General features: G+C 42.7%; 3 protein-coding genes across 3 annotated transcripts in view; all 3 read left to right on the top strand.

Moving 5' to 3' along the window:
• Nucleotides 1–2,122, top strand: part of LOC148593379 (uncharacterized) — a 10,986-nt gene extending 8,864 nt beyond the window's left edge. Inside the window, exons 2-3 of the mRNA XM_088531236.1 lie at nt 958–1,077; nt 2,019–2,122. Of these exons, the coding sequence (XP_088387362.1) occupies nt 958–1,077; nt 2,019–2,122 (224 nt within the window). The remainder of the gene's footprint in view (nt 1–957; nt 1,078–2,018) is intronic.
• A 17,488-nt stretch (nt 2,123–19,610) lies between these two features.
• On the top strand, nt 19,611–30,316 carry LOC104576904 (D-beta-hydroxybutyrate dehydrogenase, mitochondrial). Its single transcript, XM_088531298.1, has 4 exons — nt 19,611–19,950; nt 24,203–24,355; nt 26,728–26,858; nt 29,951–30,316. The coding sequence occupies exons 1-4, from the start codon at nt 19,611–19,613 to the stop codon at nt 30,296–30,298; spliced, it is 972 nt and encodes a 323-aa protein (XP_088387424.1). The 3' UTR covers nt 30,299–30,316.
• A 7,580-nt stretch (nt 30,317–37,896) lies between these two features.
• On the top strand, nt 37,897–50,240 carry ANKEF1 (ankyrin repeat and EF-hand domain containing 1). Its single transcript, XM_088531248.1, has 10 exons — nt 37,897–38,043; nt 38,456–38,841; nt 39,349–39,548; nt 40,810–40,959; nt 41,566–41,689; nt 42,522–43,335; nt 45,970–46,196; nt 48,047–48,231; nt 48,632–48,766; nt 50,046–50,240. Exons 2-10 carry the CDS (start codon nt 38,496–38,498, stop codon nt 50,238–50,240), a joined length of 2,376 nt encoding a protein of 791 aa, XP_088387374.1. The 5' UTR covers nt 37,897–38,043; nt 38,456–38,495.
• The last annotated feature ends 10,708 nt before the right edge of the window (nt 50,241–60,948 follow it).

Genomic DNA, 60,948 nt, shown 5'->3' on the forward strand with positions numbered 1-60,948 from the left:
ACTAGGACAATAAGGAAATACTTTCCTCAAGAAGCTTCTTCCAACTGTCTGTCCCTTCTTTCTCAAGTCTCTAGGCAGCAGTCACCCCTTTCCCCTTCCCCATCATGCACTGTCTGGAGATAACCGAGCAGCCACCAGCTTCAAACAAAATATGATCCCTTGAGCTGACACTGTCTTTTTGTGGGCCTGAGCCCTTTGATGCCCCTAGTTTAAAAGCAGTCAAGTAAGCAGGCAAAACCACCAACATTATATATTATTTCACAAACAGGAACCAGTTATGATTCATTTGCCCTACAGAGCAGAAGACTTAAGCCATAGCTGAATTTGTCCCTGTGTGATGTTCAGAGGCAACAGCTTACCATTATGAAGGCAGTAAGTGCCTTAAAGAGAACCAGTCCTACAGAGCGATGGATTTCTAGAAACCGCCATTTGATTTTTCTTAAGAAGTGTTTTGTTTGCTTTGATCCTGATAAATGTAATTTGCTAATTTGGCCTTCTACAAGTAATCTGACATCTCTGTGTGTTGCTGAGCCTTTCCAAGTATACTAGATGGTTCATACCAGTAGACTTTTCTCTTAGTGTGGCCTCTTTGTATAACTGAAAGAAACATTTCCAAAGCTTTTGTGAAAATAACTTCAAACAACCAGTAAAAAAGTAAAGACTCCAAATGCCAGTGGAACTTTGTAATAAAAAATTTCAAAGGGTGGAGGAAGGAATAACTGTCTTTCAGTCAGCTCTATTTATAATGCTGCAAATCTTGCAAAATACAGCCTCCCCTTTTAATTCTTTGCCAGATTATGTGGCTTCTATATAGCACAGTGTGTTCAGGTTTTGATTAAAAAGTAGTTGCAAGTGGCAATATTTCGTATGCATCCATTATGTCATCCAAAAATATAATTCAAAAATGAACTGTTGGAAGTTAACATAGCTCATACTCACATCCTGTTAATTTGGCAGGCACGTATGGGATGATGAAGAAGCCATCGATCCTGATATGGGAAGAACAGGAATCACACACAAACAGGTTATCCAAGAGAAAGGCCTCTTGCAAATGGAAGAAAGTTTTCAAGGCTCCAGGTAGGAAGCAACCTGTAGCAGTCAAGTGCAATTGAATATGTTGCATTTCTGAGACACTGTCTAGATGGGGGGATGCCTCAGCCAATAAGCCTTTTCATTAACATGAAACTCCCAGCTAGTTCTCACACCCACAACAGATTAAGCAAATGCTATACAGTAGAGCAAGAGGTTTGTTGTCAGTGCTAACTGCTTGTAGAGAGAAAGATGTCCTGAATATAAATTACCTGCTACTTCAAGCTATCTATTTACTTGTCCCATTCACATATAGTTATTTACATTATCAATTATACTTATTTGCATGATAAGTCTCTTATATAAGAAGATCTGCCACCATCTGAGGTTGTTCTTAGGGCCTATAAGACCTTGATACTAAAGGTGGACTTTGCCCTCAGAAAGGATCCCACACACTTTTTTTTTCTGAGTGAAGAGTGCCAGACAAATCTTTAAAAGCAGCAGCTAAGCTCTCCTTCATGAAATAGGGAAAAAGTGAGCCTTTCTCCACCTTCCCTAGGGGAACTGCATTTGGTACAGCACACATCACAAAAGTGGATTAAGTAAGCAAGAAACCTGCCTCCCAGCTCCCTGAATCACCACCCCCTTTGCCATGACCCTTCAGCCCCCACTGCTCCATATTGCTTGAGGTCCTCAGACAATCAGTGTGGGGGGCTTTTGTAGCCACCCTGCTGCCTGGCCACTGCTGGTCCTCATTACTCATGTCCCACCTCAAACCATCTGGAGGAAGCTGGGTCTCTGGGTGCTGAGCTCCCTCCTCTCGGTCCCAGCACTGGAGTGAGAGAGGGAGCAGCACCTCTGTCCTGTCTTTGCTCTGGGAATCCCAAATCCATAAAGGTAGCACTGGAAACACTTGCTCTCCTGCTCAGGTTAAAGTTTTCTTGTATTATGGGGCCAGCAGTTAAACAGCAGCACTTTTCTGTTTGCAGCCTTCTGTGTCACAGTCTTCTTTTGCCCACTGAACTGGGCACTGGCTTTTCTGAAGATGACGGGTCTGCAGTTACTAGCACGCCTGGTGAAGCCCCAAAACTGAGAGGTGAGGCAGCATGCTTGCAGCTTAGCTACAGGCCTGGAACAGCTCCCCAGCATCACCTACAACACCAGCTCTCCCGTTCGGATTCGAAATGGTGCCTCAGCCAGAGGAACGGGCCTGGGATCGGCCTCTTGCCTGCTACCGCAAGCAGATGCCTGATGGCTGCCTCCTTTCTGCACTGACCTGGCCCTTCAGAGCCAGTCCTGAAGCACAGCCACCTGCAGCAGGCCACCAATTTGGGCTTGTCGTCCTTCACGTGGTAAACAGAGCCCTAAACAGTTGTAAAGCCGCAGATATCAATAGGGAAAGGGTAGATAAAAAAAAAAAAAAGAATTCCTACGTGTCCCCACTCCCTGATCTGATCTTTTCTTGCTTATGCAGAGGGATTCCATCCCAAAAGTCAACCTTAACTTGCGTAGATCTCAGTAGCATCTTTAGGCTGAGGTTCATGAGTTTTGGACTGGACCATAAAACTTGCTGTAGATGCTACACTGAAGGTGTGGGTGACAATGAAAATCACATAAGTTTATTCTACCCCAGCCCAGCAGCCTAGCCTTGTATTAGCAGCAAAGTACTGCAGATCTGATAAGGGAGGTAATGCAATAAAATCATAACCTGAATGAAGTTGGATGAAATGATTCAACAGTACTGAAAAGCTAAAGCTGTCCAAATGTGTTTCAACAGGAAAGGAAACCTATGGAGCGATACTTGTTAATACTGTAATGCCACAATCAAAAGAAGCTACAGGAAGGAAAATAGCTGGGATCAACAGTGACGAGTTCTTGGCAGGGGACAATTCTGAATGGTGGCTTCAATTGCAGGACAATATAAAATGTGGCTGAAGGAAGAAGGTGTCCCCTGAACTGCAAGATAAGCCTTCAACTTGCAGACCTAATCTGTAAGGAAGAAGCCAGTGAATTTCTGGGTTGTACAGTATAAGGCTGTACTGTACACTCTGAGATACCAATATACAGAGGAAAAAGGGCATCTGAGATGAAATGAAGAACTCCGCTGAGAAGAAAAATGCTACAACTTGCTTTTCATTATCAAAAGCCACAGCTCAGAATCGTCCAAGTAATATGAAATGTCACCCACCCAGGGAGCTGGGTCCAGGGAGGAAAAAAAATGGAAGCTTTCAAAACAGTTTCAGTAGGACATTAAATCAGCTTAGTATCAAGTGAGACTGAAAGCAAACATTTTAATTACAGAATGCAAAAGCAGTGAGAGAAAACATGCTAGAGCCATTCATTCAATCCTGAAAAGGCTGAGGTTTCAGCCTTTACATATTTGGCAAGTAATCCATTTTATTAATCATGACACTACTGCATATTCTGCAGAATTTTCCAGGAAAGTCAGAACTCAATTTTGACCTTACAATCTGCTTTGACAGAAAGTTCTCAACTCTCTGGGTGAGTAATAACATTCTGCCACACAACCTCTGCATGCAATTTCAGTTGCTAACCTTCATCATTTTCTCCTCCAAACTACTGTGTGGGAGTTGTGTGGGCTGGTAAGTGGCTATTGCTTTGCCCCCAGAGTGAGCTCCACTCAAAGGACACCACCACAAGCTTGTACACGAAACAGTATTCATGGTTTGATTCTACAGGCTTTGTGTGAACAAAGCTCCCAAAGACTCCAAGGGAAGTTTTGCTTGCCTGAAGACTTTAAGATAGCCTACATTTGTTTGTAAAGCTTTCGGCTCCTCAGCTACATATGAGCATGAGGTTATGACTGTAAGGCAATACTACCATGAGACAAATTATACTATAACTGCTCTTAGAAATTTGCTTAACCCAAACTACATCACACTAACACTGAAGTTGCAGACTGAGATTCCTAAAGCTGACTGGAGGATCTCAATGCCTGGTTGCTTTTAATTTTAGTAGGAACCTGGACTTGATTCCTTTAAACAATCTTGAAAATTTCATCAATAATGTAAAACAACACCAAAGTAACTTGACCCTATAGCCTACTCCAAAGGATTTTGTATTTATGTTTTTGGAAGTCCTCATGTGCCATTATGCCATTAAAATCCGAGTTTTTCAAAAATCCATGAAACTTTTACAAATTGGCATGAAACTTTTCAAAGAAAATATCCAAAACAATATTCTTCAAATTAGATCACTTTCTGAACCATTTGAAAATTCTAATTAGGCTATAAATCTATAGCAACCAAACCCTCTGTTATACACCTTAGAACTGTAGCAACTGCCCATCCAAGACCTGCATGCTCTCACATGACCCCACCAGAAAGTTGCTTCTTTCTTGCCTTGTTAGAGGGGGCACAGATCCGGCCTTTAGATGGCATAATTTCTTGTGGCCAATATACTATTTCCAAACAGAATCAAAATGCCAGTGATGGTGGAAAAACAGAGGGGTCTAGGTCACATGAACAAAACACAAATTCCAAACAAACAATGTTCCCCCAACATTCTTTCACTACTCCAGGATACTGCAATAATGAAGCTAAAAGCTAATTATATTCCTTCCTAAATGTGTAAGGTGTCTGTATGACTGTTAAAAAATAAGGTGTAAAACAGCATCCCACTAGGCTAAACACTCCCCACGCAAAGACAGCCACCTCAGCACCCTCAGTGGCCCCGGCTCATCCGATGTGAGCACAGTTATCTGATCACCGTGTATCTTTTCTGGACCTCCCCAGGTGCAGCATGGCTATCTGGGCGCTCAGCCGCTGCCCTGGGTGTGGGAGGCATTTCACTGGGTGGTGCTTTCCTGCCTGCCCTGCTGCTTGGCCTGACGTACAGCCATTCATGTTAAAGGCCTCTGCATTTAGGCTACTCCACAGAATTTGCCTGCAGTTTAGAACAGGAAGAGGCATTTACTCCTCATGTCCTGTTTCAGATACCTAGTTATTACATATAAAGATTCCAATGCCATTTTAGAGCTGCACTCTTTTAAAATCTATATATAGGCAAGAATGAATCTTTAGGTGTAACCAAGCAAGCCAGTTCCTCCACAAGCATAAAACAGCTTAGTTTCCCTAGCTGCCGTCAGGCTACCAGCTCTACAGCGTTATAGTCCTCTTCTTAGCAGTGGGTGGCCATGCCAATGCTTGGGGCAGCTATTTACTGGATATCCCAATGCCTAGAAACCCAGCAAATTCCACAAGCAACTCCCTTGGCCACATGCAATAGTATGTCCCGATTGTGCTGGATTCAAATTTACAATACTGAGAGGTCAGGGCTCAGGACACGTGCAAACTAACTGGACAGGCACCACGCTCAAAAGCACTACTTGCACCAGGCTGACAAACGGAGCCACACATGTTCTCACCCGCACTGGAAACAGCCCTTCATAAAGATGCGTAGACAAAACGCAGTTGGATCTTGGGCTTCTCCCATAGCATTTCCTTTAACAGATGATTTACTAGCAGCCCCTGCTTTGAGGATTCATTCACTAGACGCTGAAAAAAACATGAAAATATAAAAGCAGCCAGATAAGGAGGAAAAGGCACAACCAGCAACAGCGTGGAATAGCACCAGCTCCGCAGAGTTCAAAGCAGTAAGGTTGGTGTTGCCACAGTAGTTTTCCTGGTGTTTGCCATGGAGTAGTTCCATACACCATTTCATACCACGTCATTTATATTGTTAGCATCACATTACAGGACATAACATACACTCCAGGGAGGCAGAGACCTTTCTTACAATATATTAGTCATCATGAGTAATTCAGCGTGGTTTTAAGTAGAAGGAGTGTCTGCCTTAAGTTTTGCTTTCATCTCTTTAAATATAGAGCGCTAAAAGCAATTAAAACAAAAAGTCTCTTGGTGTATCAGTATAAAATATTTTAAAAGGCTTAATGTTGACTTTGAAAGAAGCTGAGGGAATCCCTGAATTGATGGTGGCGCTACTAAGGACAGAGCTCCTCGCAGCATGACCCTCTCCGGGGCAGAGCTCAAGGAGGAGGCCCCTTCCCCGCTCTGAAGGGCTCTCCCCAGGCCCTCGGCATCAAGGCAGGTTGTGTCATTTACAGACACCCATCTCTGAGCAGACACACATCGCTGTAACAGTGAGTGCCACAGGCAGCATCTGTCCGAGGAACGCAGATACCATGTTCCAGAACACAGGAACTCTGAACTCTGAAACATGCAGTCACAAGATGGGCTTGCTATAACATGTCTAATTTATTTTGGATTTCCTAGGGAAGCAATAAAACAACTACAGGCAATGCTGTTGCACAAGCTGTGAGTAACATGTAAAAATACAACTGCAAGAAATGCATTGTTCCTGCTCTTTGGTTTTGGTTGGTTGATTTGTTTTTAAATAAGAAAAAATAAATCTTTCCACTGCACAACTTAGATGCATGTTGCACTTCGCAGTATCACAGGTCAACTTATACCTAGGGTAGAGCCCAATATACTGCTTCTTATTGGAATTTCTCACCACAGAAGTATCAGTGTTTGCTTCTAATATAATTCAGCAATATTAGAAAAAGAAGTTATATGCTTCTACACATCCTAGGATTTGCATGACAATGACACTATCCTGGATCACCCTGGAGTAGAAGACATCAAAAAAGAATCAAAACTTTAAGTGTCCACTGCTATGGTTGAATCATTGTGTCTAGTCTAGAGGTCTCACAGGAAGTTCCTCATCTTCTAACTAGGGTGTAGGCTGGGGGGTAATAATAACAACAGTAAAGACATTAAGGCTCTGATCCTGTATGGACTGTGCTATTCATCTCAGCAGGCTCCTTGCAATGGTAAAAGAAGCAACTGATGTGAAAATGTCATTCTTTGTACAGACAATGAAGTTAAACTGGTAGGATCTTAATGGAGTTTGACACAGGCACAAAGAGAAAGCTGAGGGGTTTGGAATTGTAACCTGGTGTCCTATGAGATATTTATGTTCCAGAAAGACCTTGGGTAATTGCTAAACCATCACTTTCCACTGTCTGAAATCAAATATCTTGCTCAAGGTTTACATACAGACCTGAACCTTGTGAAAAGTCTGGCTGCGTTTGGATTTCAGAAAACTGAGAACAAGCTCATCAGATGTTGGTTATTCTGTCTCTTAATCAAATCTCTTTGTGAGGAGACTTTGAGCAAATGGGAATTTGTACTTGAAGTGAGTGCAGAAGCTGAGCAAGAATTCTCTCTTATTATTTTGGTTCTTCTGCATTTGTGATGCTGCTTTAATGCAAGAATACATTTTTCGTAGCTGGAAGAGCAGGAAGTGCTCTATGATAATTAAGTGAAGCAAGAAGCAGCTGACTTAAAATGTCCTTGTACATATAAATATCTCTTCTGTTAAAAACAAGTGACTAGATGAAGAGAATTCTTCCAGGTAACAGAGCTTTCAAAGAGAATTGTAATCAATCTAAATGATTACAATATCACATGTGAAGTGAAACGAAACATCACATACTCAGCTTCCCACTTCCACATGTAATGGATCTGTTATGTGCAGACAGCTGTGAGCCAGAAATTACCTTCTAGGAAGCTTGAGAATCCAGAAGTTAACCGGGGGGTGGGGGGCGGGCGGAGAAGCAGACTCTAGGAATGAAGCATAGATGAAAGGGGAGCCAAAAAGCTAGCAACACAATTTATAAGGGGAAAACAAACAAACAAACAAAAACAAGTATTAGCATTCAGTGAACCATTAGATGATGAAAATACCTATCTAGTCATCAACTTCTCTGCATTATACAGGCCTATCACCTCCTCCTGTTTAGGAGAGTTACAAAAACCTCACTCCGAAGGATTACGTCCCATTATCAGCCCGTGAAACCAACAGATACGCACACAGGTAAAGCACAACTTTAAGAAACAAAAACACCCCACATACCTAGCTTGTTAAGGTTATATTGAATTCCGAAGTATTCACAGCCTCTTCCAACAGGGCATCGGCTACAAATATAAGTTGCATATCCTCTCTTCGTGATCCTCACCGCACACAATAAATTGGTCAAGATATCCCTCAAATACATCCTTTTAACTTGAAAGCAAATTGCTGTAGTTTTCTTGAAAGCAAATGGCTGACTAGCTTTGGACCCAAGAGGGAGCATTTTCACCTATACAGTGCTTGTAGGAATGCAAGTGAAACCACTTCAAAAATCAATCAACATCAAGGCCTGTTACCTTATGGTAGAAGGAAAACAGATTGCTTGAAAATCTCAGATCTCAACAAAACCATGCTCCCTGTTACTCAATCCATTTATTTATTTATTTTTAGGTGCTCATGCATAATTTGTTTGATTATTTGTTCCAGTGTTTTTCCAGGAATGAAGCTAAGCTCACTGGTCTATAATTCTAGACTTGCTTGTTAGCACTACTTTTATACTGATGAGCTCAAAGCTGCACATCATACTCCTGGGCTCTGCTCTAACAGATCACTTTAGCACATATTTAGTTGCAAGAGTGAGGGACATCTGTGGATATAGAGCGGATGAGTCACATGTCTAATGCTATGCATATGCTTAAATACTTGGCTAGTTCCTGAGTACAGAGAGCAGGGCTTGCTTTCACTATGTTTTAAGCAGGAAAATGCCAAGAAGCACTAAATGCTGATTCTCACATATAAGCGAAAAGTTTTTACTTGCTTTTGTTACCCCTGTACCTCTCCTGTACAAGTAATGTAATGTCTCCAGCAAGATTTCAACCTTGCTACTCCTTTCTTTCAGAGATGATGCTGATGAACTGGTGAGTAGCCCTACTCACCTAGCCTACTATGGAGCGTCATTGGTATCTTTCTCTTTTAGTCCCTTTCTTTGCATTTCATTTTCATACTTTTGAAAGTCAGAGTACTGACATATCTGGAAACCCGGACTAAACCAATTCCTCAGCCAACTCTATTCAGATCAGTTCAAGCCTGTATCTCATTGCTCAGCTTTAAGATTACCTGTAGCAATAGCCTGAGAAGCAGGAAGGATATTGATAAACTGAGCAGCTATGATGGGGTCTGAGGCACAGAGGAAATAACCCCATAGAGGTAAGGCTCAAGGGGAGCCATCCTCTCCGAAGTGCTGGAGCAGATTGTCTTTCCCACTGATGGGAGATCCTCTGCTGATATTTTGTCCAACCTCTCCTCCAATACCAGGAAGCCCTTAGCAAGTTCCAACTCAGGCATTTAACCTAAACCCAGCCCTCTAATTGATGTTGCTTGATGCTGCTTTATTACCTGGACTCTTTAGACCTGTTGGGCTGCAGCAGCACATGGGGCCCATCCCTCAGTCAGTGCTTGCTTGCTGATCACAGCTGGCCAAGACGGGCCCTTTGGGGTTTCATTCTCCACACTGACAGTCACTCACCTCTGTTCTACTTGGTTGCTAGTCAAATTACTGATCTGTCATTTGAATAAAGTCATCTGAATGACCAGCTGCCTACCCCAGTGCTTAGCTCCCCTTTATGCTTCACTGTGCTCAGAGGGGATTTCCCCATTTCTGCCACTGCTTGTTGTTTTGAAGCCTGGCATGGACCTCACCAGCTGGGCTTGCTTTCTATATGCCTCTAGCTAATTCCCCATTCTCTCACCACAAACCACTTCTCCAGACCAGCAAAAACACCTCACAGCACACCATTTCTCCAGGCTACATTTATCTTATGGATAAATGGGTAGCTGGGTAGAAAATGCAGCTACCACAGGTCCCCTGCAAGGTAATGATTCTTCAAAGAAGTTTCAAACAGTCTGAGGGAGCATTTGCCTATTGTTTTTCTACTCTGTACAAATTCCTTGCAGAATATAATAATTCTGCTCCTGTCTCATACTGTCACTTGTCCCTCAGAACAACCTGAGAATAAGAGAATGGAACTGAAGGCTCAGAGAAGGGCACTGTAAAAAAAGACTCTCCCTACAGAGTCTGTAGGGAAAAGCCAAAAATGTGTGTAGACTTCGTTTAATATTCATCAGCCACTGTATTACTGAAAACTTCAGGCTAGAATGTTTTCTCCACTTGACTTCCTTCTAAGAGTTCTGCCACTATAGAGTTTCTAATTTCTGGATTTCTTCACAATTGTACCAGAGAAAGAAATGTCACTGTATATCTTTGTTTGCTTATAAATGATTCCATGCTACATTTTGTGTATTAATTATCTGTTAAAAGAAGAAAAGGAGTTAGCAAAAAGAAATTCCAAGGAACAGGCATACTAATTAACAAATCCTATTGCTAATGCATGATTTTATAGAACGCGATGGGAGACCAGCAAAGTATCTAGCAACACTGCTATGCAATATAAAGGCATTTCTTTTTCTTAGCTTCCAGTCCAACAAAGCACGTAGGTACAGGATTAACTTCATGAGCCTTAGGAAAGGATTTGACTTCAAAAAGTTAGCATCCTTAAACCTTTATTATGGCTATTACTTATGCAGATGCTGGCTTTTATGTTTGTGCTTAATTCTTCTGTGTTTGCTATAAGATCCAGCCCACTGAGGTACACCTTTGTTTTATCCATTGATTCTGTCTAGTGAATCCCTAGTGAGAAATGGACAGTGTCCAAAGGGGTCAGATCCATATTTGTTACAAGGAATAAAAAGGTTTGTTAGGAGAGAACAAAGAGAGCAGGTTGGGCACACAGTGACACCTCTTTGCTAGCGTCTATGCTAATAAAACTCAGAGATATAATTTAAAACCACTCCCTGAGTGTTTTAAATTCCTGAGAAACTAAGCGGTACAAAGGCAGTTCAAGAAGCCATATATATGAGTTTCTGTTGGTCTATACCAACTTTTTGCTGTTCCCAAACTCTGCAGGTACTAGGATTAAATCTCTCCAGGATTAGGGACTAATGTTGGTTCTGAGGCAGTTCTCCCTAAACTTGGTTTGATCAGGTTTTGCCAGCCTCTTTTTAATGTTAAATGTCAGTGCAAGAGAGGAATTGAAATGCTTTGGAAAGTCGATAGAATGTACAGATATAATTCATGGCATTTTTTTAAAAACATTTCCCAGAGATTTCAAATACGATCCTTCCAATATCTCTTAGGAAAATATATTCCATGCTGCTTCCTGTAAGAAGAGAAAAGCTCCGTTATTGACTAAAAAGCAGCAGCTGAACAAATTCAGGTAAACTCCAGCTGGTGCTTGCAAGAGAGCTTCTCTGGTATGTTGGCACTTAGTTATGCATCCTGGCATTTTACAAAACAGCCTCCATGTGACACAAAGCTTTTAGAAACAAGATATTCTTTAGAAAGCAAAATAAGGACTCAGCTTCGAAACGTTTTCACTGCTAACTGAGCACGTTGCAACACTTTGATTTGCGCTGACCTTAAAGCATGAAACTATGCGGACAACTACTTGTACTGTCAGAGCAATGTGATGGGCTCTAGTATAAAGGAAACTGGGTTCACAGATAGAAACATCATGACAGAGCTGAGAGGCTCTGTAGCACTTTGTTTGAATTTGAGTCAAATTGCTATTCCCTCTTCTTCTGGTACCCTTGGAAATGTGCCAGAAACAAAACAAAATGCCAGAGGAAGGGAACAATCAAAATACAAAGATTGTCATTAAGACATTAAATCAAAACTTCCACATCTAAGTGCTTATAGATAGGCTCTTAGCTCTGTATGAAGTGTTACATTAAAACTGCCCTGGTTTAGTGCAGCTCTGAGGAGAAAATGAAAACTGAATTGCTGTTGGTAGGTCTTCAACATTCAACCCTAAGCAAAAGCGGCCATTTACATTTTTAAATACATGGTTAATAATAGTTTTACAGCATTCACAAAAGTCCTTCCCTCTACAGCTTCATGCACCTGCATGCCAGGAGGTGAGGGCAAGATATGCAGATACTGTAGGGCAGAAGAGAAGGCAGCCCGGGAAGGATCTAAGCCTCAAGCAGGAGCAGACTGACATTTCAGTATATTTTGCTTGGGAGGATGCCAGTCACAGTGATCTCCACATTACGTAGGCTGGAAATAAATGAACCCCCATATTTTGATAGCAGTGTAGCTACAATTTCTTACCAGGGATGCAGCAGTTACGAAAGGCAAAGATCACTGAGTGAGGACTGCTCAGCTGAGGGTTACGAGAAAACAGTCTTCTGAAAAATGGGTCCTGCATTTTCTCATAAAAGTAGGACTACGAGGGGAGAAGGAGAGAGGATTAGAAACTACCCTGAAGCCTAGCATTTAAGATCTTATTTTATATTAAGACCTGATCCTGCCAACTATGCCCCCGGTTGTGAGTCCAGAAATTGGCTTGGCAGGCTGCTTCACTTACTGAAGGGCCAGGAGGAAACCCCAAGCAGGTGCTTAGAGATCCATGAACTGCATGTCTGATAGTGCCCTTCGCAGCTGGATACTGAACTGTAGCAGAAAAAAACAGGCCTTATTTTCAAGGACTTTTAATCTCTTAAGAGAAGCAGGGCATCAGTAAGGTGCAGTTGGACGAGGGGCAGCTAGTAACTCCTGGGACACTCTGTGCAAATACTAGTATCTCTGTTCTGTCTGTTATAAGCCCCCTCCAATATCTATACTTCTCCTTAAATTGAACATCTCCAACTCTACATGGATTGACATTAAAAAAAAAATGCTAACCTTTCTCTAATTCCATCTTTTTTCTTTTTTTTTTTGGGAAAGGTAGTGAGCTTGTCCTGCACTTGGGGCAACCTGGACTTGTGAGCAAGTAGGGACTTTCTGGGCTTTCTTGTCAGACTGCCGCCAATTTGCTGTGTGGCCATTTCCTTACCCAAGGATTATCCATCTTGCCGCACGGGCTTTTCAGAATAAAGACCATCTCCTGCTCTGTGCCACACATGCCCATAACAACCACCTCACCTCAATCCTGGCCATGGTAACAAACACTATTCTAATACCAACAACTAGATTTCCAGCCTTGTAGCACGCTGAATTCAATTAGTTCTCTGACTCCAACTTTTTTACCTTGCATTCATATGCACTTCAGGGGTTTTCCCATCCTTTGTGCAGGAAGCACAAGGATTGATTTCTGCATGTTTCTGAGAAAAAAAAAATGAGGACAAATTATGGGTAGCTATATTCTGCTGTCCTGCAAATAAAGGTGTTGCATAGCCCTGTAGAAACTGCTCTGAGAGGGATCTGCATGCCCTCACTACTAGGTGGCACTAAGAGAAACAAATGATACTCAATTCGGGGTTGTGGAGCAATGCCTACAGGTGAAAGTAAAATTACTGACAACCTCACTTGTCCCACAGTTAAATCCTTAGGACACCATTTTGCAGGATGACAGAGTTGCTTGATGAGTGCTTAGCCAGACGACTGGTGGTTGTGGCTGGTCACCATCTAACGGCACGATCTGCACTGCAAATGAGGGTTTGTTTTTTTTTTTTTTTTTTTTTTTTTTTTTGTAAAAAAACCCTGCCACCTAGAAAGATGTAGCCATCTCTGGCTATGCCCTTGGTAGCTTCCCCTAGACCTTTGCTCCAGGATGAACAAGCTCCTGAAGCTTGCGAGTCAGTGACACCAAGGTGCAGAGGACAAATACATTTTATGCAAAGTTAGAGAAAGAGCAGCACCCCCCTGTGCTCGTATATATTTACTGCACTGCAAGCTCAGAGCTTTTCCGTCACCACCAGCACAGAGTAATTTTCTTGCTGTCTGCCTCTCAGGTGCCTGTCATTGCACTCCACCTCCAGATTCTGTATTTCCAGGAACATTACTTCCTTGCCATACCTCTAAAATATCACAGCTTCTCTGATTTCTCCATGGCATTTCCATGCTCCTCGGCTTGTCTTCCCTCCCTCCCACCTGGTCTGATCCTGTGGTGTATGTGAGGACTGGCACCTCAACATTTGGCACTATTTGAATGCTAGACTATGTGCAGAGTGAGCCCTCGCTGCCCCTCGGTAGCCCTTATCTACAGGGCAACTCTCATTTCCTGCAGTCACAAACAGGCCTTATTTTTGTACTGCACAGGCTGCCATCTCGTGGGCAACGTCTGGCAAAGGCACCTTCCTAAAAATTACTCCCAAATGCAAATAATGTAGTACTGTCAATATGCTGCTCTGCTGGTCCTAAGCAGCTGCAAAGCTTCAGATCCCTGTCTTTGGAAGTTTCTAAGGGACCAGAGAAGATGAAATTATTCACCTTGCAATAAGGCTAGAGGGACAGATTTTCCTCAAAAATAACAGTTTTACAGGGAAATCTATAGGTGCTCTTTTAGGCAAAGGAATCAGAAGGTACAACTTCAGAAAGGTTAGAAAGTACAACTCCAACACACAGAAAAGGTAAAAACTTGCTGCTTTTGTTATTGTATGACCTATTGGCTATTCCTACTCTTTCATTGCATTGATAGTGTGCAGTCAGGTGTGCAAAGGTAATGGAAATCTTTGCATTCGATTCCGAAAGTTTTGGCTCCACTTTACATGAGGTAAAATTAGAGCTAACATAAAAATCGCTAATGGGCCACTGGGCCCCGAAACCTTCATGAAAGCTTTGTCCTTTCTGATGCCCTTGGAAAGAAAGGAAGGCCTCTGGCATTTCTTAGCTCTCTTCTTGTAGGAAACAGAAGCTTGAGTGAGACTTCACTGTCCCGCCTCTTGCTGTGAGGCTTAGCATATGTCAAATCAATGTAAATATGCCCTCTGCTTTTTAAGATCCTCACTATGTAATATTAACCAAAATTATGAAGTTTATTCTAGGTAAATTTGGAGTGGGATATTTGGGGTATGGTTAAAATTATTTTAAAATCTACTTACACTTATGCTGAATCTATTTATCAACATTGAAATGATTTTGTGCCTGCTCTTACACCACTAGAATTTCCTAACAGTGCAACAGTGTAAAGAATATCTCATATGGAGATATTCTGGAAGAGCTACTGTGTTCAAATGCACACACTATCTTCAACTGAATTAACTTTCACCCATAAGCTGCAAGCTCATAATGTTGTTCCTCCTTTTCAGTAGTCCTCAAGTTTGAAACTGTTCAATGAATCTAACCTTGTGCACTTCATACAGTTAAGGTGAAAAGATGTGCTGGATTTCAGTCCCTTTCTGACTCTGGTCACCAGCAACAGAAGGAAACTTATCTCCCCTCATCCTCATCCTCTACCTCCACTTGTAGCTCTCAGTTTGCTCCACTACTGTAATCCTTCCATAACGGAAATGAGTATTATCCCATTTGGAGAAGAACTCTAACCATGTTTACTGCCTTCACGTCATTTTGAGGTATTTCAAGTCAGGATCATCCAACATTTGTTTTGCAGACTAGAAATGAGACAAAATCGTATCTAAAAAATACTTGTTTCTGGAACACACCAGGAATGGTGTAGGTGGTCTGTTCACTTTGCACCATATCCAGATGCAACTGAACAGAAACTGCATCATGACACATCCACCCTTGAGCCAGGGAGGTTTTGGTATAAAAAGGATCAGTCACTTCAGGTTAGAGAAGAAGGCAGATTTCCCTGCCTAAAACAGAATTTTTCTCCTGTCTCCCTTTCTTTGTTTATGACTATTCCAATCCTTTCAGAAAGGAATTAATCCTAGGGACTTAATAAAATAACTTCTGACAAATTAAAGACTTCATCTCTAGAATAGAATGAACATTGTATCCAGCGACAGCAATTTGATAATTTTTTTCACACAGAGATATTCCTGCCTTGCACTTTCAAAGGGAAGCCATTTCCCTTTTATGTCAAGCTGAGCAATACATGTGACATCCCAAATCTATTTTGTCAACCGATTCCAGGATTTTTTTAAATGCACACTGAGATTTTAATACAGCTCATCACATTATACCGAACCAGACATCCTGCTCCATCTTCAAAGACTCGATATTCCCCATGCACAGCCCACATGCAACTGCTCCTATCTAATTATGTGCAATGAGAGCCTTCAGTTGGCTCTCCTCCTTTCACACCACAGCAGAGCATTCGCTGGCTGAGTCTTGAACTAGGACGCACAGCTTGCCAGCTCTAAAATCTGCAAGCATTTCTGTTTGGAATGTCTTTGGCTGTCTAACTGCACCCAAAATACATTATTTTAATTTTCTTCCTGAAATGCTAGTTTTCCCAATCTTGAAATGCTTGCCTATACAGGCAGGCTCAAATTCAGCTTTTTGGATAGTAATAGCAAGCAGTGTCATTTATGTTTTAGCACTAGAAGGCAGGAATGCGTTTTGCTAAACTTATGCCTTCATGGGCTGGTTTCTTTCTGTTAGATAAGCATTATTTTTACTGTAACAGTATAAGAAGGTTACTGTTAAGGTCAGCAGCATGCTATGATATTCACTGTACAACAGCAAAGAGACAGGCTGAAAGGTCTGAAGTCTGAGCAAGTAAGACACCAAGCAGAACAAAAAGAAGACCCACATTCATGGTGAAGGGAGTTTAACCCAGCCAGATCCTCCTGTTCAGAAATCAGGACTCCCAAAATCATGAATGGGCTTCAAAAGCATAAGAATGCTAGACCAAAGAGCACTACAGGGATCTCCATTTTTTTGTTTTCTAAATCTGCTTGCTTATCTGGAGCTTTTAAGAAGTATTCAGTCACATTCTGAGCATTTTCTGAAACTGTGAAAAATAGACACTTTTCATCAAATGTGATTCCCAAGAAACCAAGACTGGCTTTTCAATCACCTAAAGAGGATGAAAGTTTCACCTCTGCTTTAGAAAGTAAAATTAATAATGACTTACACATAACGTTGGAGAGTTGAGGCTGTAAGAAAGATATCAAATACAGTTCATTATTCCTCCTACTACCTCTGAAAGTGGGTACTGCTGAGTATGACAGATGGCAAAACTTGAGAAGGCTCCAATTTGCAGTGAGACTGAGAAGATGTGCAGAGAGACGAAGGTCTGAGGGAACGGGCACAAGAGAATGGGTTAAACAAACACAGATGAATTGACTTAAGAGAAAAAGAACTAAGAGTACTAAGATCGGGGAAAGCTACAATCCTCCTTCATCCCTCTTGCACCTTGATTTCTACCAGAGCTATGTTGGACAGAGCTTTGTGCATGTTATTAACATTCCTTGTAGCAATCTCATCTTAATCCACAGATTGGCACTTGTGAAGTGGTCTTATTTTTCAAGGTGGAGAAGAACTGCAGCCAAGGTGATCATCAGCAATGCAGCACTTCCAAAAATCTAACCATTTATCTAGATGCACCTAAAAACAGATTTTGACTCCCTTGGAAATCTTGTCTTCAGTTTTTTAACTGTAGCAACTCGTTATTTCACAAGAAAACACACTGTGTGGAAAGTCTTCAGCATAAGCTTCCCAGGTTCCACTTCCCAGAAAAGCTCTTTCAGCAAGAGTGGAAGATACCTGGGCATGTCCTAGATGCAGACTGTTCTGATGCTCATCAGTACCAGCCTCCAAGCATCTGCCATTTCTTCTTGTTCCTCTTTGAAATCCAGATCTTTGCTCAAACTTGCTACAAGAAAATCACAACTTACTTGAATTACATATGAGGTAGAGATAAATTGGAGATAAAAACATGAAGTTTTTCTGTAAAATTAGCTCTGAAGCAAATCTAATTTCAGATACATAGAGCAAAACTCCAAAACACAGAGCTATAATTCAATCTGAAAACACATACACATATATATCTGTGTTATACTTGTGTATATATAAACATGTGTGCACATCTGTTTATGTATACATATGAGTATATGCTGACTTAGGAGTAACACAAACACAGAAGAAAAATGTTCCAACAAATACAGAATTCTACTGCAAATAACCTTCACTGCAGACCTAAGTAGCCTAATATACTGGACATGGACAACATGAAGTTGTTTCTAACTATGCAGGATACATTTTTACAGTTCCAATCCATAACTTCCAGGCTAAATTATTCTGTTGCTCTGATAACATGCTGCTTCTGTTCTCAGACGGGAGTGTGCCACATTTGTGTGCAGCATTTTTAATATCTTCTGAAGTTTGTTTGGACCAGAGAGAGCATAAGCTTCACAGGTTAGCTGGGTCACCTTCCGATCTTGGGGAGGATGGTTTTGGCACTGCCTGGGATCTTTGTGCTATTAACGAGACAGGAAAGCTGAGAGAAAAGAGACTTCGGCAGATGCAAGAGAGCGCTGGGTAGGAGGCACGGGGGAGGCGAATCTGGAAGATCTCCCCATCTTTTTATGCTGCAGGAAACAAGACAGGGAAGCTGGCAGGAGGACAGACTGTTATCAGCTCTCTCGGTTTTGAGGGTTGCATAATATTTTTGAAAGATAAAGACAAAGCTGTGTGAACAATGTGGGCGCAGAAGATTCTCAGTGATCTTTCCAAGGCCAATCAGGGCTGCACTTCCCAGTATGATGGAGACTGATGAAATAAATACCACCAAGGACAGGTATCTGGACAGCTTCTTTGGATTTAACTGTTCTACTTCCTACTTTGTCTCCTACCAGCAAAGTACAACCTCCTTTTCTAGCCACTTGAGACTTCAGGTCCTATTACACAGTGCCTACAAGCGCATAGAAGAGAATATCGAACAACTTAAAGCCAAAGTAGATCTAGGTGGATGGATGGCTGACAAAAGAAAAGGCATATGAATGCCTGGGCCCTTGGAAAAGATATTTAAACAAGATTTATTCCCTTCCTCGTTCAAACTTCAACACTCTTACATTGTTGCAAAGGGACGCTGAGACAAATGTGCAGCACAGCTCAGCCCTCAGATGCCATTCCCAGAAACTTAATCCCACCAATTCCAAGACACCTTTGTCACAAATGGATACAGGGGTTAAGACAAGTTATTAAATGTGAAAAGGACAGACTGTGGAGATAGTGATACAAATTAGGCAAACACTAGAGCACAACCCTGTACTCATAAGCGCTGTAGCCTCCCCTGTTGCTGTGTATGTTCATGAACGACTCTGTCCCCTTTGTATTTTTCTCACGCCATTTTTAAAACACAATTAATAAAGGCATATGGGTCACTCAAACATTTCAGATCGCTCAGAGGATGCAGATACGGCTTTTTTTCTCCCAATAGCTACTTGAGAGCTTCTCGGATGAAAGACACGCCAGTGGAAACACTGCCTAATCGAGTTCCTTCTGTAGCCCGACTGCTCAGGGATCACTGATCAGGGATGGACAGCTGGCATTTCACCCTACAAGGGGAAATTTTCCTCCACCGAGGAGCACCTGTCAGCACCCTGGTTATAACATCCTCGACCCAGAACTTGCTCCGGCCACAGCAAACCACACCAATGCAACAGCCCAGCTATAGCACGGTCCCGAAGATGCGTCAGAAGCTGCTCTTTCGTGGATGTAGAACTAGTTACGATGCTTCCCTATAAGCAAAGCCTTTTGCACTGAGGGGGCTGCAACGCACACAGCCTGAGGAAAGGCGGGAGCGCCCGAGGCACCGTAAGCGCTCACTGAAGCTTGGCCCAAATCGGCTCGCTCCGGCCCAGCACCACTTGGGCCAGCAGGGCGCTGCTGCGCCGCACACGGGCGCCGCTCGGGTTCCCGGGGCAGGCAGCGGAGAGCCGCGGGAAGGCGGGTCCCCCGCCCGGGGGCTGGGGCGGCGCCTGCCGCCCGCCCGGGCCCGGTGAGGAGGCTCCGCCGCGCGCCCGCCACCACACGGCGCGGCGGCGGCGCGGGCAGCATGTGCCCGGTGGCCCCTCTCCTGCTCCTGCTCCTCGGGCTGCTGCTGCTGCTGCCGCTGTGGCGGCGCGGGGCAGCGGCGCTGGAGCCGGCCGGCCGCGCCGTGCTCATCACGGGCTGCGACAGCGGCTTCGGGCACCTCCTGGCGCTCCGCCTCCACCGCCTCGGCTTCACCGTCTTCGCCGGCTGCCTCTGCCCCGACGGGGAGGGCGCGCGGCGGCTGCAGCGGGAGGCGGCCGCCGGCAGCGCCGGCCGCCTGCGGGTCCTGCGCCTCGATGTCACCCGCTCCCGCGACGTGCTGGCCGCCAAGGAGCTGGTGCTGCGCGAGCTGCCCGAGCGCGGTGAGCGCGCGGCCCTGGGGGGGTCCTGGGGGGCCGTTGGGGCGGGGCGCGCGGCCGTTGGGGGGCCGTTGGGGCGGGGCGGGACGCGGCGCGCGCGGCCGTTGGGGCGGCGGGGCAGCGCGCTCTTGCTCGTGCTGCTGATTACTACTGTCAGTAACAACAGCAACACTTTATATTAGAATAAAGGCGATGCGCTGGTGCCCGGCTAAGCGGTGTGCTGCGGCGGGGGTAACCAAAACGCTGCCAGGGCAAAGCGCGTTTGCACCCCCGTGAGTCGCGGGGCAGTGACACATTTCTGTCAGAAAGGGCAATCCGTGGCCGCGAGGATGCCCGTGGGAGCCGCCTGCGGGTGTCTGGCGGGAAAAACACGCAGAGGGAGGAGAGCGTGGGCACGCGCAGGGGCAGCAAGGAGCAGGGTGGCTTGTGGAGCTGCGCGCAGGCAGCTCCGGTGCCACAGCTGAGCTCCGGGGGCCGCGCAGCACCGCTTCTCGGCGCTGCCTCTGAGTGTTCAGGTCCTTTTAGGCTGGTCGGGTAAATAGTGCCCAATAGCCGCGGGTATTCCTTCTTTGGCTCAGCACATTGCTCTCTATCGGTAATCAGACCCCTCCGGGGTTAGGGACTGGCGGTTCCTGGTCGCTCCGGGTGTAATCGGGGGGGGAAAAAAAAATGCGGGAGCACGAAACACAGGACAGGGAGCCTCTGCCTGCCGGGTTCACTACCACACAGGGAGGGGGATGAGGCTAGAAGTGAAGTAAGCAAAAGCCCACATGCAGCTCCTTAAGAGCATGTATTTATGGTTGATCCTGACCTCAGCTGATTAAGAGGCAGTGCCTTCCTCTCTTCAGTTCTTTCCCAGGCTGCAGAGGTAGGTGACTCGCAAGACCCCTTACAGGCCAGGCAAGGCACAGGGCCTGGTTTACAGATAAAATACTTTATCCCAAGAGTGCTGGCAGGTCATGCAGCAGTCGTGTTCATGCTATCATCTAGACCGCGAATCCACTGTTGAGCACAAGCTTGTCTACAGCTGTGTGAACATGGCTTCAAACTGAGGCACACCAAGTGAAAAACACGAGGGTTCACAGGCAGGGGGCCAGGGAACACACTGGAGCCAAGCTGGTGTTGAATGCCGACCCGTACCTGCTATGTGCACGGCCAGGTATGTGCTGCTTTCCCAGGCTATAGGTCAGGCCTGTAACACAGCATTGGACATGTGCTGAGCACATAGTTCATGGGACCTTCTCATATTGCTGCAGCACTTTGGAAGGAAGGCTGCAAAGACAGGAAAGAAAAAGTTGTTATTTTACTTCAAAAAGTTACTGGGAAAAAGATCCATTTATCAAGTAATCTACCTCCTAAGTTTATTAAACAAAAAAGGAGTAAATAAGTTATTCTAATATCCAATTTTAATGGAGCGAGTATCACACCATTTTTCATAATTTACAAAATACAGAAGCATAAATAATTTTATTGCAAATGTAAAAAAACTCAGAGTATACTCTACTTATGTAGCATCCTTAAGCAAAAGTCTTCTGTAGGAGGTGCAGGCTCTTAGTATCTCTGAAAATAGATCTGTTATTTTCTTTGGTATTTTAACTTATAGTTAATGAATAGTTTCAATTTAAAAATTCAGCTTAAGTTAAACTGTGAAATTAACCATTTTATTCATTAAAGACAGTAATTGTAATTATTTTAATACTGCTTTAATAAAACTTGTTTTTATGAGAAAAGAAAAATCTGAACATCTGTAACTGCATTTCTATTTTGCTAGCACCTAGAAAATCAGAAAGGTATCTGACTGTAAGAAAACATCTGCTGCCTAAAGGTTCCCAATGTGTGGGCAGTGGAGGACATGCCATGATACCCCCCTCCCAGTAGGAAACTCAACATAGCGAAACTTCAGTACATTTGTGCTCATCCAGTGCCTGCAACGTGAGACTAACCAAACCGAAAATCAAGTAGATGTTGGGCATTTGTAATAGGGAGAGCGAGGAGCAGCTGATAAGTTTTGTAGATCGTCCTTTTTTTTCTTGTGTTTTAAATAGAATTTAGCTATCTAGAAATTTTACTTTTGTTTGTGCATGAACAGTTCAAATTGATGTAGGAATTCAATGGGTCAACTTAAAAGATCGTAGTAGTTTTTAGATCATCTTAAACTCCAAAAAAATCCATGTTTAAAATACGTATTAGACGTATCCTGTATTTCCCTTTTAATTTGTAAGCACTGTTGAACAGCTCTGTCTGTCCCTTTCCACTGCCCTTGCTCTCTATAAGGTAGATCTATTCAGTGAGTTCCTATAGAAATGGAGAAGGAGGCATCATATCATTTGGAGTCAGTAGGAAATGGCTTTAGGGATTGTTCCCTCTCTCCTCTTTGTCCCGTTTTTAGTATTTTCAGTTTTACTCAGATACCAAAGATTTAAAATATGTCGCATCAGCATGCTGGACCTCTAAGTTCAGATAGCTAAAACACTCTCTTAACTTCCCCAAAATGGTAAAAATACAGAAAAGAAACACCTTGGACAATCTCAAGGTTTAATGGTAAGTGTGCTAAAGCAGTATGTTCTCAACTAAAACCTTGGAAGATGTACTTTAATGATGAGAAAGCAGTTAAACAACACTCGCTATTTGCACTCCATGTTTAAATAGCTCAGAGTAAATCCTTGTAAAGATTAAGTATTTGTGCTTTATAATTACAGTATCATCTTCCCCATGGACTGTGCATCTAACATAACATCTAACATAAGTTACTTTTGAATGTCAAACATGGGCAGAATTTCTTTCTTTGAAGTTGTGTTATCTGAGCAGCCAATATTTGGTCATTTTTCTTTGGCTTAACTCTTTTTTATAGTTGATGAAAATACATATTTTCTCACAGGAGTTTACTGTCTCTGTACAGGTTTCTTTCTCTCAGGCATTCTGTGGAATGCTCTTCTTTCTACTTTTATTTCCATATGGCCTGTTGATCTCACTCATCATCACTTACTCTCTTGTTCTGGACATGATAAACAAAGTAAGAGAGTCTTTGTCCAGAAAAGCCTAATCACCAGCTTGTAGACTCAGCTGGATGTGAGAGCCAGACTCTCCTTCTCTCACCATCTTAACTCAATGCAGAGAGAGACATGAGAAGTCCTGGTGTGTAAACTGCACAAAAAACCCTCACGGATAAAAAGCACTCCATGTGCCTTCCCACTATTCTATAGATATTAGATAACTAAGCCATGCTCCACCTTGTCCTGGCATCTTTAGAACCTAAATAGGAATTTTGAAACCTGATTTTTTTCTTTGTATGTGTGTCTTTTGGGCAACAGGTCCTAGAGTACATAGACCTCTTGCTTTAAGCAGAAGCAGATGGGATATGCAGCTACTCAGTCCTTCTGAAGATCAGGCCATGTATTAAGCAAAAAAAAAAAAAAAAAAAAAAAAGCTAATTAGCTATATAGCTATTAACAGACTTTATTTTTTTATCCATTGATCTTGAAACATTCTACAAGAGTCTTAACAGTGTTAGCACTTTCATTACACAGTACAAGTGACGTATATATCTGTGACTTTGGGCTAAAGGGCTTGTGCTTGCTGGCTTAGAGTTGTGCAAGACTTAAGTTTTCCTGTCCTTAAAAATCCACTTGCAAACACTGAAATCCTACTGAATTTTAGGCACCTGGGCTCCACAGTGCCAGGTCACTGTTGTAGGAGTAGACCTGGCTACGTGTACAAAACCCAGAGAATACTGTAACCACGGACCTTACTTGTTCAGTCATAACTTTTGCTTGGGACCTGGATCCAGTGTTGTGCCCAGATACCCGATTCTGGCAGATTTCAAGAGGAATTGAAGCTCTAATCCTGGAAAAGGAGCCAAGATTTAGGATCCTAAATTGGTCAGTCACTTTGAAAATACTACCCTTAGCCTGCTTAATATAATTTTCACAAAGCTGCTCATAGCACACAGTGGGATTAATGCAATTAAAATATCATGGTATACCACATTGGCATCAAGAAGTAGTCTCCCAGATCATCATGTGATTCATAAATAACTCGATATGACTATAAAGTGAGTGATTTAGCAATGAGATTTATAGGGTCTAGTTAAAGGCTAAAATTACATTTCTTCATTAAGCAAAGCGTAAGCCTGTGCTTACAAGTAGAAAAAAAAACAAAAAGATACCGCAAGGATCCAATCACTAGTGCTGTTTGGTCGCTTGATGGTGGTCATTTTTTCAGTGAAAGATGCCTGTTAAATTATGTTCTCCTTTAGGTTTTTGGGGGCTTGTGAACAACGCAGGAATATCAACATTTGGCGAGACAGGATGGCTGTCTATGGAGAAATATGAAAAGTTCGCAGATGTGAATCTCCTTGGGAGCATCAGAACCACCCTGGCCTTTCTTCCTCTTCTAAGGAAATACAAGGGTAATGCTAATCCTCTGTTATTTAGAGTTGTAGAATAATTAGCTTACTATAATCAGGGTAATGTAGTATCTATAAAAGAAGCCTTAATTGTCTCTCATTGAACTGAAATGACAGCTGTGTGGCCTGAAAGAGCAACTTGATCCTGAAAAGAGGGCAAAGTCATAAGCAAAACAAACAAACAAACTAGCAACAAAAAAAAGAAAAGAATGATTCTGTCCCTATTTTCCCCCCTTCCAAAGGTACTATGTTTAGAAACAACAAATTATCTCAGATTTTGGCTTGAAAAAGAGAGGAAAAATATAGTAGGCAATTAACCCCAGACAAGACTGTTTAAGCCCTGCCAGCCAGGAAACACCAAGATCCAATAAACTCCTGCTTAACTTCATTATTTAGGCTTTACTCTTTTACTATTCAGGAATTGGGAGAGGAAGGATGATCCTGGAGAGGGAAATGAGGGACATCCAGCTTGCAGTTCTAGACCTAGAATGATCCTATGACCTTGGATGAACAACTTCAAATATGTAGAAGTATTGTAGAGAGCTGCATGGGCAGGAAGCAGAATAAATGCATTTGCATAGAGCTCCACAGCGTGGACTTTATCCTGATGAGAAGAAATGGTTCAGATAGTTCTTGCTGGTATTGCAATGTCTTTTATTTGCTTTGCAGTTTGTTCTGTACCCCTGCCCATCTAAATTTGGGGAAAAAAGGGCACAATTTTCTTTTCTCCTCCCTTTGCTTAACTTGCCTACTTAGATAGTAAGCTCTTTAAGGCAAGGATACGTTCTCTTGTGTGTACAGCATCAAGCACAGTAAGATCTAGGTTTAATGTGGAATCCCCAGATATCACTCTTATGCAAAATGTTGTTAAGGTATAAGCATCTTCCTTTTGCCTACTCAACTTGGTTGCCTGCAGCTGATTTTTGATGCAAGAAAAAAAAAAAAGAAACTTTTAAAGACTGCCAGATGAATGTGTTTCTCTGAACGAACTGCATATACTCGGTGAAAAACAATGGATGTGAGATGTGGCCATTACATGGGAGAATTTACTTACTTTCTTTGATGACCTACCTGCTGCTTTAACTCTGCAATGTGGATCCACCGTTGGTATCTGTCACACTTTATGAATTGCATGGAGTTACTTTGAAGGCAAAGGGACTGCTTATATGTATGATGTTAAGCACATGTGTAAACCCTTGGAAGATTTAGGTCTGAATAGCTCTATCTACATAGTTTCTTATCTCCAAGTTCTTATCCATCTAGTCAAAAGGATGATATTTCCCTCCAGCCTAGAATTAAGTGCCCAGCTCTCTGAGAAGAGCAACGTTTTCCCATAACTTTTCCAGTGGCCAGCTGAGATAGGATCTTGGTCAGCAAGCTGGTAATTGCATTCCCATTTTGATATATCTGACTTAACCTATACACTATATAAGAAGATAGGGAACCTAATTCAGAATGACAGATTTCACTGCATTTCCATCATACCCATTAATATCTCAGAAGTTTATAACATTTAGTCAGATTTGGGCTCAGGCAATAGCAATGAAACCACTTTCCTGGAACCACTACTTGTGAGGCTTCTTCTCTCTCACCTCTGGTATATATATATCCACATCCACTCAGCAGTATAATTATTTGATGGAAGGTTAAAAGTGAACAGAAATGGAACAGAGCCCATGCCCTCAAATCAGAAATCACCCATATTCAGTGCATGCATGCACTTGGCAAGAGTTATAAAGGAAAAATAGCAGAAAAGATCAGGGAAATAACAGCAAGACAGTATAAAACTGTACCCTTTTTGTCAGGTCACCTTTCTCTGTTTTATAACTCTAGTGGCTTATAACTCTAGTGACTTTGTATGCACAGCTGTAATGCAGAACTTGGTGCAGAAATATCATTAGGAGAGAAAAAAAAATGTTATTAGTAGTCATATACCCATCACAAGGAGAATCGTCTCATGCTTCTCTCCTCTGCCTTCTTGTCTACTATTACCAGTGTAGTCTAGTGTTATTTTTCCATCCCAGGGTTTTAGGGGCCTGTTTTCTTTCTCACTCATCCTCTGATACTGAGTGGATTGACACAAAAGGAGTTAGAAGGAAGCTGGAATGTGTTACCCTTTGTCTTGTGCTGCATCTGCCAATAGGAGGAAGGAAGTTTTCAGCAGGAAGCCCTGTCCTCCCTGCCTTGCCAGGCTGCACACGCAGCTGTGCTGTGGCTTGGCACTTAACCCAGCCCAGCTATGTCACACTATACAGTAAAAGAGCATCATGCTACCTGGCATGTTATTAGCAGTTCAGAAGACTCAGGTAAATCAATTCTAAGTTAAGGTAAAGACCAAGAGTAAAAAGTTATGGTATTTGCACTTTTCTTTCTAGGACGCATTGTTTTTATGTCCAGCATTATTGCCTATTTTACTCTGGGAAATGGCATTTATTCTATGACCAAGGCAGCTATTGAAAAATTTTGTGATGCTCTAAGACTGGAAATGAAGAAGTTTGGTGTCCTGGTAAGTGAAGTAATCAGTAGCTATTGTGTGAAAATTCTGGTATTTCAAACCTTTTTTTTTTTTGAGGAGAAAGAATTAAGGTTCACTTCTGAAACTTCCCACAGAGCTGAAGAGCATCCTCTGCTTTTGGGGAAGGAAGCAAGCAGCTTGCACAAATACTGGACAGTGGTGTGGGGATCCATCTTTGGCAAAGAGAACAAGAGCGAGCTTATGGAAAATGGTATCTAATCTTGTGCAAATAAGCTCCATTTATCCAATTAAAAAAAAGCAGAGCAGCTTGCCTGAATCTGTGGATGCAGCCTCCCCTTGTAAAGTGGCGGTTGCTCTGTGCGCTCTTCAATGGTTTCAAAGTCATGGGGGTGAGAGGACTCGGGTGGCGCTTGCAGAAGGGAGAAGCTGCAGGGTGGCTTTTTCCTCTGTGCCAGCCCCTGCAGCTTCCACCGCTTCTCCGTAGCCTGTACCTTGACCCAGCTTTGTAAGGCAGGTCCAGCCGTATGATACTGTGCTCCAAGGAGAGCTTGTAACAGCACAAACTAACCAAAATTTCCATTCTCTTGGGTAGCTGTTGGAAGCCAAAAACCAGGTGTGAATGCTGTGTAGTGAGGAGTTCTGTCACTCGTCACACCGGTAGTTAGACTCCTTCCTTCTGCTGGGAACAGCTACACTGCAAGAGACAGCATTCACGTAGAGTAACTACGTTTTTACTGTCTTAACCTAATCAGCACTAAGAGTGCTCTTAGTGCTCTAACTAAGCAACACTGATAGTCAAGCCTTGAGCTTAGATCAGTAAGTAGCTTGACTAGGCTTTTTCCTTCGGAGTCACTCTGCTGCTCTTGAAACACTTGCTTTTTTCCTGCAGGATTTACATTGGTATACTGTCTACATATGCACATTACAGCACTTTTCACGAGCCTTGCATTGGAAGAAATTAAAGCTATGCATCTATTAATGGCTCCTTTTGGAGAAGTATGAAACACTCTAAAATGCAAGTGATTTTTACACATCATAATACCACACAGCATGAGGAGGATTGGAACTGATTAGCGGAGGATAATCTTAAGTGCATGGAAGAGCTTAGTTTAACAGGTTAATTACTCTGGTCTACTTAAGATTTTTACTGTTCCCCCACCCCCAAAATGACCCTTGCACACAATATAGTGAGCCCAACTGACAAAGATTTCCAAAATAGCCACAGTAATTCCTTATCTACCTTGGACCGTGTGCTAGACCCTGGCTAGCATTTGTTTCACACCCTTCCCTGCAAGGAGACAGCAGGGCATGGGTTCTCTCTCCTCCATGCTGCCCTTGTCTGCTCTGATGTTGCCCTTCTCCTCTGAGAAGATAGTGGCCCAAAAGTGGCAGGGAACAGATGGAGCGATGACTCTGTCACCCTGAACTCTGGCCGTGCAAGCTGGCGGCTTGCAGGAAGCAAGGCTACAGTAAATAGGGAAAGGGGAAAAAGCACAATCTCTCCATCAGTTTCAGATAACTCCAAAAAGCTCCAAAACACAAAGTTTTCAAAAGCCCTTGACACAGAATATATGTGTTAAGTTTAATCTTGGCATTAGTCTGACAAATAAATAAACACTTTTGAAAATAGCACCCAAAGCAAAGACTCTGACAAACCTAGCTAAGGCAATACAACACATACCTGGCTACACACCGTGTATCTCTGCTACAGGCACCCCGTGTCTGTTCCCACTGCATACAGTGCCTGCACCTCAGCCCCTTCAGCACGTTAGTCCAAGCCCCTGGTCAGTATGAAGGTGGAGGGGCTGCCACATGCCCTGCTACACATGACTGGTAGCCTCTGGTAGATGGACTGGACGGTAGATTGAGAGCACTGAGGGTTTAAATTGCCACAGACTCTCCAGAGGATGTTTGTTAGATCCCCAAGTCTCCTACACAGCTAAGCACCATTTTTCTTCATCTTGTGTTGTAGTCTTTAGTCTTAACCACAGGCAGCAGTTAAATGCCACGGAGGTTTTACATGATGTACCAGCAAATAGTGCATGTGCTGTTAACTCCCATATGCCAGGAAACACACACATACTGCAAGTGCTAAGCTGGCTCTAAAAGTCTCCAGAAATCCCAGAGGTCAACAGAACTGCAGCAGCAAGGCACGCAAGTAACACCTAAACTGAGCAACAAAGGATTTGTATATTTTGGATTGGAACATACGCACAGAGAAACCTATAGAAATTTCCTAATTATTTTAAAAATAAAGTACTTCTGTGTCGAGGGTCACTCTTGCGCCAAGTGCCAGGGCCCTCCCCACAAGCCAGAGCAAACAACACCTCCACACAAAGTGAGGTCAACTCCGCTCTGCTGTGGTTTGTAGCAGGGCTTTATACCCATGCAGGTGGGCATGCGCTGAGGAGCAGCACTCATTGGCTACAGGCTCCCAGCTGATTGGTTCTCCTCCAGGTGCTTGGTTGCTAGGCGTCGGTCCAGTTCCCCACAAACTCCACTTTCTTATATATTCTTACTAAGGCCCCAACATCTCCCCCTCTTTTTTCCAAAAAAGAAAAATTAGCAATAAACATTGCAACATTTACAAAAAACAAAGTAACATGGCTGTAAACCTCAGCACTTCTGTTTCCCAGAAATTTCTAATATTTTGACATCATCTTTTGTCCCAAATTGGGGCAAAGTATCACCAATTTTAAGATTTGCTGCAGAGTGACAAATCCAAACTACTCCACTTTGGAGGCATCAAAGTCAGATTGAAATGCTTTATCTCAGTATTGTCAAAACATTTATGCTATTAAGTATTCTATAAAATCAAAGACATGATATTGCATCTGTGAAGGTATATTATGTAGTTGAAACAAGAACATTAACATCAGATTGAAATAGAGAAGGCGGAATGAAGCACCTCTGAAATCTTAAATGTTTATTTCAATCAAAATACTTGATTTCAGTGAGGTTCTCAAGGTTAAAATTTCACCGAAAGCACTTTCTCTTCTTTCTCTCTCTGAAAGACAGAAGCCTGTCAATGGAAAGCTTTTGACCCATTTCACTGTTTATGTTATTTGGTTGAATTCAGAATGACTGATTACATTTTGATAAGTTTCACATCTTGCTTTTAGGTCTGTATTATTCAGCCAGGAAATTATGCACGTTCTACAAAAATTCAGCCACCAATCAGTGCAGAAGAGATTTGGAATGAACTCAGTGAAGAGGAAAAGGAAGTTTACAATAAAGAATATGTTCAAGAGCGGGCAGACTTTTTCAACAACATTCTCAATACAGGCAGCACTAATGGCAATGAAGTTGTAGATGCTATGGTACATGCTTTAATGTCTCCTGCACCCAAGGCACGCTATATGGTTGCAAAACTAAAGGAAAAACTACTGGTGTTTGTATGTGCTTTGTTTCCTACTGTTGTAATGGATTCAGTTTTATCTTATGCACTGAGTAAGGTAAAACTCACATAGATGACATTGGTGCTGTTCAGTGACTCCGGATGGGGGGGGGGTGTCACTTTTTAAACTATAATTACTTAATGCCCCTCCAAACATCATTATAATAGCACCAGTTAACTCGCACAAACTTTGTAGGACATCCCACTCAGATCTGTGACTTTTTTTTTCTGGAGAACACATCTAGGAACTCATGTAATACTAATACATTTGTCTAGGTAACTGTGTTTTTTCCAAGAGAAAAAAGATAGGACCCCTTATGCTGCTTTTAGGTATTGCCTAGAAAATGTAATGCAGTTTTTTCTACTGCAATACCAAGCTACTGTGTTAGAGACATGGCAAAGACAAAATGGAGAATATCCTACAGGGCAACTGCCCACCTGAATTCATTAAAGCAGAGATGGAAATATTTTTAGAAACCTTTATAGTATTTTTTAGGGGTGAGGGAAAGAGGTTAATGGAAAAGTTAGGAATGAGCAACAGACCTTGAAATACTTTGAATGGAGTCAAGCACCTGCAGAAAGTTAGGAAGTGTCAAATGTTGTAGCATTCTTACCAATTGCTGTAGTATTCTTACCAAAGACTGGCCAACTGGTGACTTGGCTAACTATTTTTCAGCATTTCTTTTCTGGTGTTAGGCATAAATCTGTAACAAAGCCAAATGTTTGGCTACTTTGAAAAATAAGTAGCACATTCCATTTACAAATGGATGTTCAATCGTATCTAATCGTATCTAATGTCAAGATTAATCAATGCTTTAAAATGTAGTCAAAGAAATAAACACCAAGGTCATAGATAATCAGTATCATACAGTAACAATGTGTGGCTTGAAAAGAGCATTTTTGGCCTGGAGCTCTGTTTTTTCCTGATATACGGCTTAGGGTCTGATGGGACAAAATACCTATTAGCACAAATGGGAAAACTTTGGTAAGGGAGATAGGCCTGGGAGAGTAATTGAGTGCACTGCCTTTATTAGTAGTCTTTTATTAAGTGGTATGGATAAGATTTCTGGTTTACAGTTTTAAATCTGGCTTAGTTGTGGCATGGCACAAAATCCATGAAGTCCAGGAGCAGGAGATCCCAGAACAGCTGGCAGTTTCACTGTGGAGCCTCTTGTGGATACGGGACAGCAGCCTGAGCCACTAGCTTTGCTGTCCAAGGCTCCCATATCGCATCAAAAGCTCTGGTTTAAGTTCACCTAGTTAACTTTTTGATCTGAGCCAGAAATTATATCCTAATGTATTTTATTACTGAGATTTGTATCATTTTCAGCTTTTTTCTAATGAAGTGTTTCAGTTTTGATGATGCAATACTTTCCAATAAAATCTATGCAACTGAGAAAAAAATCTGTTTATCCTGGTGGTTAATTTGACAGCCCGAGAGAGGAACATCAGTGAGATGGCATGGACTGACTATTCCAGTTCCTCTCCCGATGGCACTTTGCAGTGGAACTACCTTTCTAATGTACCTTTTTTAGCTTTTGTTTTACTACTTTTCCCCATTGCTGCAGGCATCCCTGTAGCTGGCATTGATTAGAAGACCTCCCTCTCATTTCACTGCCAGTCAACAACAGCAGAATTACCGGATGATACTTGTCTGCTCCGCTCATTTAACCACGACTGAGCAAGGCCAAGCAAGGAAAGAGAAACGGCTTATTCTATTTGAACCAATTGATTTCATGTACAGGGACTCACCCAACTTGACCCTAGGGATTTCTGCAGTGCTTAGGCTGCATTGGAAGAGTGGGTTTGATGCTTTTAACACATGCTTTGTGCAGATTGCCCTTCTGTGCAGTAAATAGCACCTAATGCAACAGGCAGTTTTGAAATCCAGCTATTTCTCCATCATACCTAGGCTACATGTGAACTTTCCAATCTGCCTCAGGGATAATGTTGTTTTCTATCATATGTTCCTCCTGCCATTTGCATTTCTAAAACTACCACAAACAGCTCATTGTTGCTGAGATCTAGCTCTTTAGAAGAGCTGCCTGACTGCCAGGATGTCATCAGCTGCATATCTGCCATGCTGTTGGATAGGGGATGTCTTTCCTAGTAACCCTATGACCCTAAAATCAGCTTTACCTTCACCCAAGCTAAAGCACAGACACTTACAAGAAGTAACATCCCAAATAAGCAGCAGTTTTATGAAAGATTTAGGTAACAACAATGAAAGGGAAAAATATATTAACAGTGTGATCAAATCTGAAACACTCCCTTTCAATATCCAGCTAAGCTGCTGTAGATGCTTTCTGGCACCAATCTAAACAGAGATTATACAACCCAGAGTGAACTCCTCAGTAGACACGTAGGCTCAGTCTTCTTTTCTAAACTCTCCTGAGAGATTTGAAAAAGCCGCTGTTTCACGGCAAACCTGCTGCACACCTTATGTGGTGCTGCTATGTGACACTGCCTCAGGGAAGAGCCACAGCCTCCCCACAGCCTTTCTGTGGTGGCCAGGGATCGACCAGGGAATCTTGCTAACACTGCAAGGCGGCCACATGGCTCCCCGCGGGACGAGGAGCGGAGCTGGCCACAAAGCAGGTCACTTAGTGCAAGCCCATGACATGGCGCTGCCCACCGGGCCCTCGTCCTGGCACAGGGCAGCACTACCACTGTAACAGCCAACTGTCCACAGCCAACTGCCAATGGCCAGCTGTCCACAACCAACGGCCAAACGACAATGGCCAACGGCCACCCGCCAACTGCCAACAGGCAGCAGCGCGCAGGGCGCCACTGCAGGGGGAGGCGTCTGTTGAGGCCAGAGTTGCCATGGCTGAGTCACCCAGGGCAGCTCGCACTCACAGAAGACCCGCTCCCCCTTAGCTTGGGCACCACATCAGCATCCTGGGAGCTGCTTCCCCTTGGATGAGCCATGAAGTCGTGGGAAGCGACAAGGGAGCAGAGCATCGAGGGCTGCTGAGGGAAACGCCAGCACCACCAGCTGCTCGCTGTGCAGGTTAGAAGGACTCTGCTGCCGCGCTCCTTTTGAACATTAGCACCAGGAATTGACAGGCAAAATATCCGGTGCGGTTATGTGTATAAAGCTATAAAGGCAGCGTGGTGGTGCTGTTACCATGGTGGTTTCCTTCGCACCAGTACATAGGGCTCACGCATGGCTCTGTGGCCACCATGCAAGCAGATTGAAAATGGAAAGTACTAAGTGATTTTCTGTCACAAAAGTCACAAGTGCTTTCCGTAGGAATATCTGAACTTTCCTGATTTTCTCTTTACTATGATTTCATTTTCCATTTGTACATATTTTTCATCTGTTTTACGAGACCCAATGCAAACAACAGACATCATTCTGACTTCAGAGAGCAAAGCACATCCACAAGGTGAAAGAAATGAGTAAAGCGAAAGGAAGTTTTCCCTTTGCTATCATATATCACTGCCATACGTCACCATGCCATGTTGTCTGTATTTAGCATCTGCTGCTTTCCCATGGATGTCTAGGACACTCTGTAACTGATGCTGTGCTCAGGCACTGGCTTCCACAGAAAGGCAGTGGGCAAGAGAGAGCTGCCTGCCCAGCCTCCCCCTTCTATCAAAGTAGCTCGGTCGCAACTTGGAAAAGTTTGTGAGAAAGCCAAAATCTGATTCAAATGGTTTTCCTAATACTAGGTGTACTGAAGGAAGGATCCATCTGTAATTAAAATGAGTTTTATACTCTGTAGTAAAGCAGTGACGCAAGCCGGCAGAGTGAAGGCAGTGACTCTGTTGGTGCTTGCGAGCAGATAAACACAGCGTTGCTAAGCAGATGTTGCAGGCTTGGGGTTTACGGCTGTAGCCTCACGAAGGCCTCCCCAGGGGATGCCCGTTTCAAAGCTACGTTAACAATGAATCATTCTCTGTTAAAAGGTATGTTAAAGGCGAGGTGATTAAAAACTCCATGAAGTACATAGGGGTGATAATATTTACTTATCGGAGATCAGCGAGATGGTGTAATTACGATTTCATTTATGGAAACCTGTTTCACTTGCTTCTAACTTTTCTTAACTCTGGATAGATATTTTTTACATCAGTTGCCTTGCTTGGATTCAATTTCTGCAGAAACGTCTACTAAAACTCAGTTTGGTGACCTTCAAGAAATACTACAAAGAAACTGTCACAGTTAAAATTTTACAGCAATTTGCATGTAAATTGTTGTTCTTAATGTTTTGAAGCAAAAAATTTAAACTCAGTAGGGGGGGTCTCATGGGTGGGTAAAATGGGATAACAACAATCTTCACCATTGTGTGATGAAAATAATTTCAGTTCTGTTAGTGGAGATAATTGTTTTTTATTGGGTGTGAAGTATTCAGATGATACTATGATAACTCTCTCAAAAACACCAGAAGAAAATCATTCTGCATGAGGACTAAAATTGGAATAGAGTGTAATACATCACGCTATGAGCAAAAAGGGAAATATATAATAACGACTGTCTGCTCATTAAAGGTGTGCTGTGAACCGCATGTCCTGAGTGAGGCGAAGAGTCTGGGGAACAAATAATACACAATCATATACTTAAAAAATAATCATTAGACATATATACAGGAGCATTGCATGAATGTTGCATTTTTTAATTTTTTTTTAAACTAGATTGTGTGGCTTCTAACACACCTGCCTTTTCTGCTACTGCTGCTGATTCTCTTACTGCCTCCTCAAATCCGCTGCTGTTCCTGTGGCTGCCCATGTCCCTTGTGCTCTGCCTCTTTGCTGTGTCACTGCTATGGACACAGACATTAACAGGAGCATCAGGGATGGTGGATCTTTGCTTACAACTACTAGTTCCTTCAGTGTATAAGTTGCACTTTAGCGTCAGACTTCCTTTGCAAAGCAGGTAGTGCACTAGTAAACAGTGCTCAAGAACATGCCAATCCCGGATACTTGCACTTTAGACTTGGAGGGTGATGTTTGTACGACATGTAGCGCTGTTTTGAATCCCATGGATAATCCATAAAACAAATCCAAGTCTACATGCATTGCATATTATTTCCATTTTTTATCTGCATTGAGTGTTACTAAGTTTTTTTTCTCAGCTGCAATTCTGCTGTAGCTTTGCTAGCCTATTATCATGAAGAATGTAGTTTCTTCAGTGTTTGCAGTTTCATGTGGAAGAAAGAAGGGAGGAAAAGGCAAGTTTGATCCTGAACAGGGCCCTGAAAAATACACATTATCCAGGTGTGTACAGAAAGTACTAAGAAATATCAGAAAAATCCTCAGACATAATAACTTGACAGATCTTGAGCCAGTGTAAATAAATGAGTATTGATTTCCTTGGAGCTCTGCAGGCTGTGCTGTCCATATGAGGACAGCTTACATTCTCCGAGGCAGTCTCAGAAGAAGCTGCACTACGAGAGCCCCCTGAGCTCATTTGGGTACCAATAAGCTCCTCTCCTGCTCTTGAACCAGTGATGTTAGCTAGGGCAGAGATGGAGCAGAGGCATATCCCTTCTTTTCCACTTCAGAAAGGATGGACTAGAACTGTGGTTATGCCCAGTTCTCCTTAAGGAGTGAAGCTCCTGAGTTGCAGGAAGGACTTCTGTTGGGCAGACACGGAATATGCTAGCTAGAAGCTATTATGTTGTCTCAATGTTTTAAATAGCTCTTCCTGTGCTCTGACCCTGGCATCTCTGTGTGCCACTTGCATGCAAAAAAATGGTTAACAGCAAGAAGAAAAGATCCCATTATTGGAAATGAACCTGAGTTCCTTACTGCTGTGGGCTGGTGAGAATTAGAGATCAAGAGCACAGGAAAACTGTTCAAGCTTGTCAGCTCAGACATCTAACTCTCTCCTCCTGAATTTCAGAGGCAAGAGTCATTTAAGAGCCTTCCTTGTAGTACCTTCTTGCTGATCTGAGCCGCAGACCCTACCGAGTTTATACCACTGCTCAGAAAACACGAAATCTTGTATTGAAGCTTTTTTCCCTTCCTAGTGTTTCAGGCTCCAAAAGCTGTATGCCATAGGGAACTCTAGTTTCCCTCCTACCCAGAAACAGCCTCATTTCAGGAATCTCAAGGTGAGGGCTAGAATGCTACTGTAGTTATACCTTCTGTCAATAGAAAAATCTCTGCATTTATTCTCTACCACCCTGCACAACCTGTTAAGAATGAGAGCAAGCAAGGTACAGGTGACAGATATGTCATTGCTGCACTGTAACAATATACTTTGTATACAAGCAGAGTGAGAGTTTCATAAGACCTACTTAGAAAAGAATTCAGTATTTAAGCAATGTCATACTTAAACAGGAGAAAACCACCTAACCATAGGAACGGCTGATCTATTTTGAACAGTTTACATCATAAACAGAAAACCTTTGCATTTTAGTGCCCACTGCAATACTTATAAAAGTGAACAACTCCTAATAATTTCATTCAAATAAAACACAACCTAAATCTGGTCAAAAATGTTAAAATAAAAACCAGTTTTTCTGAACCTGAACATTTCACAATGTTTTGCAAAGTTGAAAGGCCACCCTTTAAGTACCTCCAGGCGTTTTACTGCCCTTCCTACCCTTTTCCTTACTCCTATTCTGAAACATCTCTGCTATTTTAGCTCTTTCTGGGGAGGAGCTGTGAGCTGCAGTCAGATGTGTCAGGCGGCAAAATAGAGTTGTTCTGCAAATACAACCCGACTGGGAGGGCTGCAGGCATCTTCAGGCAGCATGGCCAGGCTACATGGAGAAAGTGCTAAGATGCTTGTTTAGCAGGAAAAAAATGCAGAACAGGGCAGTTTTTCAAAGTTTGTGAGCAGTAAATCTGACTGCTGTCTCTGTTGCTCTAAAAATAAGCTGGCCATAGAATTTTAAAAAGTAAAAGACAATAGTTACAGGAACAGCACCTGGTACATTGTGCCTGTGGTACAAAAATCAGAGTTCTCAGTCCATCCCTGACATGCTTAGTCTTTGTTTTCTGTGTTTTTTTTTCCTATTGTTTTCTTCCATACTTCCTTTTCAGAATGGAAATTAATGCCCCTAAAAGTTGGTTAGAATTGTGTATCCTTCTGCACAGCTCTCTTAAAATTTCACCTCTACAAAATTATCCCATTTGCAGTCTATGTCATCAAAAAGCAACAACAAAAGTGTTACCCTATCAAGACAGTGTTTCACCACAATTTCAGTCTTGTGTCCTGTAAAGGCCACGTTTGGAGTAGATGCTGATTGAAGGTTTGAGCCAGCTAATAAGAACTTTTCCCTCCTTTAACCTAGCTCAGAAATGGTCCTTATAAAATGTGACCCTTCCTTAGTAGCCCTTTAACCACATATGCAGTCCAGATAACATGCTTGTACCACACTGTATGATTAAAAAAAAAAAAAAAAAGGACTGCAACTTCTTTCTTTTAATATCAGTCATGTTATAGCATTTAGTAAACAAGGGTCCCTTCCCTCCTTCTTCCTTTGGATTTAATACTACAATGTTTTAGGGAGAAGAATGATTTCCTGATCCTTCTGTGAGTGAAACCTATAAAGGATGGTCAGACTGGGTTTCTTATCAGCTTCAGTTTAATTGCAGTTCTTGTTATAAATGGGAATAGGTAAAAGAAGATAAAAAAAAATCTAGTGTACTCATAACCAAAGCAAATCCAAGCTGATACCTTACATGTGTTTTTATCCTCTAGAAGCAACTGTTGCATCACCCAGAGGAGCCTTCTTCCGTGCCAGTGCCCTTCTTGCCGCATAATTTGCCCCCAAGAGACTTATTGCAGAAAAGCATAATTTATCCTTCATATAAAGAAAGCAGAAAGTTCATGCATCAGCTACTATAAAAGGAAGTGTGCAGGTAGTGAAGAAGTGATGTAAGAATCAATTTAATACTTTAACAAGTACAGATGACTATTGACTTTTTTTTTTCCATTTGAAGTATTAAAATGGCAGATGATCAAGCTCACCTTAGGCTTCCAACTAACTAGGTTGGCACAGTTCCTTGAATAGAAAAGTTACCCTCCAGCTTCTTAACTTAATTCTCACCTTGAATGAAACCTCTTCAGAACAGTTAGATGACGAGTAAGAACAATTTGCAGAGTGCCATATATTCCCTATTATTGAATGAGAAAAGTTTACTCAAAACGCTCAGTGTTCTGTCAAGATAAAGCACATATTTTCATGGCCTTATACATAGTTTGATTCCTATTCTTAATGGCATGTAAGAATATTCTCACCTTTGTGTTTATATATATATTTTTTCCATGCAGAAATTATTTCCTTGGAAGAAGCCAACTTTATTATTTCAGGATGTTATTGGTAGATAAAAGACTTAAAAACTTGCAGATCTACAAACTTCTCCAGTGTGTTCACCAGAAAGACAGGAAGCAAATAGAAAAGCTGATCAAGCTTGGAATTCCAGATCTCATTAATTTCACAGAGCCTGAGGATGGATACAGTGCCCTTCACTTGGCCTGCATTAAAAATGATACTGACATGTGCAGCTTCCTGCTAGAGAATGGAGCTCATCCGGACATCCAAGATAAAATGGGATGTACTCCAGCAATGAAGGCCGCTGAGCTAGGACATGACTTGGTTTTGGACTTACTAGTAAAAGCTCAAGCAGACATGACTGTTGTTGATAATGAAGGAAGAAGTAAGTTAAAAAAAAAAAAAAAAAACACCTATCAGAGCAGAAATACCAAAGGGCTGCTATTACAGTTGCATTTCTGTGGTTCCAGTGACTGAGACTTGTGCCTTGGTACTGCCTGGCCTTAGGGCTTGATCACTAGTGAGAAAGCATGGTCAGGGTAATCCTTACAGTTCAACAAAAGCTATTTGCCATAAGACCTTTGGTGGAAAATAGGTTTATTCTCCCTAAACAGTCTGGGCCTTTGAATCTTAGCTCCCTTCAGTACATCACTGAATAGTAGCTCGTAATTGAGAATCACGTTCCTTCCACAAACTGTCATTAATATTGAAGACTGGTTTGCTCCCTGGGTTAAGATACATGCAATGTGATTTCTGGTTAAGGGTATTACTGTAAGAGAAGTTAACAGGCATCTACTGAAGGAGTCTGGCCTTTCAGATGTGAAGCTGACTGTTTAAATAATTTCCTTATCATTTAATATTGCTCTGCAACCCCTTGTATTTTTCTTTGCAGGTATCCTGTTTTACAGCATTTTACCTACAAGACGGCACTGCCACTGCACTCGGATTGCCTTAGAAAATGGTGCAGATGTCAACAACTGCACTACTGAGGGGAAGCCTGTATTTGTACAAGCCTGTGAACAAGCTCAGGGCATTAAAGAAATTTGCCTGAATTTTTTGGAAAGAGGAGCAGATCCTAACGCAACAAATGCAGTATGAATGCTTCTGTGTATATTATATTCCTAAGAGCATATATAAAGGATTATGGAATAGTAGTCGGACCACTAGACTATGGCTGTAAATCCTCACATTAAAATAATAACAGCAGCAGCAAGTGGTCAATTCTGTTGCTGTGTCTATTCCTTTCCTCTTGCCTTCAGAAGGAAGGGAGAATGAAGGTGTTAAGCATTCAGCTTGAATCATGTACCCTGATTTAGATTTTTGTAGGTTAAAGTGCATATATTTTATAAAAACAACTAGGCCAGCTCCGTAACAGCTGTAGTTGGCTATTTCAGTGGAGCAGTGCCGATTTGTGGTAATTTGGGCTACCCATGGTTTTGATCCTTATATTTGCAGTATCCTGCCTACCTTGGCTGACACATGGATATCTGTGCCACATCATTTGATACACATGCCCCCTTCACACACTTTGTGCACTTGCAAAATGGAGTATCCTCCATTTTTTTTTATAATATGAGGGGCACACACCTGGTCATAAAGAGGGAATGGTTTGCTGGGCCCACAGTAAAATCACCAGGGAGCAAAATGTGTTCTGGTAGAATGTCCACGACCCACTGCTTTCTGTCCAAGCGTGTGCTCCCTTCACCCCTGTGTACAGCAGTGAATAAGCTGTGCTAAGCACTGCTGGGGGGCACACGTTACAACTAGGTTGTCCCCTATCTGAAATGCATTATATTTTCAGGAAGGTTACCAGCTCTAAGTTGACCATTATAAAGAAAATATATACTGCTATCAGAAACATGCACCATCAGGTACAAAAAGTACAAATGTATTAGAACACAAATTTTTCCTCACAGACAGTACAGTAGTGGAATTCCCTAGCATCTTTCTTACTTATACATTCTCCAGCCATGCTTACTTATATACTTCCATGCTAGAGGTGATATTTTGTGTTAAAACTTGTAAACATGCATGAAAGCGTGCACACAGAATAAGAAGTTCTTTCAGACAAAGAATTGACATTCAGGGGACTATTCCACTGATGCAGATTATGTATTTTAGTCACTAGGGACTGACTACTCACATTTCAATAACAGACAACAGGACAAGGTTCTTAAAAACTGGCCTGCAAAGGTCTTTGAAATTTCAGACTCACCTTTTTACAACAGTGCCTAAAAGGGGGCCTCCAGTTTTAAGCCACTTGCAACTACCAGATCGCATTGTTCCAGAATTCCCTTCCAACCTGAATTAGCCTATGATTCAAATTATAAACTATTTTCTTGTTACCCTGCAGGCTACAGGTCGCACAGCCTTAATGGAAGCAGCAAGAGAAGGTGTTATTGAGCTGGTGCGTGCTATACTTGAAAGAGGAGGAGATGTTAATGTATTTGACCTTGAAAGACACAGCGCCGCACATTTTGCAGCCAAAGGAGGCTTTTTTGAGGTATTGTCTTTAGCAGTGCAAAGCATTGCTGCAAAGCCAAACAAGGCTTTCTTTGAGCCCAATATCTCAGCTTACTGAAACATAATAAGCAATAGTCAAGAGCATCTTTTTAAGTATCGTAGAAAATAAGAAATACTAGCATTTCTCTAAAACTGCAGAGACTTTTTTTCCCCGAGGTACCTATGAGGGCATGTTTGCTTGTTTTTCTGTCTGGTGGGGCAGTTTATTTGGGGAGCTGGTTTCCCTCTATGCATAGCATGCAACAATTGTGTAGCATGGATTTGACCTTCCCGTTATAAGGAGAACTCATGCAAATGCTTTAAAGTAGGCATTTTCTTCTCCTCCTTCCCTCCTCATATACTGTTTTTGCAAGTATATAAAACTATGCAGTTTTGATTATGCATATAACATCACAGCTACTTTAAAAACAGTGCCCTGCTGGTAAGACTGAAGGAGTTCCATAAAAATAGCATTAGAGCAAACAAATATTATGTGTGGATTGATAAACTGAGCATGCCAAAGAAGTTCACTTTTTTGGGAATACGTGCTACTGCATTTATTTGTGAGCAACAAGATTTTTTATAATACCATCTTCTTTTTTTCCAGATTCTGAGGGTAATTTCAGCTTACAATGGAGATGTTGGTCTGATTGCTATGAATGGGAACACACCACTTCATTATGCTGCAGAGGGAGGGTTTGCAGATTGCTGCAAGTTTATAGGACAAAGAGGTACATTAAAAATAACTTATTTTACAAATATCACCTATACTCTATATTTGCTAAATAAAATATTTAATTTTGGCCTCTATGAGATATTTAACCCTCTGGAATATCAGTAGTACATTTAATTCTCATTAACAGCAGCCTAACATAACCTGTCATGCCATTTTTTTCCACTGATGAGACTAAGAAAATGTAAACCATTTTTCAAAGCAAGCAGCAGAAACATCATGGATTTGTACAGTTCAGAATTGGACTGGATTAAGTGATTGGAGCTACAGTTGGAAATATTGCACTGCAACTTCCAATAGAGAATTAATTTTTGTTTTCCTGTTCATTTAAACAGCTTGATCTCGGTGTAAGGAGAAACCTAGCTCCCAGGAGGGATGAAACATAATCCAAAGAAGTTCTGATCATTTCCTAACTTCATCTAAACTGTCATGTCACTTCAAGCTTTGATTGCATAGGACTATGCAAAATCTTATGTTGTGTTCTTTTGGTTAACTAGTAGTGAAGAGCCAAACTGTAAGATCTGTTAGTGGTGTTTAATCTTAGTCTGAACTTCTTCATGTCCTAACTACTTTGAGAAAATCTTAAAATTTTCATTGAACTTCTGCCTTGCCATACGTCTTCAGACTAAACATAAAAACAGAGCAAGAGCTATCTGATGAATCTCTTTCTGCAAAATACAGACATGTGGCTAAACCTGCCCACCTGTGCTCAAGAGTTTTATACCAGCAACCTATATTGTTAAGAAAGTATAAAGCTGTTGATCTGTGCTAATTAGCGGCCTATTTAGTAAAAACCTCTTCCATTAAATGAATTGTGTCTATGTTTTTAGGCTGTGATCCTACATGGAAGAACTTATTAACAAAGACCCCAAGACTCATTGCCAAGGAAGGTGGTTTTAAGCCAGCAACAAAAGAATTGCGTAAAATTGAAAAAATCTTTGCTAAACGTTCCAAGCCTGAAGCTAAGGATGACAATCCCTGCTGGGCCCTCAAGTTATATGACTGGTCTTTGGAACATCAGGCTGCCCTCCGAGAGGCGTTTGATATATTTGACCAGGGAGATGGAACAGTGATGAAAGACGATTTTATATCAATTATTCGGAAACGGTGTGCCTTTATAGATGATGAACAATTAGAAACTGTTGCTGAAAAGAATGAAATGTCTCCTGGTGCGGGAATCAACATTGAAGAATTTTTTAAAGGCTCCAAATACTTGCAAAAAGCCTATCTCATAACATCTTTTGGACCCAAAAAGAAGAAAGGGATGAAAGCAAAAGGCAAGAAAGACATCCCAATCCCTGTGCCAATTTGCGTCATTCCAGAGAGTGCAATCCCACGTGGAGAAGGTGGCCTCCCTGCGTACATGATTGAAGCTTTGCAAAACATCACTGAGAGTGACCGCTTTAACCAACAGCACCCATCTGCCCATCCTGTGCATGATGACCGCACATGGTATATAGATGAACCAAGGAAAATGTACATGAATATTAACTACCTTGTCAGAGCAGGAGACATTCTGTCTCTCAGGAAGGCATTTGAGGAGGGTGTGCCAATAGATGTAAGAGATAAATACTATAAAACACCTTTAATGACAGCATGTGCAAGGGGAAACATAGCTATTGTGAGGTACCTTCTGGAAAAGGGGTAAGATCATTTACAAGTTTCTCTAACTGCTATTTAAGAGGGTTTTGAGAAGTGTGCATTTCTAGTAACCAGTTGGATGCAACCCACTAGGCTTGCGAGAAATTCATTTTTAGTAGCACAGTGGCTTAATAGTAAAATTAGTTAATAAAAGCTTAATATTAAACAACACTTTGCTCACATCTACTATGTCTGTACACACTTAGAACTGAACTCCCAAAATTATGGGAAGAAATTTTGGAAAATCTGGCTAAAGTGAATTGCTTGAATCATCAAGGTAATCCTAGACTTCCCTGTGTCATATGCCAGGGCCTTTTTAGGCAAATGCTTTAAGAGGGTAAGCCATACAGAAACACTTTCCTGGGCAGCTCAGCAGGCAGAGGCAGCAGGATTTACACTGGAAGTATATGCTGCTATTTCATATATTCCCTGCTTTAAGGTTACCCACTTCAGCCATTTGTACCCTACAGACACTGGTGAAAAATCTCAATAGCTTTAAAAGGAGAGAAACTTAAGAAAAAAAAATCAGTCATGCTTGCGTAACAGTGTAATCTGTTCTCTTTTAGAATCAGACTGGTGTAGTCCTATAGTCATTCAGATAAATGCAGAAATTACCTTTTTATTTTTTTTTCTTCAAAAATAATGACATTTATATTCTCTCCCTATAGCCAAAAGTCATTTTAGTGTTCATTAACAAGTATGAGTGCCTGTAGTCTTAGCTCCAGGCTTTGCAGAGACTCGCTGACATTAATAGTGACAGCATAAAGTTGCAAAAACTTGTGTATTCAGGTCTTCCGAAGACAAGGATACAAGAGTGGTCTGGCAAATTAGCCTCCACTGAGTTCATCAAACCTCCCTAGACTACACTGGAGTTACTTAATTTTGTGTGCACTGAAGTGCACTTATTTTTAAAATACTAATTGAAAGTTTAAATGGACAGAAATCAGAAAATGCAAAGGAAGGTCATCAGTAGAGTATTTAGCATTGCATCTTTCAACAGTGTACACTTTCAGACATTTTCTGCTTGCTATAGGAATCTAAACTCTTTCTCTAATATGGCCTCTTCAGTTCAGTATTACAAATCCATAACAAAAAAAAGCAATTATTTAAAACTAGAGAAAATGTTGCATTTTAAACAAACTGGTGATATCTATTTTTTACCTTACTCTAGAAAGACTCAGAAATAAATTACATTTATGCCAAAGGCAAATTCACCAGTGTTTGACAAGAAAGAAATACCAAAGTGTTTTTAAAACTATGCTATGTTTTCCCTCTTTGATCAGTTTGCTTCTACTAGAAAGAAGCTAGCCAAAGGAATTCAGGGACAGAAAGAAAGGATCAGTACAGACATGGGGCAGGGTGAGGGGGACAAGAAAGTGAAAAGCTGGAACTACTTATTTCAGTGATGAGAAATATAGCAGTATGTAAACTGCATATGCATAAATCAAGCTTACTAAGCAACCAAAAGATAACAAAGATGAAAAAACGCACTGGTAGGTCTAAGGAATTTCTGCTATAAGATCTCACCACAGGTAGGATTTTGAAAGACTATAAAAGACTAAAAGGAGGACTATAAAAGACTAACGGATGAACAGATGAACTCATTCTTTTGATACAATATTAAATATAAACAATTTGATAGGAAGAACAAAAAAAAGCCCTCCCTGGCAGCAGGCTGTGTCACTTTAAAAACAAAACAAAAAAACCAAACACCTCTCTCCATTTCTCCTGGGCAGATATCAGGCCTTTGTCCCTTGTGTAAATGGGACACTCACTTCAGGACTTCTGGGCAGGCCTAGATAAAATAGGAAGTAGTTTTTACCCAAGTACTGGGGAATTCCCTCTGATATTTCAGCCTCTTCCAAACCACTCGTGGCACATGTCAGAGATGGCAGAACTGCGTATGGTCATGGACTGTACTTACACTAAGTTTAAGAGAACCTAGTGGCTCTTGTTTCCCAAACTTTGCTTTTGCATGCCCTCAGCCCCAAAGCTTCCACTAAAGCTAAAAATGCTAAAAAATGATAATGCTTTTTCTCTGAACTTCAGCTGAAGGCAACATAGTGCTAATGTTACACCATGATTATCCCTTGCAGACCATGCCATACATAAAATTATTAGCCTGGCAGCAGAAATAAATCTAGCCTAATTATGTGACATAATACCTGAAAAAAAAATCCTCAGATTTTCAGTGATCTTTCTCTTAAATCTTCTCTATTTTAGGCTCCAATCCATCTCCTCCTCAGTTTTTAAATTACATAGTAAGCTATTTTGCCTAGGAGCAAAAGGAGCACCTGTTCTTGGCCTCCAACCATTCTTTTTTGTATTACTTAATTTGCCTGTCACTGTTACCTGCTTCATCTCATCCTCAGAGAGGGACAGTAATGCATAAAATCACTACCAGTACAAGCTGCTACTATTGATGCTCCACGACAAGCTATGTCAGGTACTAGAACTGTCAAAGTAGCAGTGGCAACATGAAAATACTCATTTACATTGAATATGCCATTATGGAATGCAGTTAACTTGCACTGTACTTGGAGTTGCAGAAGTTACTGTGTCTAGTAGCTGGCTTCATCTGTTCACATGTCAACTCTGCCCCCCCCCCCCTTTTTTTTTTTTTTTTTTTTTTTGCAGGGCTGATGTAAACGCAAAGGACAATTTCATGTGGACTCCTCTACACCATGCATGCCATGCAGGAAACCTAGATATTGCTAAACTGATAGTGAAGGCTGGAGGAGCAGTGGATGCACTCGCAATCGGCAAATCAACCCCATTAATAAGAGCCATCGAGATCTGTAGATTGGATATTGTGCAGTTTTTAATCGACGCAGGTGCTAATGTCCAAGTGACAAACAGAAATGGTAAATACCCATTTGTCATAGAATGACTTATTTACTTAGGCATGTACACATGTCATAAAATGAATGTTTAGGTTTTTCAAGCCCTTTGGAAGACTTTGAGAAGTGTTCTGAAGTTATGATTGCTGTCAGGATCAGGATTAAGAGTTAAATTCGCCTGGATTTCTAAGTAGTCAGCTTCACTTTTCTTGTGCGCCTTCAGAAAATAAAGCAATAGTCATTAATTGCACAGAATGAAAAACAAAACACCCTAAGATTGTGGTTGAAAGGATCCCTGGTAAAGCTGTTCTTCACAGGATATATAGAAAGTTATAAATGGTTTTAATAAAAAAAAATATAGCTAATTGAAGGAAAATTAGATTATAGTTGTGCTCAGTATCCACTATGCCACCCATTTAAATCACTTTGTATGAAATGGGCACTGTTAGAAATGAAAGTGACTTAGCAGGAAAAAGTCTGAACTGATATGGTAGTGTTACCTTCCTACAGCAAGAGAGAGGTACATCATGGATCTGCTTTTTTCTTTAAGAAATTAAAAATAGACTTTTGACTTTTCGTGTGGTGAAAATGTGATAGTGTGGGGGATTTTCATTAGTTACAGTCTGCAGATACGTCAAGGAAATGATATGCCTCAGATTTGCTCTCAGTGAATTTTACTAAATGAGAAGAAACCAGGCACTTCAGCCAGCTAGCATAATTTGTATCCCCAAAGAATCAAACCAGTCCTGCTCTCTCCTGATGGATGCTTTGTGGGGTCAGGCAGGAGGAAATATGGGCAATCCTTTCACACCCCCATTCTGCCCAGCATACTGCTGTGTGGCAACCGGGGCGGCTAGCGGGCAGTTCCCTCTGCCCGTGTTTGTACACAGACCTCAGCCCAAGCAAGAGGGATGGAAAGAGTGAGGGGAGAGTCTTCAGGAACAGATTTAAGGTCTAAGATACAGGGGGCTGTTAACTACAGCCCCAGAGCTGTTTCCAAATGGTAGACTAAAAGTTGCACTAGTTTCAGCCTGCTTAAATTACAATGGAAGAGTGAAGTCTTGTTTATAAGTGTCAAAGTTGCCATTAAACTTCACTTTAGGGCAGTTTATTTTTTTAAAAGTACAAGACTATTTTTAAATTTTTGAACACTATTTTGTATTTTGTGGTACTTTAAGAGTAAATAGTTAAACCTTTATCACATTTCAAACCCTTGCTATAATATGTTTAACAGGTGAGACATTCTTACCAAAACACACAGCAGGTAAAACAATGCTTGCAGGAGGGCTATGTATTTTGCATTTCTGTAACCATTTAAAATTCTATACATCTGATAGTAGCAATTTAATTTTACAACTACTTTAGAGCCATGGGGCCTCATCTCATGATATGCGGGAGGGTTTTTCCTTTATTAGGCCCTGACAGTGTTCAGCCTCACTTAAACCCTAGGGCTTCCCCTTTACTCTTGCCAGTCACAGAGCAAGCACTGGGAGAGTTAGATACTACAATAAATTGGTCCAGATTCCTCATCTTGAAATATGCTTGCCATTTTCTAGTGTTAAATTCCCTCAGCTCTCAGATGAGAACTGCAACCTGCCAGATCTTGCATTTTAAGCTGCAAATTTGAGGGCTTTAAAAGCAAAGCGACCACTCCAAAATCACACACACTATATCGTTTCGATGCTCATTTCCGCAAACTCTTATTTCTGCGAGCACTCCTGACGACTGCCTGGCCTCACACCAGTGTCAAGCAGGCTCCTGGCAGCCAAATGGTTAAGAAAACAGAGCTGTAATTAAATTCAGTTGACACTATTGCCATTATTCAGCTATAGAAACTGTCATGGGTTATACAGGTATTTATTTCTATACTGCAGGAGAAAGTGTTGTTGATATTGCAAAAGCCTTTGCGGATTTTAGAATAATTGATCTGCTTCAAAGCAAACTGGACCGTTTGCCAAGAATACTGGAAAAGAAAGAGAAAGAAAAGAAAGGGAAGAAGGTTGCCAAGCCAAAGTCTCCTAAACCAAAGCCTGTAGAGGGAGAAATCGTGAAGAGAGAGGTATGAAAAATGATGACGAGAGAGTAATTGCTGTATTTGCTAATAAATATTAGCATTTTTATTTATTTCATTTACCTGCCATCCAGGTCTATATAAAACTGTAAAACATTTTTCAAGGTAGTATTTTCAAACCCAGTACTTTTCTTGTTCTTGGCACTCCTGGTAGTTGGTCATCAGTTAAAACAATGGCTTGGTAATCACTTCTGCCTCCAGGAAATTTTTCCCAATAGCACTCACACGACACAAAAATCCTTCCTCCTCTTTTCCCACTCCTCCTTTCTTTTCTCCTGAATTTTACCACATGAAAATTTCCCCATTAGCTGAATTCCAGAGGATGTAAGATGTGTACCTTGTTTCCAAGTGCAAAATATTTGTTTAACTGATACCTCCTCCTTCACAGGCATCTGCAACAGTTGTGGAAAAAACCATTGTTGAAGAGGATACAAAATCCCTGAAGGACAATATTATTTATCTGCATTCTTTGATAGCCAGTGGTGCTACTAAGAAAGTTGACATCACATTCAAACCCAAAAAAGTATGTATGGTAGAAAAACATAAGCACTGTTTTACATGGATTTAGGTAGATGCAGAGATCACATTCTCTGCAGGTCAATGTGTGGAGTTTTCATGAAGTTAATTGAAAGAAGCGGGAAAAATATGGAGCAGAGAATTTGGCCAAGCATTAACATGGGTTAGCCAAAAGTCCAGTTTATCTCACCACACGCAAGTGTGTAGTAGAGAATAGAGTTTTCTGAATAGCTTATTATAAAAGCTAACAAGCCAATAAAATTGTGGGAGGGAAAGAAGGGTGAAAGAACAGCTTTACAGTGAATAGTTTGCAACAGGCTGTATAGTTAATTCCAGTAACTTTATTTTTGATCACATTTCCTTTCTTCCCTAGCTACAGAAGGCAGAGAGGCTAGAAAGGTCATCACAAAACAGCAATAAACTGAAGTGTTCATGTGTATAATATATATATATATACACATATGCACACAAATAAAACATAATCAAAATTAAGCTTCTAACAAGATTTAAAACAGTATTAGATTAAAATGGTCCACAACAAACTACTAATGCAACTACATTTTCATCGATACAATGCACTTTTTGGATAGGAGCCCTTGTGCGTGGGACCTACACCAACTTCTAACTTGCTTTCTCAGTCAGTTATCACAAGATTATTCATGTCAGCGACAGTTACCGAAATAGATGTTTCACTGCTGTGATCTATACAAAGTACATCCTTACTAGGTATAACTTTCAGTAGTGCAAGTTTAGGAAGTAGAATTCTTTATCAGGGACTCATTAATACTTGTTCTCACATAGCTGAGAACAAGAAACACATGATCACAGAGAAGTACCCAATAATAATAATAATTTGATGACACAATTGATGACCAAGAAGCTTTATCTGGGGGTTTGTTTACTATTTTCCTAAGTTCTTCCTGCTGGTTTCTGCTATAGTCTTACGGAATAAGTCTACTCTGCCAGTGACACTACAGTTAATTACTAATTTACACTCTGAGAATATTGGGTGTGTCTCAACACTTTATTGTGAACTATCAGCTTTGGGTCTTTTTTCCCCCCATATTAGCCCTCAACTGAACAGAGGGCAGCATCAGAAGTGATAAGAGAAAACACTTTGCTTATGTATGCAAATACTTGTGGTATCTTCTGCTGGGAGGCTGTACCAGTTTTCTTCTACATCTCCAGTTAGAGCCACATTCTAGAAGTCGTTCCTATGATTAACATTTTCTTAAGGCTCCAGCTGCAGAAGTTACATCCAAATTAACTACAAGTTTATTTTCTAGGTTTGGACTCCTGAAGATACAAAAGAGCAGCCAATAAGAAAGCAAGAATTGCTCCATGAACGTTTGGCTTTTGATGAGGACTCTGAAAATTCAAAAAAAATCATATCACCCTTTAAGAGAAATCTTATGGAAAAAGCACACCAGCTGGAAAACGCTACTTCAACACAAGGATCAAAAAGGCCAACTCCTTCGTAAAAAAGTGTGGCCTTTAGTAAAGGCATTCCAATTATGCTATAAAATTTTAGCAACTTTTTCCTCAGCCTTAGTCCTCAAAAAAATATTTTCTTGAAATTAAGTCATGATGCTGGATCAGTATACTTCATGGAATGCCTTCTACTGTGGGACATGAATCCTTTCTCTTCATAAAGTTACAGTTAGGAGATTTTTTTTTTTTGGTCTCAAGATAGGATGCCTCCCTACAAGATGTGTCATCCTTCCCCTTTTCTGCCAAAAGGGCATTAAAATTTCTGAAATATTATGTTCATATTCTGAAAGTCAAGAATATCTTTGCCTTGTCAGATATCTGCAACAGATGAGAAAGAAGATTCAGGTCTTACTACTATCTGGATTACTACTGTCCAGTGAACAATTTTTGTATTCTTATATGCTTACAACCCTTTCTCTTCCTTCACAGCTGATGTTTTGCCCACTTACACTGCTGCAGCACAGTGATTACTCAGGACCTTTACATGTTTGCTCTGGGTAGGCATCTGTGGCTTTTGCTCTCGATAGCTATCCAAAGGGATCATCATTAATCACTCAATATCGAGTGAGATCAATGCCTGTCCAGTTCCAGACCTGCTGATCGGGTTTGATACCAGTAGCCACATACCCTAAACTTTGAAGGCTACTCACAGGTTGTATGAATGCAGATTCATGCAGCCAGAGCTAAGCCCAGCAGCACTGGAGAAGTAAAAAGAACTTCAGAATTTGTTATGGTGCGTTCCCCAGAAGGAATGCAGCTATGCTTGAAGTCAATCAGCTTCTCCCCAAACCTCAGAGTGGTGAGCCCACATGTTCTGGTGGACCCTGGTGTCCTGTTTCACACCTCATAAGCTACAGCATGGAATAGTGTCATTAGGTGCCAACTTGGACTACTGACATGAGCTACTTATGTGCTTAAAGACTCATTATAAGCTAAGCATTCAGAGTGTTAGGAATTCAGGAAAGCCTTAAAGAACTAAGAAAACATCACATGGCCTTTATACATATGTGCCTTGCTTTAAGTGTATGTCAATATGACATACAGTAAGAAATAGCTGTGCTTATTTTGCCTTCAAAATTAGTCTATGGTTTTAACCCTGTGTGAGAAGGGGCAGAGGATATACACCAGTGGAGTTATTTACATGAAGACACCAATAAAGTATAGCATGCTTGATTCTAGTTGCTAAGTTAAAGCCAAAGGACTGCCTGACTTCCCGGGGGTTCTTAGGGCTAATCTCCTCAGCACCCTCAGCATAGGGCTGCAGGACTGCAGAGGGACAGAAAAGGCAAGATGAAGCATTGCTGCACGTGACACAAGGCTAACAACTCGGGATTGTGCGCCTTATGAAGACAGCTGGTGTTATGCAAAAGAATAAACATGCTTTACTCAGCAGTTATACCTCAGTGATTTACAACTATTTTAAGACCGCAGTAGCAGAGGGCTTTTCTGCCTAAGGCATTGCTTGCCTTATGCCACTTCATAGTGGCCAAGCCTGGCAGAGCTAGAGCTGCCTCCTGGTCCCCTCAAGGCATCAAGAAGAAGCTTTTCTGCATTGAGATAGAGTTGTGCAAAACTCTTCAGCCGCTTCAGAAGAAAGAAAAACACAACAGAACATACCCCAGAACACATTAGGGACATTATATAGGACTTCCTGGCTCAGGACTAGGCCTACTTTCAGCTGTTTTCTTAGATTTGTTTAATGATTTTTGCAGCTGGTATAGGGTTATGTTATTGGGTAAGGCTTTCAGAGACCCAGTCTTGTCAACTCAGTGGCCTCAGTTCTGCCTGCTGAAGGTATCAAGTGGTATATAGTGCCACTCTTGTGTGTCTGAGGCTAAATACTTGTATCCTTCCCTATGTGGACTGCATTCCTATTTTAGGAGTGTCATCAGCAGCAGATGACACTGTTATCAGTAGGCCTCAAGAAACCTGGACATAGCCCAAGACACAAGTCAGAACTGGCAACTTCTAGCTTACAAGGCTAAGGCATAAGCAGGAGGGGGATAAAGAACAGTGCAGATTGATGATTCAGATAAAGAAGGGCCTGCAGAAGAGAGTAAGATTTCTACCCCCCTCACCGGCTCAGTTGCATTAGACAAGCAAGCTGGAGAATTTGGTTGACATCTTCCAATCGTGTCATCATGGAGTAAGTTGGGGAGTATGGTTCAGAGCCTCCCTCACTGTACACCAAAAGGAAGCAGGGGTCTGATGCACAGAACAGTGATGCACTGCAGAAAACTTTTAGGAATGCGAACACAAATATCACAGAGGAGTCAGTTACAGAGCTCAAAATTGCTTAGTAGCCTTTCTCCTACTGAGAACAAGAGTTGGGAGCAAGCATCAACAGGAGGAGCTTTAAAATGCTAAAGAAAAGAGAGTTTGCTCATTAAGGTGTCAGATGTCTTCTCCCCCACTTCTCCAGTGATTTTGATCAGGCTACATGGTCCTTCATGCCTTTGGGACCCTCTGGAAGTAGAGTTTGAGCTACAGAATGGTAAAGAAAAATACTAGAGTATTGCTGAATCTGACCTCCCTGAAAGTACAGAATGAGGACATCATCTCTTACTACCACAAGCACTTGCACAACCAGCCAGCTACCGCCCTGTAGCACCATGCCTGCAGGGCACTTAACCACTATGTTTGCCCACCTGCAGCCTGCAACTAGCTACCTGCAAGAGAGATGGAGCTCAGCAAAAAAGCTGTAAAGAGATGGAAAAAATAGACAAGAACACATTTGTTCTGTACATCCCTACTTGGTGACCAGACATGACAGAAACCCTAGCACACTACAGGGAATTGCACAAACATTACAGAAAGAAAACCAGACATACTCACGTGAGCCAAATGTAACTCCAAATTGTTCATTAATTCTGAGTTCATCTGTCAACAGTTATTATCTGATAAGCCAGAACAACCTGGCCTCCACTAAAGGGGAAAAAAAAAAATACAACTATTACTTAAACAGCAAAAGAAACATTTCATCACTACTTTTATCTCCTCCCTCTCCCACTTAGCCTCAGCTCATCTAATTTCTTCCTGAGACAAGAACCAGCTCCTGCAAAACCAGCCCTCCTCCACCTAACCCACCCCACCTGAGAGGATCTGATTTAAAAGGGGGCCCAGCTGCCCCTGAAATCACTGCTAAACACAAACCACTGGGTTTTCCCTTATCAGCCTGATAGTTCAAGGGTTTCTGTCAATGAAAGCAGAAGGTCTAAAGCAAGATCCTTACTAGCTTCCTTACCTGCCCAGACCCAGCCTACATCTGCTAAGAAATTTCTAAGCACCCAAAAGCACTATGTGACCCCAAATGCTACAGGGCTCCCCAGCTAGCAGAGCTCATCGCTCATCTTGCGCTCGGCACCTAAAGGGCCCAGTCTAATGGCACTTGCAGGCTACACACAAGAAAATTTACAACACCTCTGCCTCGAGCATGAATGTAGCAACCACCGGCATTCTCAGTCAGAAACTCAGCTGCAGTAAGAAACCACAGTAAAGCTGCTACTGAGTCCACCTGGCCCATTTCTAGGGACCTCTCATGATTCTTGCACTAGGGAGCTGGGTGTTCTCCACTACCACACCGCAGCCAGGCAGTGCATCCACGCTCCTTCCTTTTGTCGTGAGGAACATATCTCACAACTGAAAAAGCTGGAACGTTCTCACCAGCTTATCTGCTGGAGTACTGATAGCAGTCGGAAATTTGCCTAGAAGCAATAAACTAAACAAGGAAAAAAAAAAGATAAATAAAACCCAAGTGAAGGGTACAATTCAAAGACACCTCTGAAGAGGCAAGAGGCTGTGCCAGAGGAATCAGCAGCCCCGTGGATATTTTAGACTGTTTAATCCTACAAATATAGGCCAAGTATAAATCTGCAGTTCCTCAGCAGATAGTTTTGCTTCAGTAAGAAGTGCACTCCAAAGAAAAGCAACGCTTGGTGCCTTCCCTCCACTGGAGCATTTAATAATAACAATTTGTAATAATAACAACAAATTTATAATAAAGATTGTAATATTGAAGGAATAACTACAGCTGTAATATTCCTGTGCTTGGGAGATATTGCATTCCAGCAAGCATCTTTCCCCACCCAATTACTTTACGAGGAAACAGCTTCATTTTTTAGGTAGCAAGTGGCTAGTGGAGAGGAGATGCTGTGGAATTTCTCTGCAGGGTCTTTGCTTTAATACATTCAGATTGTTTTATTAGCAGGTGCATGGCAGAAGTGGGATGTGTCCTCTGGCACCTTGTGCTTGCTTTATTGCCCTACGAAGATTTGGCCCTCAGCTCGCAGCCCACCCGAGATCAGTATCTCATCTCAGGAGGTGATGCTGGGCTTGCTGGCATTACCTCCGCTGGACTTTTGCTGCTGGGCATTTAGCCCTGGGATGCCCGGAAAGCACAGAGCCAGGATTTGGTGGACACCTTGAGGGCCATGGTCACCTTTGGCTGGTTTTACTGCCCAGGTGGGGCAAGGGATGCCAAGAGGAAGCAGCAAGTAGCATGTGAAGGTAGATGCTGCTTCTGGCGTTGGGGTGGTGAAGATCTCCCAATGGGAACTGTAGCCAAGGGAGCTCCAAAGGGCCTTTTGCCAACACGCTGCCCACCTGCACTGGGGCTGGGTGAAACCTCCTCCACGGCTGGTCGCCCAGCCGTGTGGGAACAGCACTGCATTTTGCACAGCCTGCTTTCCCCCTAGTCCAAAGCAAGACGTGGAGGCTCGCATGTCATTTTGTACTGGCCAGCTAACAGGGGCGAGCTCCTCACGCCAAAGCATCGGCCGGCCGAGCAGAGGCAGGCACACGTTTGCACATTCCCTTTCTCCCCATAGCAGGCTCCCCACCAAAGCACACCTGCACAGCGAGCAGCGAGCCCTTCCCTGCCCATCTCCGCGGCTTCTGGGCTGCCGGGCTCTGGATCCGGCGGGGAGGCGCAGCCACCCTGCAGCCAGCTTTCCCTGGCCAGCAGCAACGCGCAGCAGTGATGTCGCCTGTGCTGGCTGCGACTTTTCCATCGTTTCTTCCAATCTCTGCTGCCCTCTGCTGCTGGAAACCTCTTCCCACCAAAGGCCTGGAGGCTCCTGCGCGAGGAGAAATGTTGCTGCTTGGGGAGCTGCAAAACGAGACTGGGCCTTCCTTGGGGGTATCAGTCCTGTGGCCTGGGGCAGAGGAGCCCCATGCACAGCCCGGCCAGGGCCATCATGCTGTTGTCACCCTGAGATGACGCTCGCCTTGCATGGGCCTTGCCATGCCCTGAGGCAACACGCAGGAGCCAGTGGGCTTGTGCTGTGGAGCTCGCAGTGGCCATCTGCTCAAACCCCTGCGGGGTCTCAGCCTTCGCTTTCCTCCCCTGCAGCCCAGCGCAAACTCGAGCCCCCGCATGTGAGACCAAGGCCATGAGGGGCTTGTGAGCCCTCATCACCTCACTGGAGGCAAACACAGTGCTAATAGATTTACCACCTTCCATGGAAAATAAAAGGGTGAGGTGAGGGTTACAGGCTCTGGCTTGAGACTTGCTTGCAGTGTTTAGGATTTTCAACTTGGATTTCTTCATGCACCTGGAGACTCACTATGGGAAACTTAGGTCTGACCCACCTATTGCTGCCACTGACCCCAAGTGTAGCCTTGGCCTCTGTTTCCCAGTGGTAAGAGAGGGAAGAGCTCTCTCCTCCTGGGCCAGGCCAGGACCCCATGGCAGGCTCTGGAAGAAAAGCGGGGCAAAGTCTTCTTCCGTGCTGCCAACTCATGTGCAAGCACCATGTCAGCTAGGACCAAAACTGGTGTTTTTAATGGGAAAAGGCCCACGGCAGGCGCCTGGAGATGGAGTCAGGCTGCCACACGCATGTAACGGGCATCATTTTTTACTGAGCGCTGCTTCGCCTGCGCGTGCAGAGACCAGCCCAGAGGAGGCGAAGGGCACTGGGCAGCGTCTTGCTGCAGGGCCAGAGCCCACACGTGTCCAGCACGTGGCCACGTGGCCTGCACCGCTCAGCAGGGCCCCGTGCCACACACCAGTCAGGGGTGGGTGGCAACGCAGCCTGCAGGTCTCACACTGCCCCAGGTATCCAGGGCCTTTCTTCCTCCCACTCCTGGGATTGCTATGCATTTCCATGAACGATCGCTTCATTTTTTTTCAGTGCTTGCATTTCCGCATCTGTAAAATGAGGGCAACATTTCCATTGCAAACCAGCTTGGGAGCTGTTGATAGCAAGATTTACTGTTATGGAGGAGTTATTTAGCACAGCTTTCAGACCCTGCTACATTGATTTTGCTTCACAGACACAGCGGCTCCTGCTGCTGTTACCGGTTGACCAACATTGGTCTTGCTGTAGCTTCTTGTCCTGCTGTTTCTAGAGAGCCCTAGCGTGCTTGGAGCTGCATGGAGAGCAGAAGCATCCATTGCGATCACTAGTGCACTTACAGCCTAAATCACTTGGGGATATGAGCCCTCTTCTTTCCCTCTGTGCTTTCCCCTTGGACTGCTTGCAGGAGCTTGTTGAATATGCCCTGCAGAGCCCCCGGTGCTGCTGCTGCTCCTCACGTGGCTGTGCACGATGGCCTCCAGGGCCACCCTTGCCAGCTCTGTGGCATGAGTCTCTCTGAGCTCATGTAGGTTGTGACCATGAGAAAGGAGTTGATTTAATCATCTGGGCTGCAAAACAAGGGGCCAAGAAGAGGTGACTCATTCAGGTGCTGCTGTGTGGTTTCCAGTGGTTCTGGCCAGATAGCTGAGACTTCCTTGGTTTACATTGTGTGGATACGATTTCGTTGGTTTTCCCGTTGGTAAAACACTGGGATTAATAACAAATAGCGAAAAGGCAAATTTATGACAAGCAGACTGCCTCTGTGTGTGTGAGTTGGTGAAGAACAAGAGTCTGAGTCACTACAAAGGCCTCAGGCAGCACCAGACCTCTGGGCAGCGTTTCAGCTTTGCGGCGCGAGGCAGCAGGGGCTCAGCGTTGAGGTGGCATCTGCGCAGTCCCCACCAGGCTGAGGAGATGCCCCTGGGTACCAGATGCCCCTGGGGCTCCCCTCACCCTATCAGATCGTAAAGGCTGGTACTTTTCTTTCCACTGCTGGGCTCACGGCTGGGGCGCCGTGCTACCTCATGGACCTGGGACACTGCTGGGGACTCGCACACAGCACAGTGGGGCTGGCGGCAACAGGCACTGCGGCAGGACACAGTCTTTAACGCCCCATGTCTTTGCTTCCCCGAGGAGGCCGCTTTCTGCCCGCGCTTCTCTAGCGCTCGCTCGCGCTGTCACAGCCCCAGGCATGACAACAACTCTGATTTCTTAAAGACAGACACAACTATATTTGTACTGAACTATTTCTACCCAGAAATATCACAGATGTGGAAGCAAAACCAACCCCCACAGTCTCAGCTTTGCAAGTGGCTTGTGAATAATCTGGATGTTTCAGATCAACTTAAAGCTGTAAAAACCCCATCCATGATGCCCTCTCCTTCCAAATCTCCTAGCACAGCTGGATGCTAAAAAGCGTAGTACCTGCCACCTATTCTTGCTGCAGTCTTTCTTCTAGACCACACTTTTCCCATTGCTGCTACCTGTGTTCATCCTCCCTTTGGCACTGCTTTAGCCCTTGTCCACTCCTGCCTCATCAGAGCAGCTGGGCTCCATCTGTCCCGCCCTGCTTTTCCTCATCCCCACATGTCCATCCTTTCCCCTCCCTACACTGCATATCTCGCTTGTGTCCTGTCATCCCTCCTCTTCCCAGGACGGAATCCCTGCTGCTTTTCCGCTCCATTCCAGGCACGGCTGCACTCACAGACTCTTCCCTTGCCTTGATGTTTCTGCTACCTCTCTTCCAGAGCCGTATGCTTCTCTTTTTACATCAGCCTGTTCCTCCTCTCTGTTTGTCGCCTTCTTTCGGTGTCCCCCTCACTAGAGCAGGCAGCCAATTGGTACTCCTGCACTGGAAGCCATACAAGGCACAGTGCGGAGGTATGTGCTGAATTCCCATTGCTAGCAGCCTGTCTTCTCCCGTTACCCAAGAGAGAGCCCAGCAGACAAGTTTTTATCCGCCAGCAAGGAATTATCCTCAGGAGTATTCTCTATTTCTGTCGATATCTCTTCCATTGCCGTCTCACACATTGTGATCATATATCCTAGTATTTTTCCATGGGAAAAGACAAATAATCTTGTGACTTTCGAAGTTATAATTTGATATTTAGCAGATGAAATCAGGAATGTCTCAAGGAAAATTGTTCTTTTGAACACTCCAGGACACAGGCAAAGATTTAGCTCTTTGGCATGACTGCAACTTGTGTTTGTGCTGCCAAAATGTGAGCATAAGTGTGGGCCAGCAGAAAATATATTAGTAACTCCAGCTCTTAAAAAAGCCAGAAGCACAATTGACTGATGTTGGCCACTTCACAAGTTATCACAGCAGGGTTCACTTCTCCAGATCAGGTCAGAGGGATGTAACAACACAAACCAACAGGAACTCCTTTGCAAAGGCTACAAACTCTCTGTACAACCTGGGTCTCCATTGGGCTTGACGCAGCACCCTCTGAACTCAACAAATGTCACATTTTAAGTTGATGAAGGTAAAAGAAGAGACTAGCTGGCACAGCACAGTCCCAGTTAACACAGTGAGAGGTCACACAATTCCCTGATATTAAGCTTCATCATGGAAATGCATCACCAGTCCTTCTCAGGGCTCTGGCATCCTTAGAAATGAGGATTGCATGGTAGACTGCATTGCCTTGACCATAAGGGATAATTTCACAATGTATCTATGACATTTAATCACAGCTTTTCTCACTCTCCATGCCATGCCCAGACGACACACCACATCCTGCTGCAAAGCTTAGGTGAATTCAGAACTCAGGTCCTCAGAGTCTGCAAACCCAATATGCTACTTTGTTGTCCCGTGTAGTGACCTTTTTTCCACTTCTTGAGAAATCAGCAGCTCCATGTTCTGTCCCTGCCATCAGCTGGCTATGAAAGTTTGGGAAAAGCCCTCTGCCAGGTTATCCATCATAATGGAGCGCAGAGGAGCAGTGATGGGCACGGAAGCTGTGCTCCAAACATAGAGCAGTAGGATGTGCTGGCTAGAAGCAGCCCTGAAGAGCAGCTGGTGGCAGGCACTCTGCCAAGGGGAAGCCATGAAGGAATAGGTCCAAGGACTTGGCCAGACGTAGAAACATGACAAATTATCTAGAAATTGCCGCGCTCCCTTCCAAAGGAAAGTGCACACCGTGTACATCGTTCTGTGCCTGGGATGTGTCTTCTTCTGTGTTAACACACTGTCTAGTGCATGAAAAAAAGTGACATAAAGTGCATGAAAAGTGATATAAGGACAGCTTTATCACAGATGGAGTCATATATCTGCAAGAACCTGTGTGCCGGAGCTTCACATCTGGGGAGTGAAGGATAGACCCATTGGGTGATGAAGATAATGAGAATTTCTCAAAAGTGCCCGAGTTAGATCAGACTTTGCGTTTGCCTAGTGCCCATCATAAAAAACCAGAAAGAAAAGATTCATTCTCAAGATTAGCCACCTGACTTAATTATCGAGTTTACTTACATACATACACACACTCATATGGGTGTCTCTGTTAGGGTTGAATGACCCCTCCAGGCCGAGTTAGCTGGATGTCTCCAGATAAGGCTTGGGCTCCTAATTTCATGCACTGCACTGAGGATGTTACTCAGCTCAGGTACTTATACAGCAACATTAATATTTTCCAACAATACTTGAACCATTTAAGGCCTTAATCACATTAGAGGGCTTTAGAAGCTAGGTTTAGATCTAAGCACGTGGGAAATTGAACTGCTTTTTTTTTTTTCCCCCTAACTCTCTCTCTTAAAATAATAGTTTTAAAAAGAAAGAAAACCTGCCACTTCAGCAGGATGTCTTTCTCTGAGTCCAGATAAAACACACTCGGGCACGGGGTGATAATGTGCCAGTTTCCCAAAGCACTGTGGTATTTAAAGGCATTACTGTAGAAAACAGATGTATTTTTATGGCAATCATTTATCACCTTTGACATTGTTTTGGAGCTACCTTGCGTCCTGTTATGTTCCCCAAGGCTTGGGAAGGAGATGAGGAGGATGATCAAAGCATTCTGTGTTTCTAATGAGAAACTAGGAAGGAAGAGAAAGATGATAGAAATATCTGTGTTTTGATTTAAAAACAGTCATATTTATATCTGAAGGATCTATATATTATTTAATGAGCTCTGCAAATGTATGGTTATAGCAAATGGAAAAATGCTGATGAGCATTTTTAGTTAATTTTTTTTTTAGGCTATGAGAAATTTACAGCCTCAGTCCCACAGTTCCCTGGCTACCTTTTGCCTGCTGTATCTCCTTGCCAGCCCACAAGATCTACGGCCTGGCACTCTGCAGACAGCCACAGACACATGTGGACCAGCACATGCTTCAAGTGCCGTGTTTATACCTGACAAATGCTGTGCTTATGAGGCCTGTGTATCGTAGTTTCTGTTTCTTAAGTCTGAACATTAATCAGAGAGGTGTTTGGAGAGGGAGAAAACTGATGGTGAGCTGAGGATAACATCTGCAACGTGATTCTGCTGCTAATATTTCTGCACCGTGACTTCTGCCACATCCAATGTCAGCAGTGCTCCTTGGAGACAGCCTGCTCCAGAGCCATCTGCTTGGGCAGGTGATACCTAGTGCACCTTAGAGAAAATGAGCAGAAACCCACCATCATCCT

This window comes from Tinamus guttatus, unplaced genomic scaffold (assembly GCF_059628265.1).
Source record: "Tinamus guttatus ecotype Peru unplaced genomic scaffold, ASM5962826v1 Tinamus_guttatus_pri_ptg000403l, whole genome shotgun sequence".
Classification (NCBI taxonomy): domain Eukaryota; kingdom Metazoa; phylum Chordata; class Aves; order Tinamiformes; family Tinamidae; genus Tinamus; species Tinamus guttatus.

Bases quoted from the DNA above. Each gene is read 5' to 3' on its own strand.
- ANKEF1 (XM_088531248.1), top strand. From the start codon at position 38,496: ATGTTATTGGTAGATAAAAGACTTAAAAACTTGCAGATCTACAAACTT. The intron at 39,549-40,809 runs GTATGAATGCTT...GTTACCCTGCAG, and splicing joins ATCCTAACGCAACAAATGCA to GCTACAGGTCGCACAGCCTT. The intron at 40,960-41,565 runs GTATTGTCTTTA...CTTTTTTTCCAG, and splicing joins CCAAAGGAGGCTTTTTTGAG to ATTCTGAGGGTAATTTCAGC.
- LOC104576904 (XM_088531298.1), top strand. From the start codon at position 19,611: ATGTGCCCGGTGGCCCCTCTCCTGCTCCTGCTCCTCGGGCTGCTGCTG. The intron at 24,356-26,727 runs GTAATGCTAATC...TTTTCTTTCTAG, and splicing joins TCTTCTAAGGAAATACAAGG to GACGCATTGTTTTTATGTCC. The intron at 26,859-29,950 runs GTAAGTGAAGTA...TCTTGCTTTTAG, and splicing joins TGAAGAAGTTTGGTGTCCTG to GTCTGTATTATTCAGCCAGG.